General features: G+C 35.9%; 1 protein-coding gene across 2 annotated transcripts; it reads left to right on the forward strand.

Annotated features, from left to right (window-relative positions):
* The first annotated feature begins 3,902 nt into the window (after positions 1-3,902).
* On the forward strand, positions 3,903-56,295 carry DNAJC10 (DnaJ heat shock protein family (Hsp40) member C10). Of its 2 annotated transcripts, XM_007965555.3 has the most exons (22): positions 3,903-4,106; positions 5,802-5,964; positions 7,704-7,754; positions 14,903-14,985; positions 15,189-15,320; positions 16,491-16,584; positions 17,662-17,739; positions 19,189-19,232; positions 22,874-23,011; positions 26,510-26,599; positions 27,449-27,562; positions 29,792-29,906; positions 33,826-33,953; positions 34,241-34,357; positions 36,843-36,944; positions 38,147-38,302; positions 39,517-39,650; positions 40,633-40,686; positions 40,956-41,103; positions 44,625-44,744; positions 52,952-53,056; positions 54,766-56,295. In XM_007965555.3, the coding sequence occupies exons 1-22, from the start codon at positions 3,903-3,905 to the stop codon at positions 54,775-54,777; spliced, it is 2,382 nt and encodes a 793-aa protein (XP_007963746.1). In that variant the 3' UTR covers positions 54,778-56,295. The 2 variants fall into 2 exon arrangements, with proteins under 2 accessions (XP_007963746.1, XP_072875958.1); XM_073019857.1 differs by lacking the exon at positions 17,662-17,739.
* Positions 56,296-72,089: the final 15,794 nt, after the last annotated feature.

Below are 72,089 nucleotides of genomic sequence, written 5' to 3' on the forward strand. Positions count from 1 at the left end.
AGAGCAGCTGGAAACATAACAGTAAACAACATAACAGTAAATAAAATGAACAAAAATCCACCTTCATGAAGCTTAAAATCTTTTCCCGTGTGTACTTTCATTCTTGATGTTAAAATTCCCCAAGGTTTTAATCCTTGATCCACAACTTTACTTATTCCGCACACTTTCTTTGGGTGATCTGATTATTTTTCTCCTTTTTCTCCAATCTAGACTTTATCCATGAGTTTCATGCAGGATATATTCACTAAAATATGATCTAGGAACCTTGAAGGAGGCATGTCCAAGTCGGAACCTTTTATCTTTTCCCTAAGCAGATCTTCATTCAGTGGGTAGTATTCAATAATGTGAAATCAGAAGTTAACCTTAAATTTTTCCTTTATTTCCCATATCCAACCAATCACCATCTCTTCCTTTTTTTTTTTTTTTTTTTTTTTTTTTTATTCAAGATAAAGTCTTGCTTTGTCACTCAGGCTGAAGTACAGTGATGTGACCTTGGCTCACTGCAACCTCCACCTCCCAGGTTCAAGCGATTCTGTTGACTCCCAAGTATGTGGGATTACAGGGGTGCGCCACCATGTCCGGCTTATTTTTGTATTTCTAGTAGAGATGGGGTTTCACCATGTTGGCCAGGCTGGTCTCGACCTCTTGACCTCAAGTGATCCACCCGCCTCGGCCTCCCAAAGTTCTGTGACTACAAGCGTGAGCCACTACACCTGGCCCACCACCTCTTACATCATTTACCCTATTTGTCTAACATTCTCTTGTTCTTTCTCTCCAATAGCTGCCAGGATGATCTAAAACACAGTCTCAGTCTCTTTTTTAAAAGCTTCGTCATCACCTGAGAGGCAGAAATCTGTATCTTCATCTTGGCATAAAAACCTGTCTGTGATCTGGTCCCTGCTTCATCTTCTAGTTTTCTGTTTTTCAATTTACTTTAAGATTTTGTTACAGTGTGTAACAAAATGGTTACACACTGTGTCATAATGCTTATCATAGTCCCCGAAGCCAGGTTGCTTAGATGTGAATCTCAGCTCTCAAATATTTGCCTCTGTTTCCTCAAATGGGAAATGGGTACAATAGCCACTATCTTGTAAGATTATTTGGATGAGTTACTACATGTGTGCTTAGACAAGTTCCTAAGACATATTAACTACTATTACATCAGGCTGCTTCTAACACTTTTGCCTTTGTTCATTCTACTTCCTCTTTTTTCCTACCACGTATTAGCTTAGCCACAGATCCTGTATGGTCTTCCAAGTTTCTAGAAGCTGACACTTGATTTACTCCCCCTGAAACTGTTACCAATCACAACTTATTTCATGTTAGGGTTAATGTTATAAGCAGGTATCCTCTAGGCTCGGTTTTCTCTTTTAAAAAGAGAAAATGTAGTAAATATAACCACTTCAGTTGTTATATTGCTGTGGGACAAAACGCAGTTTCTGTACCATTGCAGTAGGATGTCAAGGTAAGAGAGAACACGGATAACTCCCCAGTTTCTAGCTTGTATGACTCAGAATCCAGAAAATATTGTAGAAGTCTCAAATGCTTGTTGCTTGTTGATACACACGCTTACACAAAATTGTAAATATTTTAATTTCCTTCAAGTTTCCTACCGCTTCTTCAGTCCGCTAGCCTGATACTGCAATCAGTGTCGCTTCAAGCAAGTTCTTCTTTCTCCGCCAAATTTCGCCTTTCGGCCTCACTCACCCATCACCCAAACAAATCCTCCAAAGCTCCGTTTTCCCTTTAAAAGAGTCTCAGGGAAGTCAACCCCAAAACCCGCCCTCCGGGTTTCCCCGTCACCCTGGCAACGGAAGCAGGAAGAGGCGGGATTCGCCATCCACCGTCCCCGCCCGAGGCAGGCGCCAGCCGCATTGGTGAGAGGGCGCGGGCGGCTTGACCAGAGCACTTCCCTCAGCTCCGGGTTGGAGCCGGAGCCGGAGCCGGATCCCGCGCACACGGCCACGTCAACCTAAACTTACACCGCCCTCTCCACCCCACCGCCGCCGCCGCGCGGCTAGGCCCGCAGCGGGTCTCCCAGGCAGCGTCCTCCACGCCTTTCCCACAATGCTCCGCGCCAGGCCCCGCCCCGACTTGCCTTGGACACCGGCGCGTGAGGAGCTGACCGGTGCCGGCCGCGCGCCAGTAGTGGCCGGTGTGGCTGGACCTTCCCCGTCCCGTGCGCCGCGGCTGGGCCGTCGGAGAGTGCGTGTGCTTCTCTCCCGCACGCGGTGCTTGGGCTCGGCCAGGCGGGGTCCGCCGCCAGGGTTTGAGGATGGGGGAGTAGCTGCAGGAAGCGACCCCTCGATGGCAAGGTGGGCATGGGCCCAGGGCCAGGGCTTTGCTGGAGCCGGTGGTGGCCGGGGCCCTCCGGTCAGGGAGGGGCGGAATGGCTGAGCGCCTGAACCCCCCTTCCTCTGCGCTCCTATGACCTGGGTATTGTGTTCTCGCTCCCCACCTTCCTCCTCACTGTTATCCACACCACCCTTCCTCTGCCCAGTGGTTCCCTCTCGCTTACTTACACTTTCTGCCTGAGTCCGACCTGAGACTTCAGACACCACCGACTCCTGACAGCCCTGTTCCCCCGTGTCTCCATCTTTTCCCGTCTCCCCTGTCCCACTCCGCAGTGATGGCAGCGCGAAAGCTTTAGCCTTGCATTTACCTGGCGCTTCCACCTGCCCAGTAGCTCGGGCCACGGGCAGTTCGGTCACCCCGACGCTAAGAACAACCCCTGGGCAAGAAACATCTTATCCCAAAGGGTTGATTGAGACTATGACCTCTCTTTTTCTGATGGTTGTTTTCTTGTTTGGATACTTGTTAATCTCTACATCATTATATTTTTCAAAGGTGTATTTTTGTGGAATGAAAAGGAAGTATTAGAAATGAACTGAAGATCATTCACAGGTAAAGAGAAGAATTTAAAAATAGACATTTAGGGTTAGATGAAAAACAGAGAAATGAAGTGCAAGGAGAGTTAGATTTTTCAAAGCATTAGGAGATCTTTGGAACTAAACTATAGTGGTTGAAATGTGATATGAAGAAGTAATGATGGTTTTTGCCCTGCAGAGAGTATGTCTAACCTATTCCCTTCTCTTTTTGTTTTTTGTTTTTACTTACACCAAACATGAACTTTGCAACAAAATTACACTGGTAACTTACAATTATTTTTCTACTCTTTAGAAAATGGCCTCTGCTTAAATTCAATATAAGCACCTTGTGAGAAAACTCCGGGAAAAAGATCGACTGCTGTGTAGATTGTCTATTATAACAATATACTTCACTGCCATTTCTGGTAGGGTTATATGAAAAGTAAAGAACCCTGTATTTCCTTCTAGTCCCTCACAAGGACATTTCCTACAAGTGAATTCTGCTGAAAATGAAAATTAGACAGCTTTAGGGGGTAAAGAAGTAGCTAAAAGGAAGAACTATTAAAGGCAAAGCTAGAACTGAGTAGAAAGAGGAAGGACATGTAGCTTATTGCCACCTTTGTGTTCTGGTGCTCGTCAGAGGTCTTTTCTCAATGTATAAATTGCTGAGTGTGTGTGTTCTAGCTAGTTACTACCACTCATGACCTTTTATCTGCTATCTTCAGTGATTTCACAAATCTGACTACATGAATGTAGAAAGAACGTGGGGCATTCACACTGATTTGCCATTTAATGGAGATTGTATTGTTGACCATATTCTTTGATAAATACATTGTGCTGTTATTGTTTAGTTCAAAATGTATTTTAACTGCCTGCTTTTCTTTCTTAGATTAATATTTTTGGGGACAGATTTGTGATGCTTGATTCACCCTTGAAGTAATGTGGACAGAAGTGCTCAAATTTGCATATTACATCAACTGGAACCAGCAGTGAATCCTAATGTTCACTTAAATCAGAACTTGCATAAGAAAGAGAATGGGAGTCTGGTTAAATAAAGATGACAATATCAGAGACTTGAAAAGGATCATTCTCTGTTTTCTGATAGTGTATATGGCCATTTTAGTGGGCACCGATCAGGATTTTTACAGTTTACTTGGAGTATCCAAAACTGCAAGTAGTAGAGAAATAAGACAAGCTTTCAAGAAATTGGCATTGAAGTTACATCCTGATAAAAACCCGGTAGGTAAACGTTTGTTTTTAAAAATATTTGATTTTATTTTTGGTACATTTTGATATTTATTTAAATCGCTTTAAATGATCAAATGCTTAAGAATAATCACATGTCAAAATTATAATTCAACTTGTATGCTAGAAACAAAAGCACCAAAATGTTATGGATTATTTTGGATTATTTAGGAATGTCAGTACCAAAAATTCAGTTCCCTCTTAATTTGTGGACGAATTTCCAACAATTCTGTTGAAGACATTAACCCCAAAACAAACGATAATATCCATGAAGTAGTTGAAGTAGTTTTCTTATTAAAGTAGGTTAAGATCAAGTATTTTAGAACAGTTGCAAAAAATATTTTTTTAAAACTCAAGAGGGTATGACTTGCTAAAAATAGAAGTAATAGCTAATAATAGCATGTTTTAACTTTGACTATTTTCTTCCATGCACAAGTCCACAAACCAGTTAGAAAGTTTTATAAATTAATACTTGAGAGCAGCTGAATATAATGCCAGTCATAAATATTTATGTACCAATAACGTAAATCTTTCAAAACTAAATTCATTTGAATTTTTATGGTGTTTTTGTAATTAGTTGGTTATGTCTTAATGAGATTTAGCATCCATCATGAACAATAGTTATAATTTTCTCTTTTCTAGGTAGAAGTTTTAAAATAGGATTATTTTATTTCATTGCATAAAGCTGAGCAAGAGAAACAATATTTCTTTAAAACTCTAGTTGATTATCTTTTCCTGAGATCCACATTTAAGATTTTTTTTTAATTTCTTTAAAATGTCAAATAATGATTTTTAAGTTTCCATATAAAAGATAGTAGACCTTCTATCATCCAAGTATTATTTAAATGAAAGCATCCTTCAGAGACAAATTTTATGAAACACAGTAACAAGGAAGAAACATTTCCAATCCAATTTTGGATTGTTTTCTTTTGTTTTCTTTTTTTTTTTTTTTTTTTTTTTTTTTGAGACAGGTTCTCACTCTCTTGGCCAGACTGGAGTACAGTGATGCCATCTCGGCTTACTGCAACTTCTACCTCCCAGGTTTAGGCGATTCCCCTGCTTCACCCTCCCAGGTAACTGGGATTACAGTCGTGCGTCACTACTGCCCAGCTAGTTTTTGTGTTTTTAGTAGAAACGGGGATCTCACCATGTTGGCCAGGCTGGTCTCGATCTCCTGACCTCAAATGATCCACCCTCCTCGGCCTCCCAAAGTATTGGAATCAGTGTTGGGGTGTTTTCTGATTTTGGCTTTTATGTAATTATTTGATGGATTGGGGCACGTCCTTTTTTAATAAGTTGATTTTGCCTTAAATAGAAAAATAACCTATAAATGTATTGATTTATAATTGTTATAGGAGTAATAAATATGAAATTAAGAGTTTCAACAGGCTTATTAGTTTCACTCAGCTGCATTTTTTAGGAAAAATAACTTACATGGTCTGATAACATCTGTCAGCCTTTTGAAGAGTCAATTATTATTTCATTACTTTTTTTTTATTGAACATTATAGTTTCTCAAAAAATACTTCATTTCAACCCATGGTAACTCTTGTCATGTTGTATTACCCCTCCTCATGTTGGTATGTGGTCTCCCAGAAGTCACTAGATTAATTAAACTTACATATATTTTTTGAAGAAACTTGGATTGTGTATCTGAAATAATTATATTATATCTAATATTTTTTAACAGAATAACCCAAATGCACATGGTGATTTTTTAAAAATAAATAGAGCATATGAAGTACTCAAAGATGAAGATCTACGGAAAAAGTATGACAAATATGGAGAAAAGGGACTTGAGGATAATCAAGGTGGCCAGTATGAAAGCTGGAACTATTATCGTTATGATTTTGGTAAGGTGATACGATATTACTTATGAAATGTTTTTTATCTAAGTAAAAGAAAAGTGAATTCTGTTTCACCACTTAGGTTATATATTTAATATGTGTCACTTTGATTAGCTCCTTTTAATTTGCTGTGGGAGTGAAATTTAAAAGGAAAGTCAGTGGGTATACAGAGATGATCTGTACAGATACAAAGTTGTATTGGTCAAATCTTGTTAAATACTTCTAAAATAAGGATTGTTATTTAATAAAAATGCATTCATGGACTGCATAATGACATTTCACTTGGCAATGGACTGTATGTAGGAAATTGGTCCCATGAAATTATAATACCATATTTTTACTGTACCTTTTCTAAGTTTAAATACAAAGATACTTACCATTGTGTTACAGTTGCCTACAGTATTCAGCAGTAACATGCTGTACAGGTTTGTAGCCTAGGTGTGTAGTAAGATATGCTATCTAGGTTTGTGTAAGTACACTGTGTGATGTTTTTGCAACAACAAAATTCCCTAACAACATATTTCTCAGAATATGTCCCCGTTAGTAAGTGATGTATGACTATATATTTGCATTAGGGGTAGTTAAATATTTCTTTCAGTATTTTTTAGTATTAAATAATATTTCTTTCAATATATTTTAGAGCATCATATTTTCCAAGAAAGGCTAAACTTTAAGTTTAATAATGATATCTTCAATAGAAATGCCATCCTTCTCATATGGAACCCTTATTGATGTTTTAAAGTGCTTTGGCCTTCGGTTGACATTAAGGTCAATACCTTGAAACATTATCAATAAAGGTTGCATATGAGAAGGACGAAAGGTGTTCTTTTTCTTAAACATGAAGGAAAAAATAAGGTGGAAGGAGGAAACAAAGTAAAGGAACCAAGGAAGAAAGAATGTAAACACACAGTATTTTAAATTTATATCTGGAGGATTTGCTTTTAGTAAATACAAATTTTCTTTTCAAAATAGTATTTTCAAGTATATTCTCTACACCTTGATAGTCTATATCAAGAGTTAGCAGACTGCGTTTCATAGGCCAAATCTGGCTTGCCATTTGCTTTTATAAATAAAGTTTTATTGGAATGCAATTACATTCATTTGTTTACATAATATATGACTTCTTTCACACTTTGAGAGCAGAGTTGAGAAGTTGTGACAGAAGCCATACATCCCACAAAGCCTAAAAAAGTTATATTTACTAAATATTTGTGTCTGCCTCTGCAAATATTCCGAACTTTTTAGCAGAAGATATTCTAACATGATACCATGTATTAAAAACCATATAATCTGAAAATTGAATGAGGTCTGTAGTCTAGTTAACAGTATACTACTCTCAATTTCCTGGTTTTTGATATTATACTGTAGCTAATTAACATGTCACCATTAAAGGAAGGTGAGTAAAAAGTACACAAGAGTCTATATTTTTGCACCTCCCTGAATCTAATTATTTTTAAAACCATAATATAAATTTTCTATGGAGATGAAATTATGTGAATATTAGGAACTACCACACACACACCTATGAGAGTCTGTATCAAAATTCTAGTATCTTTAGATCACCCTAAATATATTGATAGTATTATTTACTTTTTTTCAACTTAGGTTGTTGCATATTCTCTAAGTTTGAGATTTAATATAGTAATTTGATTTTTTTTGATGATTAAAACGAGTAATCTATTTTTATGTGGCAATTTATATAGTGAAGTTTTGATTTTATAATTTTTATATACTTTTAAAATTAGGTATTTATGATGATGATCCTGAAATCATAACATTGGAAAGAAGAGAATTTGGTAAGTTTGTGGGCTTAAGGTTTTATGAAACTTAATACAAGTTCGATCTCATCTGAAACTCTTGGGGATATATATGTTTGAAATTTAGAAATCTTTTGGATTTTCGAACAGTAATAATGTAATATACTGTATATTAAATATTTCTAGCAGAATGTGGGGAAGTGTACCATAATAAAAACATTAATATTTCTGTAGCAAAATGTGTAAGTGTATACTAAATAAAAGAAATTTAAAAATCAGTTCAGATCAGGTTTGGATGCCAAATGAGCTTGCTACAAACTTACAGCAAAATTTCTTAGAGCTTTTTGATTTTGGAGTTTTTGATAAAGGTATAGTTATTTTGGAAGTAGATTTAATTTGGTTGGCAACTTGTGTGAAATGCCCATAAAAATACAGTTCTGCATTTTCCATTGCATTTAAGAAAATTGTATGCCAGAATAGATTCTTATACTTTCATCCCTTTGTACAGTAATAATAGGTTTATTTTTTATACTTCAAAGCAATAAATTATACTTCAAATTTCAATTTTATATTACTCTATCACAATTGCATTTAATTTGGAAAACTAAAATACGGACGGGCGCAGTGGCTTACACCTGTAATCCCAGCACTTTGGGAGGCCAAGGCGGGCGGATCACTTGCGATCAGGAGTTAGAAACCAGCCTGCCCAACATGGGGAAAACCCATCTCTACTAAAAATACAAAAATTAGCTGGGCGTGGTGGCACCCACCTATAATCTCAGCTACTCAGGAGGCTGAGGCACAATAATCACGTGAATCTGGGAGTCGGAGGTTGCAGTGAGCCATGATGGCACCACAAAAAAAAAGAAAACTAAAGTAGCCTACCAGTCACAAAAAATACATATAAATCTATATAGTGTTTTTCATATATTATTATCGTTAAAAATTTATTACAGCTACTTGATTATATACAGTTTGTTCCTTCTAAGCAAGGGTGGCTTTTTTTGTTATTTTTGTTTGTTTGTTTGTTTGTTTGTTTGTTTTTTGAGACGGAGTCTTGCTTTGTCACCCAGACCAGAGCGCAGTGGCACAAACTTGGCTCACTGCAACCTCTGCCCCCCGGGTTCAAGCGATTCTCCTGCCTCAGCCTCCCGAATAGCTGGGATTACAGGTGCCCGCTACCATGCCCACCTAATTTTTGTATTTTTAGTAGAGACATGGTTTCACCATGTTGGCCAGGCTGGTCTCGAACTCCTGACTTCAGGCGATCCACCCACCTTGGCCTCCCAAAGTGCCAGGATTACAGGCATGAGACACCACGCCTGGCCAAGGGTGGCATTTTAATCTTAATTTCTACATCATGCTGGTAAGCTCCACATACAAAATAGCTGTTCAATGTGTTACTTTGTCAAAAGCCTTCTACACAAACACTTGAACATGTTCTAAGTGAATAGAAAAATATATCTTTCCTATATTCTGCAAATAAAATAAGACAATTTGATTCATTTGGATTATTAATAGAATTAATGCTCATGTCACAAGCTGGTAGAATCATATCTGTTGTGTGAGTTATATAAACCTATACCTGTTCCTGTGTGGTTTTTATTGTCTCTCATCTCCCAATACATCACATCAGTGAGTGGTTTGTGAACCAGTGAGTTAGAAAATGTACCTGGAATTACAGGTAGAGGAACTGAACAAAACTTGCAAACTTACTAATCCATGAGTCTACCTGGAAGGAGACTTCACTGATAGTTATATTGTATATGGGTTCATGCTTTTTCAGATGTGTCACTATGCAGAAAAGCTTAAGAACTGCTAATAGTTCATATAGAACCCTAAATGGTAGTTCAAAATAAATTGCAGCCACAAAACTTCAGAGATAATTCATAAATAATTAACCTTGCTTGATGAGAGGAATGAGCAGGAGCATTGTTGTGATAGAGAAGGACCCTCTAGTGAAGCTTTCCCAGGCATTTTTCTGCTAAGCAGATGGTATCATTTCTGACTCTCTAGAAAGTCAATAAGCAAATGCCTTCTAAGCTCTTCTATTATATTTAGCATAGGTTAAGTAGGTTAAGTCAATTCTGACAGCTACTTTAAACTCTGAAAGAATAAAATAAGAGACCTACATAATATAGTAAGGATTATGGGGATTAAATTTAATCTAAGGCCTAAGTAAGACCTTACCTTGGAAAATCATTTTGTTTGAAAAGATTGAGTTTTTTTTTAACAATTCAAAACATTAATAAATATTTGCTAAAATTATAGATTTGAACAACATGTAGTATCTAGCCAATAGTACATTTTATATTTTATCTGTAAAATGACCTGATGCAAGTTACAAATTTTACTTACTTAAAAAATTTAACATTGTAAAAATGAGCTTTCACATTCAAGATAAAAAGGCGAGGATAATTTGCTTTGGGTTAAAGGATTTCCATATAATTCCATGTTAAAATTAGTTATTAGTTATTTTAAAATAAAAATTTCAGAAATTACTGTAACACATTAAATCATACATGGTATTCTAAATATGTGCAATTAATTCAGACTAATTAGAAACAGGTGCAGGACTCAGTGTTCACCTACATTTCAAGTATAACATAGACCTGTGGGAAAACAGCTCATCTGTACGTTACAGGCAAAGTAATTACACTTTACTTTCCTAACAGAAGCTATTAACTCTAGTTTTATGTATATTAACAGACAATACCTCTAGTTGTATAGTTTAGAAGTGGAACGTTGCATTTTGAAATGTAGTAATTCTATTCTGGGTCACTGTTATGCACAACATCCCATTGAGCTGTGATGATACAGTATGAAAAATATTTTAACTTCATTCTTATTACTCAGCAATCAGTGGGACCTCGGCAAATATGAGAAGTGCTCCATAAAGACAAAATACAAGTGTACCTCATTTTATTAGACTTTGCTTTATTGCACTTCACAGATAATGCCTTTTTCTTTCTTTCTTTTTTTTTTTTTTTTTTTTTACAAATTGAAGGTTTTTAGCAAAACCCTATATCAAGCAAGTCTGTCAGCTCAACATGTTTCCAATAGCATGTGCTCCCTTCATGTCTCTGTGTCACATTTTGGTATCCAAACTTTTTCACTATTATTCTGTCTGTTACAATGATCTGCAGTCAGTGATCTTTGATGTTACTATTGTGATCGTTTTGGAGTGTGCCCATAGGATGGCAGACTTAATGTTTGTGTCTATTCTGACTGCTCCCTCTTCCTTCTCCCTTTTCTCTCCCTATTCTTGGGCCTCCCTACTCTCTGAGATAAAACATTACTGAAATTAAGCCAATTAATAACTACAGTGACCTCTAAGTGTTCAAGTGGAAGAGATGCATGTCTCTCATTTTAAATTGGAAGCTAGAAATGATTAAGCTTAATGAGGGAGGCATATCAAAACTCAAGATAGGCTAAAAGGCCTCTTTTGCTAGTTAAATTTATAAATGCAACGTAGAAAGTAAACGTGCTACTCCAGTGAACACACTAATGATAAGAACACAAAACAGCCATATTGCTAACATGGAGAATGTCTTAGTGGTCTGGGTAGATGAGATCATCCACAACATCCCCTTAGCAAAAGCCTAACCAAAGAAAGGCCTAATTCTTTCCAATTTTATAGAGGCTGAGAGAGATGAGGAAGCTGCAGAAAAAAGTTTGAAGCTAGAAGAGGTTGGTTCATGAGGTTTAAAGAAAGTAGCCATCTCCATAACATCAAAATATAAGATGAAGCAGCAAGTGCTGACATAGAAGCTGCAGCAAGTTTTCCAGAAGATCTACCTAAGATCATTGATAAAGATGGCTATACTAAACAACAAATTCTCAAGTGTAAATGAGACAGCCTTCCATTGGAAGAAGATGCTATCTGGGACTTTCATAGCTAGAGAGAAGTCAATGCCAAGCTTCAAAGGATGGGCTGACTCTTGTTAGGGGCCAGTGCAGTTGGTAACCTTAAGTTGAAACCAGTGCTCATTTTACGAAAAACCATTAAGAATTAGGCTAAATCAGCTCTGCTCTGTAAATGTAACAACAAAGCCTGGATAACAGCACATTATTTTATGAATATTTTAAGCTTTCTGTTGAGATATACTACACAGAAAAAAAGATTTCTTTGAAAATATTAGTGCTCATTGACAGTGCGCCTGTCAAGAGCTCTGATGGAGATGTACAAAGAGCATAATGTTTTTTTCCATGCCTGTTAACACAGTATCCATTCTGCAGCCCATAGATCAAGGAGTAATTTCGACTTTCAAGTCATACTCTCTTAAGAAATACATTTCACAAGACTCTACCTGCCATAGATAGTGATTCCTCTGATGGATCCATGCAAAGTAAATTGGAAACCTTCTAGAAAGGAGTTGCCATTCTAGTGTCATTAAGAACATCTGTGATTCATGGAAGGAGGTCAAAATATCAGTGTTACAGGCATTGGGAGGAAAGTCATTCCAACCTTCATGGATGACTTTGAGGGGTTCAAGGCTTCAGTGGAGGAAGTAACTGCAGATGTGATAGAAATAGCAAGAGAACTGGAGCCTGATTATGTGACTGAATTACTGCAATCTCATTATAAAACGTGGGGCGGTAAGGAGTTGCCTCTTACGGATGAGCAGAGAAAGTGGTTTCCTGAGATGGAACTTACTCCTGGTGAAGGTCCTGTAAACAATGTTGATATGACAACAAAGGATTTAGAATATTACATAAACTTGGTTGATAAAGCAGCAACAGGGTGTTTGAGGCCAATTTTGACTCCAATTTTGAAAGAAGTTCTGTGGGTCAAATGCTATCAAACGGCATTGCATGCTTCAGAGAAAATCTTTCAGGAAAGGAAACGTCAGTCAATGTGGCAAACTTCTTTGTCGTCTCATTTTAAGAAATTGCCACAGCCACCCCAACCTTAACCACCACCATGATCAGTCAGCACCCATCAACATCATGACATGCATGACTTGCTGAAAGGCTCAAATGACTGTTAATGTTATCATTTTTTACCAATAAAGTTATTTTTTGTTCCTTGGTTTGAGTTGTTTTTTTTTTTTAAGAGATAGGTTCTCACTCTGTCATCCCAGCTGGAGAGTTCAGCAGCAGGATAATAGCTCACCAGAGCCTTGAACCCAAGCCTGGGCTGAAGCGATCCTGCCACCTCAGTCTCCCGACTAGCTGAGACTGCAGGCACGTGCCACCATGCCCAGCTGTTTTTGTAGAGACAGGGTCGTGCTGTGTTGCCCAGGCTGGTCTCAAAACTCCTGGGCTCAAATGATCCTTCTGCCTCAGCCTCCCAAAATGCTAGGATGACAAGCATGAGCCACTGTGCCCAGCCTATTTTTTAATTAAGGTATGTACATTTTTTTGTTGTTGTTAGACATAATGCTCTTACAAAATAGATTATAGTATAGTGTAAATATTTTTTTATGCACTGGAAAACCAGAAAATGTGTGTGACTCCTTTATAGCGATACTAGCTATGTTGTGATTTGGAAACAAACCCGCAATATCTGAGGTGTGCCTGTTAGCAGGGTAGGAGACATTTTCACTACTAGCAAGGTTTTATGTCAAATACCATTCAAATTTGTTTTACAACATATTTTTATTTAAGACTTATGAACAGTAATACCTTGTGTAATTACTGCTTTCTATTTTTATATAAAAATACCTCATTACTTGTTTATAGCTGATAAGATAATCCCTTCTTTCATTAAAGTTTGCATTCTGTTACTATTTTTAGTTAAATTTGTACTGGCTTGTGGTCTAAACCAATATGGCAATTTTTTCCACCACCTCTATAGAACGGTCATTTGCCAGACTTTGAAAACACTTCCAAAGAACAGCCGATAGTTCTGAATTATACACCTTGCCTGTAATGTACAGATTAACTGTTTTCCCACAGGTCTGTCTCATACTTGAAATGTAGGTGAACCCTGAGTCCTGCACCTATTTCTAATTAGCCTGAATTAGTTGCACATATTTAGAATACCATGTGTGACTTAATGTCTTACTGTAATTTCTGAAATTTTTATTTTAAAATAACAAATTTTAACTTGAAATTATATGGAAATCCTTTAACCCAAAGCAAATTATCCTTGCCTTTTTGTCTTGAATGTGAAAGTACATTTTTACAATGTTAAATTTTTTAAATGAGTAAAATTTGTAACTTGCATCAGGTCAGTTTACAGATAATAATGTAAAATGTACTATTAGCTAGATATACGTTGTTCAAATCTGTAATTTTAGCAAATACGTATTAATGTTTTGAATTGTTTTAAAAAAAAAAAAACCTCAACCTTTCAAACAAAATGATTTTCCAAGGTAATGTCTTTTTTTTTTTTTTTTTTTTTTGAGATGGAGTCTTGCTCTGTTGCCCAGGCTGAAGTGCAGTGGCACGATCTCAGCTGACTGCAAGCTCTGCCTCCTGGGCCCAGGCCATTCTCCTGCCTCAGCCTCCCGAGTAGCTGGGACCACAGGCACCCGCCACCACGCCCAGCTAATTTTTTTGTATTTTTAGTAGAGACGGGGTTTCACTATGTTAGCCAGGATGGTCTCTATCTCCTGACCTTGTGATCCGCCCGCCTCAGCCTCCCAAAGTGCTAGGATTACAGGCGTGAGCCACCGCGCCCGGCCTCAGTAATGTCTTATTTAGGGCTTAGATTAAATTTAATCCCCACAATCCTTACTATATTATGTAAGTCTCTTATTCTTTCAGAGTTTAAAGTAGCTGTCAGAATTGACTAAACCTACTTAACCTATGCTGCATATAATAGAAGAGCTTAAATCTCAGTCACTCTATTTGTCTTCTTTATTTCTCTAGTGCACACATACTCTTCTGTGAGGTTTGGCTACTGTTTCTTGTGCTGTCACTTTTTAGAACTTTATGGCCATATTTATCTTGCAGTTTGAGGCTGCTGCTTTTTCAAGTATGGGCATAGGAGAGTTTTCTTAAAAAGTTACCATTGGTTTGAGATTTGAAAATGTTTCTCGTGGAAAAAATTTTTTTTAATTTTTTAAGAATGTCACTTATGTAGAAGATATAGAAAAAAATTGCACAGAAAATGAGAAAGACAATATGAAAATTTTATGACTTTTTAAAAAAATTCTGATGTCCACAAAAAGTTAACTAAAATATGCATGAACCTTTAATAAATAATTCTAAGTTGTTTCCATTTTATTTATTTTTAGATGCTGCTGTTAATTCTGGAGAACTGTGGTTTGTAAACTTTTACTCCCCAGGCTGTTCACACTGCCATGATTTAGCTCCCACAGTACGTATTTTTCACATCCCCACTACTAGTTTTATTTCTAATCTACAATTTATGTGTTAGAATTTTTTTTCTATGAATAGTAGTTATCAAAAATAATTATCAAATACTTTCAAACGTCTGGTTTAAAAATGTATAGCTTGGAGTGTGTTCAAGGGAAGAAAAGTGGTCTCATCAGAAAAATATGTTTTCTTTTTCTCTCATAGTGGAGAGACTTTGCTAAAGAAGTGGATGGGTTACTTCGAATTGGAGCTGTTAACTGTGGTGATGATAGAATGCTTTGCCGAATGAAAGGAGTCAACAGCTATCCCAGTCTCTTCATTTTTCGGTCTGGAATGGTAAGGGATAAAGTTAGCCTTTTTTAAATTTGTGAAACATTATGACAAGTTAAATACTAGAGAAAATACAGTATGTGGAATTTGCAGAACATTTTAAGTCTTGTTTTAGGTGCCATCTCACTGGTCTTCTGTGATGATAAACATTTTGGATTATGAATTTTTTTTTTTTTTTTTTTTTTTTTTGAGACAGAGTCTCGCTCTGTCACCCAGACTGGAGTGCACTGGTCGATCTCGGCTCACTGCAAGCTCCACTTCCCATGTTCACGCCATTCTTCTGCCTCAGCCTCCCAAGTAGCTGGGACTACAGGCGCCCGCCACCTCGCCCGGCTAATTTTTTGTATTTTTAGTAGAGACGGGGTTTCACTGTGTTAGCCAGGATGGTCTCTATCTCCTGACTTCATGATCCGCCCGCCTTGGCCTTCCAAAGTGCTGGGATTACAGGCGTGAGCCACCGCGCCTGGCCTGAATATTTTTAAACACCATTTCTTTGTGTTTTTGTTTTTGTTTTGAGACGGAGTCTCACTCTGTTGCCCAGGCTGGGGTGCAAGGGCATGATCTCGGCTCACTGTAGCCTCTGCCTCCTGGGTTCAGGCAATTCTGCCTCAGCCTCCCGAGTAGCTGGGACTACAGGCACCTGCTCCTACGCCTGGCTAATTTTTGTATTTTTAGTAGAGACGTTGGCCAGGCTGGTCTTGAACTCCTGACCTCAGGTGATCTGCCCACCTCAGCCTCCCATAGTGCTGGGATTAAAGGCGTGAGCCAACGTGCCCAGCCAAACACCATTGACTTTGCTATATTTTAAAATTAAATGTTTGCCAATTTCAGTTTCTGTCTTAAGGAACATAATTTATACAATATGTATATTGTATTTGCTAGTTTACAAAGTATTTTACAAGTATTGTCTCATTGAATGTAAAGCTCTGATATCTTTTTCCTTAGTTTCCAGTGATGAAACTGAAACCACTATAAATGGTATTATTAAAATATCTTCCATAGAATCTGTACTGTCAAGATCATCAGGATATCATTTGGAAATACATTCTGCTATTGAGAAATAGAACTTTGCTGCATTATTCAAGAAAATATAAAAATCAAACTCTTTGGTATTATTTTTACTGAGTTTTTAAAAGAAAAAGTAAAAGATGTTTCTCTTCTTCCAAAAACCAATAGGCCCCAGTGAAATATCATGGAGACAGATCAAAGGAGAGTTTAGTGAGTTTTGCAATGCAGCATGTTAGAAGTACAGTGACAGAACTTTGGACAGGTAATTTTATTTTCTTAATTTGCTTGATTTTCAGGGTATTTTGAAATTAGTATTTTGTTTTTAATGGCAATATTAACATTTTGGTCGTAGTATTGAAATTTTAAAGTGTCTTTTTCATGTTTCTTAGAAGGGAATTGTGTCATTTACTCTGAACTCCGCTGAATTTAACAAACTAGTTAGATTTGTACAGAAACTGAAACTATTGAGATATGGGAAATAGATATGAGATAGGGCTAGGGTAAAAAGACATCTCTCAAAGTGCAACTAAATATTTTGTGATACAAGTGTTTCATTGCTTTTTTAAGTATGCTTTTCAGTCAGTAAATTCAAACCTATTCTGTTTAAAGTTTAAAAATGCTTCTAATCTTAGGCTTTTAACTCATTAACTGCCTTTAGGCAGATTAAGCTATCCAGGAAATAATAGTATTCGTGGCTCAAGATGTTCATTTTATTCGTTGAGTAAAGTTTCATGTCAGAAACTATTAAATAGTAGGGCTGCAGTAGTAAAATACATAATCCTTGCCATCAGTGACTTCATTAGTGAGGAAAACATTCGTAAACAATTAAAATGCAATATAGTAACTATTGTTATAGAGCTTAAGGAAGCATAACATATGTAAAACAACCCAGTTGGGGAAAAGAGAGTTAGAAAATACTTCTTGAAAGAAGTCATTTCTAATCTGTCATGAAAATGAATAGGAAACCTTAGGAGATCACTGTGTATTTGGGGAACTGGCAAATGAATCTGACAAAAAGATGAATAATTGGGTCAAGTGGTATGGAGAAATACAATATAGCTGGCCGAATAGGTAGACAAAGCTCAAGTCACAGGGGCCTAACTTGCCAATTTGAGTTTTTTTCTTAATGAAATAATGAATTTAGGTTTTATATGATGAAAAATTGGAGAGCCATTGAAGGAATTTGTCATACTCAAGAGTATCTTTGGAAAGATAACTGGTAAAACTCAGAGTGGATTAGAAGAGGGTGAGATTAGAAAGGAAAAATTACTTAGAAGACGGTTTCCATTAGTAAAGGAGTAATAGGTGATCAGAATTTGCTTTTTTTTTTTTTTTTAAGGAAATTTTGTTAACTCCATACAAACTGCTTTTGCTGCTGGTATTGGCTGGCTGATCACTTTTTGTTCAAAAGGAGGAGGTAATATTTTTTAATTTTGTTGGAATGAAGAGAACATGACATTTAAATTTTCAGTGACAGTTTTAAGTATGCTACTATAATTAATTATTAAGTACTTGAAACTACAGTGTATGCCCAAGATTGCAATTGTTTTTCTTAATGAATATTTGCCTTTTTCATTATTTTACACATGAGGTTATTATTTATTTTTTAATGTATTTTTTAATGTAATCATTCAATTTTTTAATGTAATTCATTTTTGAATGTTCTTATGTTCAGTGGACCAGTTTTTCAGCTTAAATACACTCATGATAAATTGTACCTTCAGGTAGCCACAGATGGTATTTGACAATTTGCAAAAATAACTAGTTGTTTACAGCTCTAACCCATCCCAAAATAATAATTTTTTGGAAATACAGACTTTGCTTCATGCTTATATATATATCTGTTAAACATACATAGATTTGCCTCATACAATTATATATTTGAAGATGACAGCTTCTTCTAGGAACCTTTCCTTGAATAAATTATGTTGAAAATTCAGTACTCTGCATAGCAAGCCACAAACTGTAACTGTGTTCAAACAGTGTGGTTGGTTAAAAATTGGTCCAAGATAACAAAATATTGTAACTCAATGTATTTGCATGTATTTAATCCCAACATGAGTCTTTTCCCCACATTTCATCTCTCAGCCTTCGTGCTACTATATTGAAAAGATATTGCCTTTTAACTAAAATCAACCCATTACCCCATCCTGTAAGTCCTATGCTAGGAAGACACTGCCTTGCAGCAGAACATCAGCCTTAAACTTAACTAATCACCAAGGGATTTTGTCTCATTTTGGCCTGTTGCCCAAATTTCTGTTCATCCACACAAGAACAAAACTTCTTACACTCCCTGAGATTCTTTTACTTCTCACTTCAGGTAAATTGCTTTTCCCTGTCTTTGTAGACTCTGTGATGCTATAGCTCTCTTTCTTCTAAATCTTCTCTCATTGTATTCTAGTGTTCATATTTACAGAACTTCCATAAAAATAGTGAAGGCACTATTTAAAGATTTTATTGTATTTTGAGGATCCTTTACATACTTTTCTCAAATATCTGTTACATTTTATTTTCCCCCAATTATGAGATCTCTTGGGTAAAAGGGATTGTTGATAGGAGGAGAGATTCAGAGTATTATCCTAAAGAGAGAAAATTACTCATTTCCTCTGTAGCTAGAAATCCTAGAAATTAAAGGGAGAGAATGAAAGAATGTGAGAGAGAGAGTGAGAGAGCGAGGGGGGAAGAGAGAGAGAGAGAGAGAGAGAGTGTGTGTGTGTGTGTGTGTGTAAGTAGAAAGATTTCCATAGAGTCCAGCTCAATTAATTGCCTTCGAATGAACATGGTAATTTGGGGGAAAGGCAAATGCAAGTATTTTCATTAGGCTTCATAAAGGTAAAACTGCCTCATAAGGTTTTTTTGTCCCCAGATTGTTTGACTTCACAGACACGACTCAGGCTTAGTGGCATGTTGGTAAGCATCAATCATTTTGTAAAATTATATCACCATGTAAAGAAACACGTTTAGAAATTGATTTGAAACGTTTTCTTCCCTTGTTTCTTGAACATTTAACTAACCTATTTGTAATCTTATTTTCTGATGACTGTATTCATAGCTATGTGGTTTTTTCTGAATAATTAGCTACGTTCAATAAATTTTGACATATTCTAAGTGTCATTTACTTTTTAATTATTCTGCAATTTATAAATTCCTCTTCAACTAAAGTTACATGTTAGTGTTTTTGTCATTTCCAAACTTTATGTTTTGTTTTCTTTTTTAGTCATTTTAAAATTTATTTCACTCTCATGTTAATGGCTTGGAAGTAGTCTGAGTGATGTTAATTTTTTAACACCATTGAAATACCCTTTGTGGCTTTGTGGCTTGACACTTTGTCAGTTGTGAAAATTGTGGAAATTCTTTGTGAGCTTGAATATAATAATATCTTCTAAGTTAGGTGTAATATTGTATTTATTAGATCAGATTTATTATGTTAATTTTGGACTGCATGATCTGTAATTTCTAAAAGGGATGTATTAAAATCTCTACTCTCTTACATTTCTGTCAGTTCTTCCTTTACGTATTTTGACATATCGTTCGCAGCAGTATGAACATTATATCCTTTGGCAGCTATTTATTTCTCTTTGTGCATTATGGATTTTTTTACACAAATTCTGTTTTATTTGATAATAAAATCACTAACTTAGTATGCTTTTGTTTCATTCCCTTTCCTTATTTCACCCTATGCCTAGGCCTTTAGTTTTTCAACACTACACATTAGAATCACCTGACGAGATTTTAAAAATAATAAAAAAAAAAAAAAACCAGGTCCCTCAGATCAATTAAATCAAAATATTTGAGGGTGAGGACTGAGCATTAGTATCTTTGTTTTTTTTTAATATTTGGTGATTGGAGTGATCGGCCTATATTTTTCCTTTTCAGTAAAGTCTGTGCGCTTTTAGCATCAAAGTTAGGCTGGCCTTTAAATGTGTTGGAAAATATTCTCTTTTTTTCTCTTCTTTGGAAACAGTTTCTGTACAACTGGTGTTCTTTCTTTCTCAAAAAGAATTTTTTTTGGTAGAATTTATCAGGAAACCATCTGGGCCTGGAGTTGTCTTTGAATCTGTTTTTATAGACTTTTCTCCGATCTCTCTTGATTGATTGATTGATTGATTGATTGATTGATTTTCTACTTCCTCTATTTGGTAAATTCTGTTTTTTTAAGACTTCATTCTTTCTATGAAATGTCTAAATGTATTGCTATAAAAATTGTACATACTATTCTATTTTTTTTATATCTGTAGTATCTATAGTGATGTTCTTTCTTACTTTCTGATCATATTTTTTGTGTGTGTGTCATCTGTTTTTATTCTTATTCTGTCCAAGGAGAGGTTTTTTAAGCTTTATAAGTCTTTTCAAAGTCTCAAGTTTTAGCTTTATTGATTTTTTTTTTACTGCACGTTTCTTTATTTCATTGACTTAAGTACTATATTTCCTTCCCTCAACTTTTTTATGATTTAATTTGCTGTTCTTGAATGATTAGTTCATTGATCTTCAGGCTTTCCTTTCTAATATATGAATTTAGATTGTAAATTAGTACAACTTTAGGTACATCTTCTATTTTGATATATATAGTACTTTGATTAGCAGTTCAGAATATATTTTAATCTTCCATTTTTATTTCTCTTTGAATCACAGATTCTGTATTTTTTGTTCCTAATCATAAATGGTATTTTTAAAAGTACTGTTGTTATTTTTTGGCTAGCTTAATTCTACCGTGGATAATGAACATGGATTCAGTTTTTTTAAGTGGTTAGGCCTTTTTTCATAGCCCATTATGTGGTAAATTTTTATAAAATGTTTCATGTGCATTTGAAAATGAATCCTGTAATTCACAGATGCACATTTCTATAAAATCAGTTGGGTCCAATTTGTTAGCTATGTTGATCAAATCCTCTAGATCTTAATAATTTTATTGTCTGCCTATTCTATCAATAACAGAGAAGTGTCTTAATATCCTCCACTATTTTGTGGATATTTCTATTTCCTTTGTTTTCTGTCAATTTTTATTCATTTTGATGCTTTGTTATTAGGTAGATATTAATTTAGAATTGTGTTTTCTTGGTGATTTGAATCTCTAACCTGATGAAATAACCCTCTTTATCTCCTTTCATGCCTTTTGCCTCCAAGTCTACCTTGACTGATACTAATATAGCTACACTAGCTTTCTTTTGTTTAATGTTGGCATTTTTCCATTTTTTACTGTCAGCCTTACTGTATCCTTATATTTATTAGCCTGCAATCAGCATGTAATTAGGTTTTGTATTTATCTAGTTGCCATTCTTTATGTTAGCCCATTTATATTTAATATTATTCCTGACATAGTTGGCTTTATACTTACCATCTTGTTAGTTTTATATCTGTCCTACCTGTTTTCTAGTCCTTTTTCCTTTTTGTTTCTTTTGGATTAATCAAGTGATTTTTAAAATTTCATTTCCCATCTCTACTAGATCTTTAGTTACCCATTCTTTTATTATTCATTTAATGGGTACCCTAGAAATTTTGTAGATGTATCCTGACTTACTCATTTGTTACCTAACGCAAGAGTACTAAACAAATTATTTTACTACCACTGAAACTCTGCTGTTACATATTTTAATCAAATATTTTTTCTAAGCTCTATCTTAAATGCAGTTAAGTGAATACATCTTAAGTGTACAACTTAATTTTTACATATATATGCTCCCATGTAACACCACCTACATCAAGATCTATTCTTTCTTAGCTTTTAATTGTTTGTGATTTTTCTGAAGTTTCATTATGATGTACATAGGTCTGAGTTTCTTATTTATTCTGATTGAGATTAACTGGACTTCTTTATCACTATAGCTGTGTTAATATCTTTCATCAGTTGTGGAAACCTGTCAGCTGTTATCTCACTTGTTTCTGTCTTATTCTCCCTTATCTTTCTAAGATCCCAGTTGAATGTATGTTAGAACTCTATTTGTTTACTAACTTGCCCAGTCCAAAAAATTTTTTCAGTAACTTAAGGTTCTGAGAAATGTACTTTTCATATAGGATTTTGGAGCTCACTAAAGGATTAGCTTAGCCGCTGTAGATGAAAACTGGGAAGATACTAATTTAAATGCACATTATAGACACATACAGAGAATGTCTCATAAACTGTATAATTATTAAAAGGATAGCCATAATGAAAAGTCTTAAACAGTAGTTTGGTTTATATTCTTTAACCTGAAAGACTATTGGACAGCTCACTTTCTATAAAAATTGTAAATGTAGTTTTTTGTGGATTCGTAGAAAGAATTATAAAAAGTAGATTTCTACTATTAGGGAAAAAACATTTCTCAAGTTACTAAGTACCATTTTTTGCACTTAATATTTCTAAATTTATTAAGTAATTTATAATATTGGAAATATTGTCTACTTTTCAGTATTTCTAATAATATTAGAAATCTACTTTACTGTAGAACTAAGGCATGAAGTTTTAATTTTGTGGTAGAAAAATTGTGTTTTTAGCTAAGTAAAGCTCTAAATCCCTTTAACTTTTTGCCTCCTATTTACAACATGGTTTGTTTTCTGTTTCTTTTCCATTTTAGGATGGTCTTGTTAATGTAGGATGGATGGACTGTGCCACCCAGGATAACCTTTGTAAAAGCTTGGATATTACAACAAGTACTACTGCTTATTTTCCTCCTGGAGCCACTTTAAATAACAGAGAGAAAAACAGTATTTTGGTATGAATCACTTTAAACTAATTCCTTTACATGTAATATACAAATGCACTCAAAAATAATACATTATTTTTGTAAGCAGTGAGCAAAGAAATGAGCAATTTATATTATCTTGTGGAACCCTTATTTAGAACAGATATTTAATTTCTGAGATTTTTAGTACATGCTTCAGATTATAAAATTTAAGGATTATTTTTAAGCTGAAGATTACATTTCATTTAAAATCATTACATCTTTACATTTAAAATTACCTTACATTTAAAACCATTATATTTTTAAACCCCAAAAGTATGGAGTACATTCCTAGGTTATATGAAAGAGCATTTATACCATGAGTTTTCATTGTTTTTGATTTAATTGTTTATTTTCTCTTTTTTGAGACGGAGTCTCACTCTTGTCACCCACTCTGTAGTGCAGTGACACAATCTCAGCTCAGTGCAACCTCTGCCTCACAGGTTCAAGTGATTCTTCTGCCTCACCCACCTGAGTAGCTGGGATTACAGGCACCCACCACCACACCTGGCTAATTTTTGTACTTTTAGTAGAGATGGGGTTTCACCATGTTGGGCAGGCTGGTCTTGAACTCCTGACCTCAGGTGATCTGCCCACCTCGGCCTCCCAGAGAGCTGGGATTACAGGCATGAGTCACCACTCCCAGCCTAATTGTTTATTTTCTAATGTTAAAAATATAGATCAGTGGTAGTTTTGGCTGGGGCCTAAGTATTTTTCTAAAGCACCCCATGGGATTCTGGTGTAAACTCAGTTTTCACATCTACTAATGTGGCATACCTCCCTAAGTTTGAATGAGGAAACTGAGGCTCAATCTAGTTGTCAAGGAACTGAGATAAATAGTGGGATATTGGATGGGTCACTATGTAATCCCAAAAGAAAATAAGGACTCTGATAAGACAAATCTCCTTTAGTTTTCCCTCTGTATTTTAATTCTGCTTTTTTTATATGTTGATAAAGATAACATATACTCTTTTCAGAAATTCATATGGCACAAAGCTGTATAAAGAAGATGCAAAATTCCCTAAAACTAAATCACTAATAGACAGCCACCATCAGATCTTGGTAAATACCCATCCAGATCTCTACTGACATATATATGCAATTATGACTTTGTGCCAGCAATTCTCTAGTTTATATCTGTGGCTGAAATCTCTGTTTTCCACTCCAGATATATTATACACATGCACTTGTATATATGTGTGTGGATGTGTGCGTGTGCGCTTCTGTATTTATATGTATGTATGTACATACGTATATATCACTGCTCATTCAGTATCTCCCTTGGGGTATTAGTCTGTGTCTCATATTTAAATGCCTATAACCATATTCCCAATATCCCCCCATAAATCTGCTTCATCCAGATTTTTCCCATATTATTTGATGAAAACTCTGTCCTTTATTAAATTCAAGCCAAATGCCCTGGAGTTATTCTTGATTTCTCTTTTTCTCATACCTTATAACGAATTCATCAAGAAAATCTATGGCTCTGTCTTTAAAATGTGTTTATATGCGTAACATGGATGGATGGATACAGATATGTAATTTTTCATAAATGGGATAGTATAGTAGATTCTATTTTGTAATCTAGTTTTTTTCACTCAGTGTATCAGGAAAATACTTTCTTATTTAAAAATATACATTTTATATGCATACTTTATTATTTTATGAATGAATATGTATGCATTATCCTTGAAGTAATTAATGATACCTGGGTGGTAAGTCATTGACTACATGTGACATAGTTTAATCAGTTCCTTCTTGGTGTGTGTTTCTACTTTCTTAAGATTATAAGCAATGTTGTAATGAGCAATCTTGTGTATTTATCCTTGTGCACTTTTTTAGTTATCTTTTTAGAATGGGAGTGCTGTGGCCATTTTAAACTCAATTGGTATTGCCAGATTGCCCTCCAGAAAAGTTGTGCTAGTTTATTCTGTGCCATCAGTCCACAAGGATTGCCTACACCCTGTCCAACAATAGAGCCTCTTGCCTTCAGTATTATAGTCTCTGGACTTCATGATAGAAAATTGCAAGGTCAAAGACAGGAAACAGGAATGAATGACTCTGGAAATGTAATAACAGGGAATGGTGAATTAAACACTACTTGTCCCTTCCAAAAGCATTCAGGTTTTGAAATATGAAACAGTATGCCAGCTAAATATATATGGTTGGTGGAATTCAGAGGCTAGATAAGACACCAGTCCTTTATAGGTATAACTATCAAATTCTCCTCTAACAGAAACAGGTTTATAATGAAGTTCTAGTAGATTAATCACTGCAAGTTTATATAGGCTGTGTAATAGGCATTTTAGTAAAATCTTCGTAGTGAATAGGACTAAAGTGAATAAGCTGTAGAACTGAGGCGTGAAAGATTTGTTTTGGCATTTTAAGCTCTTTAGTAGCAGGAGCTATTTCATATAGACCTCTAAGAATGTTTATGCTATAGATTTTTTTTTTAAAGTTTTAAGGAAAGAATCTTAGAAAAAAACCTGAATTTTTATTCTTATGTTGTACCTATTGTTTTAGCCATATGTTTGTTCTCATGCCTAGCATGATTAAGCTGTGGATTCCATGATTGTTCGTACAAGTTTTTAATGAGTTTAAGTAATACTTAAACTGTTAAACATAGATGGTTCATAATTAAAGACATATATTAAACTCTGTTTTGTCACCTTTCATATACATTTTCTTGATGTAACCATTGCTGCATTCTTTATAATAACAGCTGCTTCATTGAGAGAATCAGACCAGCAGGGAGAGAGAGTTCTATGACCAAAAAAAGTATGCTGAGGATAAAATATTGACAGAAATAAAGGAGATTTGTTAGAAGGGTCGTTTATACTCATTTGTGTTTTAAATAAGAGACTCAGGCCTAAAACAAGTTTAAGATAAGATCTGTATCATTATATTTTACTCTAAAAATTCCTAAGTGGTTTGGTTTTTAGATGAAAACCTCTATAATGAGCAATAAGATCCATTCCAATTTTCCAGTTTTAAGTTCCTCTTAATTAATCTTGATTATTGGTTGGGGAAAGAAGTATCTTCGATAATCTATTATTCTTCTTCTAGTGTAATAAAAATTCTTAAGTGAATGTGTAAGCATTGGCATTCTGTAAAACATGGTTAGCATTAAAATTAAGCTAAACATAATGTTTTTCTTGATGATTGAGAGGCCACTCAGGATTATTCTGAGGATTTTTATAGAATACACAGCATAATTAATTAAAAATTCCAGTTAATGCAACACCTTATAATGGAATTTATTGTATATCACTATTCAAGAAACAGCCTCATTATATAATATTTTTGATAATTGCCAAAATACACTTTTTTGTTTTTGAAAAAAGACAGTTGGAATTGTTTGAAAAACTGTTTACCTTCTATAATCATTTTCCTAAAAATACTACATTGGAAATTGAAAAAACAAAAGAAAGATATCAAATATAATGAATATTTATTCAAAAAGATTACAATGTGATTTTCTTTTTCTAGTTTCTTAACTCATTGGATGCTAAAGAAATATATTTGGAAGTAATACATAATCTTCCAGATTTTGAACTACTTTCGGCAAACACACTAGAGGTAATGTTTTTATTAATAATGATAAATAGCAATGAACATTGGTAACATTTCAAGTCTTAACATTTTAAAATCAGCATTTGTTTTATTCATCTCCAGAGAGAATTGAAAGTAGCACTTTCAAAGGATTATATATTAGTCATTTGTAGGTTAAATTATAATTGGAGTTCTGGTGTTGCTAATTCAGGATGGATCTGTAGTTATGGAAAACCTACCCAGTCCTGAAGGTGGGCTTCAAAAGGAACATCAGAAAAGGCAGAATTTTAATCACAGCAACTTTGGATCTGATTCGTAACTTTTTGTTCTTGCTTACAGAACAGATTATATTGATTACTAAGAAGAAGTATTCAGTTTATGGATAGAATGCTGAGAAATATTGCTTGTGGTAGAATCATTTTTTTTCTATTAGGTTGATGCAAAAGTAATTGAAGTTTTTGCCATTTAAAAGTACTGGCAAAAACCACAGTTACTTTTGCACAAAATGAAATACTTCCTAACCACGGATCTTTTGAAGTCTGTATCACTACCAGATCTTATGTGTTAAGCCTGAAAAACTGACAACTTTGCCACCCAACTTTTTAGTTATATGCTGTTAAAATCATGTATTTGTTTTTGGCAGTCATCTACTTTAAGATTTTATAATTTAGTGGCTAACCCTTCTGGAATATTTGTTTATTTTACATAGCATTATTGTAAGTAAACTACAAAATAAGAGAATGAGTGGGTCCGAATTTTAGACAGTATTTTGGAATAATGGGTAGGGGAGGTAAAACTAACTTCAAGTCATAGAAATGAAGATTACAACCTTTAGAATTTCCCATCTCTGACACGTCCTTTCTTTATCACTTTTAGGATCGTTTGGCTCATCATCGGTGGCTCTTATTTTTTCATTTTGGAAAAAATGAAAATTCAAATGATCATGAGTTGAAAAAACTAAAAACTCTTCTTAAAAATGATCATATTCAAGTAAGAAAAATGTATTCTGCCTAGCCTTCTGCTGGTGTACTTTAAATTTAACACATATAGTAATTAAATTTTAAATTACATAAAAAGTCTTATTTGAAATTATAAGAAGCCTATAAGTGCTTTTGGTCTTGATTTGTGCTTTCTTTTTCCTATTTTTTATTAAAAGTTTATATGTAATCTGAAAGTGGCTAATTTTCATTTATTTCAGCATTTGATAAACCTGTATCATACAATTTTTCTGGAATGCATACTATAGGAAGTTATCTTTCCCTTTTAAAAATTCTTATTTCTTTATATAAGTAATTTTCGGTCATTGTTTAAAAATCAGGACAATAAATAAGTACAAAAATGAAGTAATTATCTAAAAACATCACCCATACTCTTAACATTGTTCATAACCCTGCTAAGTATTTACTGTATTACCATTTAAACATTTTGTGAGTGCCCATATGCGTATGTAGGCATATGTATATGTGTGCACATGCATACATATTGTAATGGCCATTGTAATAGACCTACACATGCAAATGTGTATGTCTGCGTTTTAATCAAAATGAATTCACTGTATACTTTTTTGGTTAACTTTTGTCATTCAGCAATATCATAAACTTTTTCACAGGCTTGCAAAAATGCATATATATTTATATGTATATAAAATCTCTGTATCCATGTACACATGTATATCCTCATTATTCCCTAAAGGCTACATAGTGGCTTACTATATGGCTATGCCATAATTGTTTAGCAAATCGTCTCTTACTGATTTTATGTCGTTTCCTTTATTTTTTATATCAAATTATGCAGATCTTATCTTTAGTGTGGGAAATTTTCTTTTCTTTTTTTTATTTTGAGACAGAGTCATTCTGTCACCCAGGCTGGAGTGCAGTGGCATGCTCTTGACTCACTGCAACCTCGGCCTCACGGGTTCAAGTGATTCCGGGTTCCAGTGATTCCCTCCTGAGTAGCTGGGACTACAGGTGCATGCCACCAAGTCCGGCTAATTTTTGTACTTTTAGTAGAGACTGGGTTTCTCCATGTTAGCCAAGCTGGTCTTGAATTCCTGATCTCAGGTGATCCGCCCACCTCAGCCTCCCAAAGTGCTGGGATTACAGACGTGAACCACCACACCTGGCAATATGGGAAATTTTCAGCTCAAGGTTATGTTTTCTTAAATGGTTTTTATTCTCATTACTAGAGTCCTCCAGAAAGTTTTATCAGTTTATAATCTCACTGACAGCACATGGGTGGCCATTTCTCCATACCCACCTCTCATTCTTCATAATCTTCACAGTTCCAATAGGCCACAAGTGATATGTTAACAATATTCACTTTCATTTAGTTGCTTTCTACTGGTTGGGGGAAAAATACTTTTTCATGATTATTAACAGATCATAATTGTTCTCCAGTTAATTTTCTCTTTGTGTCTGTGGCCTGTTTTCTTTTTTCTGATGGGATGTTTGTCCAGTTTTGTTTGTGTGTTTGTTTTTGTTGATGTGATGTAGTGTTGCTCTGTCAGCCAGGCTGGAGTGCACTGGTGTGATCTCGGCTCCCTGCAACCTCCGCCTCCCGGATTCAAGCAGTTTTCCTGCCTCAGCCTCCCAAGTAGCTGGGAATACAGGCGCAAGCCACCACGCCTGGCTACTTTTTGTATTTTTAGTAGAGACATGGTTTCACCATGTTGGTCAGGCTGATCTCAAACTCCTGACCTCAGGCGATTCACCCACCTCAGCCTCCCAAAGTGCTGGGATTACAAGCATGAGCCAGCGCACCTGGCCCATCTTGTTTCTTAATGGATCTTCTGTCTTAAATGCCACAAATTTGTTCCCGGTTTATCATTTGGCTGTTGTGCTTACGTTCTTCTTTTTCACACAGTTTGAAAACATTAACCTTTTTCTTCATTATTTCTGCTTCTGAAAATGATCTCTCCTCTATCTCAAGATTATGTAAACATTCTCTACATCTTCAGAAAGTAGGTTTCTGGAATAACTTCATATTTTCTTGGGAATTTCCTCAGGTTTTTGTTAACTCTCTAGGAAGCATTTTTTAACTAAATTGAGTCTTATTATTAAACATAAATGAATTATTTCTGTCTCTTATTTTCATAGCCTATTAGCTTCTGTTTAAAAACTGTGTCATTAGGGCAATGCCATTTTTAGATTATCATGAATATTTACAAATCAAATGGGTAAGACTATTTTTATCAAATTTGACCTTCTTTTTCTCCTTTAGGTTGGCAGGTTTGACTGTTCCTCTGCACCAGACATCTGTAGTAATCTGTATGTTTTTCAGCCATCTCTAGCAGTATTTAAAGGACAAGGAACCAAAGAATATGAAATTCATCATGGTAAGAATGGAAAAAATGATAAAAAATGTAGCTTCGTTTTCAAATAGAGGTTCTCTAATTGTGCTTTTTAAATTTATTTTGTATGGACATGCTTATTGTAAATAACTTTTCTCAGTAAATATGAGGACAGATATTTTGAATTATATGTAGTCATTTTATTCTCTTTACCCTTCTTTTTAACATAAATGCCTTTTCTCTATTCAATATTTTGATCAGGGTTTCTGGTGATAAGTCAAGCTAGTGAGAAATTCAAGTCCTGCTTGTTGGCAAAAGTAAGCAACACCTGCAGTTTATATTCTGGCTTGCCATGTGTATCATCTCAGCCATTATAGGCAATTTCCAGACATTCTTTTTGGTTTTTCTCCCACTAGACTTCCGATTAACTGCCTTGTTATCTTTCTTGCGTTTATAATTTTATTTCAGCTTATTTGGGACTTTAGCTCTGCATTTATGTGAGTGCAGTCTCAACTCCAAGAGTTTGGACTACAGCAGAGTCCTTGTCCTGAAAGAAGTCCAATGTAGCAAAGGAAACACACAGACTACCAGCTATCATACAGTTAAGTGAATAACACATACTGATGAAATGCCCGTTAGCACCTAGCACTGCTTTCAGTGTTGAGGATATAAATTTGTAAGACATGAACTCCTTCAAGAAGTTTAAAGTAGTGTAGTAGGGAACGGAGGAGGCAGATCCGTAAGAAAACATAAAAAATACCTTAATGGTCATTATATATTAACTACAACAAGATAAAATAGACTTCTGCATAGTAGAGGTCAAGAAGTGGTATTTGAATTGAGCATAAAGTGCTCAGTTTCCCCAAGCAACTATAGGGGAAAAAGAAGTGAGACCTCTAGGCTAGAGAAACTTTGTGAGCAAAGGTTTGGGGTAAGATAACCCTCACAGTAACTTCTGTTTATTCACTGCTTTCTACAAGTCAGACATTCTGCCAAAAGCCTCGCATACGTGATTCACTTTTATCTTTACAACAGCCCAGTGAAGGAGAAAATGGAGACTCAGAAAGGTTAAGTAACTTGCCCTATGACAGACAACTGGAAACTAGCCATGGTAGATTTTGAATCAAAATTTGACTGTCTCCAAACCTAGGTTTAAACTATACCATGCACTAAAAGTGCTAGAAATGACTAAGTTTTAATAATAGAATTATATTACTTTTTATCTCTGAAATAGTTATCAGACATCCCTCTTCTCTGTGCTTACTGCTTTGTTTCAGGCCCATTATTGTAATATTATCCTCTAGGAGGGTTGCTTATCTCCTAGCCTTTCTTCCTTACAATCGATTCTTTGTTTTGTTTGCAGTTATTGTCCATTCCATTCTTGTGTCACTTTTCTGCCTTTACTTTCCTGATTTCTTATAGCATAAGCTTCAGATTCCTTAGCATAGAAGCAGTAATCTTGTCTGTTTTGCTCACTGCTCTATCTCTAGCACCTAGAGTGGTGCCTGGCACATAGTAAGAACTCAGGAAATGTTTGTTCAGTGAATGGGATATGTTTACAGTCTGGCTCTGCCAGTTTTTCCAATCTTAATTCCCACTGCTGCCCCTCCAGATAGTCTTAGCTCCAGCTACCTTTGGATCCTTGTGAATGCCATGTTCTTTCACTCCTCTAGGTGCCTTCACACATGACTTTTCCTCCTGCATTGTAACCACTCCTTCCTGTTCCACAGGATATTTAGCAAACACCAAATTGCCCTTCAAAACTTAAAGCAGCTTCTTCCCTGGGAAATACATTGTGAATCTCCAAGCACTTCCTTTTATGTGCTCTTACAAACTTTGTAATAGAACTTACATTGTTTAGATTAAAATAGTTATTAAGCATCTACATGTACCAGGTACAGTACTGAAGAATAGGAAAAAATGTGAACTATAATTAGTAATCTGTAATACAAAGAACATTGTGGGCTATTAGGGAAAACAGACAAATAAATGGACTATTTTTTTATGGACAGGTTTTTAAAAATGTTTGCAGTGGGAAGTATTTATTGTCTATTGCTTAGTAGTAAATTACCCCAAAACTCAGTGGTTTAAAACAAACATGTATTAATTCACAGTTTTTGGTGGTCAGGAATCTGAGAACAGTTTAGCTGGGTAGTTCCAGACATGGATTTTCTTATGAGGTTGCATTCAAAATACACAAGGGCTCTGGTCCTCTGAAGGCTAGACTAGCTACAGGGTCTGGTTCCAAGCTTACTCCTGCGATGGTCAGGAGGCCTCTTATGGCAGGAGGCCTAAGTTCCTCACTGGCTGTTGGCAGAGGCCTCAGTTCCTTATCATGTGGTCCTTTGTAGGGCTGCTCTCAATATGGTAGCTAGCTTCTCTGATAGTAACAGAGATGAAGAGAAGTAGATTTGTGAAAGACCAAGAATACAAAATCAGTATTACTTGGTGACTGTTGAGACGTGTGGGCGGTCGAGAGAGAGAGTCAAGGATAATACCTATGTTTCTGTCTTGACGAAATTGCAATTGAGTGATTGTACTATTCAGTGTAAGTGGACTGTGGTAGCAATGTAGAAAATGGATTAGTTAAGGAAGGCTGAGTGAAGAAACACTAGCCAGGTTATTACAGTAGGCCAGACTGAGTTCAGGCAGTAGCAATGGGTTGGAAACGGTAAGAATGGAATGGATAGAATTACTATGATACAGGGCAGAGAAAAAAGTCAAGGCTTACTCTGGGGAATTATATTTAGCCAGCTAGTGGATAATTATATTATTGCCAAGATAAGGATGGTGAGAAAAGGAGCAGGTTTGGAGGAAAATAACACAGCCTTAATTTGAATATATGGCCATGTGTCAACGACAGAGACATCTTCTGAGAAATGTGTGGTTAGGTGATTTCATGGTTGTGCAAACATCAGAGAGCGTACTTTAAAAACACTAGATGACATAATCCACTACACATCTAGGCTATACAGTATAGCCTGTTGCTCCTAGGCTACAGATCTGTACACTGTGTTACAGTGTACTGAATACCATAAGCAACTGTAACAGTGGTAAGAGTTTGTGTGTCTAAATGTATCTAAATATAGAAAAGGGGTAATGTGTTGCACTGCAGAGTTACAACAGCAACACCATCACTGAGCCATAGGAATTTTTCAGCTCCATTATAATCTTATGGGACCCCATCATATAGGTGGTCCACCATTGCCTGAAATATCATTATTCAGGACTGTATTGTGTTTGATGTGTTTACGTGATATCCAAGTACAAATTTTTCACTGGGCAGTTGGTAACGTGGGTTTTGAATTCCTAAGAGAAGTCTAGGTTGTAGAAAACGATTTAGGAGTTAGGCCATAAAAATCACCGAAGTAAGCATAAGTAATTTAAAGAACCCTATAAAAAAGTCATTATTCTACCTCTGAAGATGAGGGAACATTTCAAAGAGGTTTTGACTTTTTTTTTTTTTTTTTTTTTTTGAGATGGAGTCTCACTCTGTCACCACACTGGAGTGCAGTGGTGAGATCTCCGCTCACTGCAACCTCCACCTCCCAGGTTCAAGTAATTCTCCTGCCTCAGCCTTCCGAGTAGCTGGGACTACAGGCACACGCCACCATGCCTGGCTAATTTTTTGTATTTTTAGTAGAGACAGGGTTTCACCGTGTTAGCCAGGATGGTCTCAATCTCCTGACCTTGTGATCTGTCTGCTTTGGCCTCCCAAGTGCTGGGATTACAGGCGTGAGCCAGCGCGCCTGGCCAATTTTGACATTTTTAGTCCAGGAAACAGAAGAGTGTGCGAGAAAAGGGTACTCTTATCAGAGCTAAGCCCTGTATAGTATACAGAACACTAAAACCTCACCAAAATCAGTTTGTTCATAATTTATCTTCTTTAATATTTTGAGTGTAAAAACTTTGTGCATACAAAAAGCAGAATTTGGATTTTAATTTCTCTCATTCACTTTGAAAGGAAAGAAGATTCTATATGATATACTTGCCTTTGCCAAAGAAAGTGTGAATTCTCATGTTACCACACTTGGACCTCAAAATTTTCCTGCCAACGACAAAGAACCATGGCTTGTTGATTTCTTTGCCCCTGTAAGTTATTTTTGTCTGTCAAATTCTAACATTGTCAGATTTTCTCCTGTTGTGGCAAAAAGACATTTTCTAGATAACTTTGAATCATTAGTACTAGAACTGTGTCATCCATTGTGGCCACTAACACACATTGCTTCTAAATGAGTGCTAATGTAATTACCCCTCCAGGGAAGGTTTGCCACTAAATACGGTTTGTGTTACTTAGCATATTACTTGTTGCAGAAATGATGAGGGGGTACGGTTTGTGTCATTTGGCTTGGTGCTTATGAATATTTTTTCTTCCCTAGTGGTGTCCACCATGTCGAGCTTTACTACCAGAGTTACGAAGAGCATCAAATCTTCTTTATGGTCAGCTTAAGTTTGGTACACTAGATTGTACAGTTCATGAGGGACTCTGTACCATGGTAAGGCAAAGTATCAAAAATTATTCTAATTAATTTTATAAAATGGAGACCTTTGGGCTGTTTATTATTAAAACAATAAAATAACTTAGAAATAATACATCTTCTATTTAGAGTAGTAACAAATTATTTAAACAAATAATTTTTTTAGAAAATGGTATCAAATATGATTGGATTAAACCATGAATAGCTAATCAGTGGATTGAATATAAATAAGGTCTTATTTATCAAAGTCAGGCAGCTGTTTTCATTAACTTGATAAAATGCTTATATGATTTTCCAGTTATTTAAGATTGTTATATTTATTTAATATTTTTGACATTTTGTAATTTTTTTCCTTTGGCTTTCCTCATACTTCTAAGTATATTTGCTGGCAGGAAGTTAAAACAATGAACAAGCCTTCTGAAATCTTTGTTTAAATGAAAATATTTTCTCAGGTAAATATTCACTCCTCAGTTGCAGGAAAAACTAGAAATTATATACCGTAGAATGAAAGTACGTAATATCACCTATAAAATACTCTTGGCAAAAAAAAAAAAAAAAAAATCAATCCTATAGTAGATCTATCTCCAGATCTATTAGTCTATAGGAAATCGAATGACAGGAGAGCATATTAAGTGACACCATGGATATGAAATCTATAATTTCCAGTATGTGGAGAACTTTACAGGACAAACACCCAGTTTATTGGTCAAATACATTGTATATAGTGGAGGAGAGATTAAAGAGACTTAACAGACTGTCAGTCAAATACAACATTTAGACTTTGGATGCAATTTAAACAAACCAAGTGCAAAGAAAGAGAGATAATTGAGGAAATGTGAACACTGACAAGATACCTGATGATTTCAGGTAATTATTGTTAATTTTTGACAACAAAACTGATACTATGATTATATGGAGGGGAGTCCTTACATTTTAAATATACTGAAATATTTGTGGATGAAATTACAGATCATCTGAAATTTGCTTTAAAATAATCTTAGGAGTAGACTAGAAAGGGAGTATAAGTGAAATAAAAAGCCTTGAGTCAGTGATTATTGTAGCTATATGAATACGCGAGAGTTTGTTGCTCTCTACTTTTGTGAATGTTTTAAATAACTCATAAAAAAAAGTTTAAAAAAAATAGATGGAGAAAAGATAAAGGGAAAAAAGAAATGGGAAGAGGAAGGAAAACAAAAGAAAGCCATACATTTTTAGAACATCATAGAAGTTTAAGCCAGCAGCAGTGGCACATGCCTGTAGAAATTTCATTAAAATACATTTTTATAAAAGGAAATGAATAAGGCCTTTGGTTTTGAATGTTTTATCTGTAACTTTGAAAGAAATGCCAAAGATACAAAATTTATGTGATAAACAATAATTATCTTAATTTTAATTCCTTCAGTTTTTCTACTTTCCATCTTAGCTCATTAAACAAATGTGAGTTCAGTGTAAGCGTTTAAAACTGATATCCAATTTACCTGGAATAGAGGCCAAAATTCACACTCACCAATTAGTTGCCACTCACCAATTGGTTGACCTTGACCAAGTTACTTAGCCTCTCAGTAGCTTAGTTTCCTGTTCTATACAGTGGGTTTTATAATTTTAGCAACTAAGTAGAATTGTGAAGAATAAATGAGAAACTACATGTTAAATGCTAAAATAATGCTCAACACATAGTAAACACATTAAATTTTAGCTGTAATTGCTTTGTTAATCAATGAATTATTTGAATTTGCACACATTTTTCAAGACTAATATAAATGTTTCCATTGTTTTTTCAAAAATTATTTTGAATCCTGGTCAAAGATTCCAATTTGCTAATGAGTACTTAAAACTTTAAGAGTGCAAAGTTCAGCTACAGCAAATCTACAGACAGGGATCTCTTTATAACTTAAAAAGTAAAAATAAGAGCTTGAGAGAGATGCTTCCTGGGCTAGTGCCCATTTTATTTCTGAGAAGGAAATTAAGCATTTCCTACTATAAAGGCTATCTTGAAGAAAGAATACAAAGTGATTACATTCATAGGGCATGATTCATAATTCTTTAACCTAAAATATAATCATGTACCCCCTAATTATTTGTGTCTTTATTCTTGCTATTTTATTTCCTGATCATCATCATCTATTTGTAGAAAAAGTATTTATTATGGTTTAAAAAAAGACTCAAGCTAGAGATACAGCCTGTTCTTTATAGCCTCTTCTTACCTTGGTTCAGGAGAGTAAAAAGGGACCATTCGTGTAATTACCATGTCGATTTCTCAATGTTTCAATGTCTATGGTTTTCATGGCTAATGGAGCAGCTATAAATAAGGATCAGGTATTCATCAGTATTTAGCAGTATTCATTGCCATGAGTGCTTTGCTAAATTTGGTGAGACTAAAATTTTTGTCACCAGCAATTTAGACATGGGTTTTTAAAATCCTGTTAAAGGCAAACTTGTTATAAATTTGTAACAAATAGGTGAAATCTATAAAATCTTTAATTTGTATTCTCCTTCCTATCAGTATAACATTCAGGCTTATCCAACAACAGTGGTATTCAACCAGTCCAACATTCATGAGTATGAAGGACATCACTCTGCTGAACAAATCTTGGAGTTCATAGAGGTATTTCAAACTATAGACTATGTGGCTAGAAATTTGTCTTTTTATATGTTACACCCTGTATGAATATTTCATATTGTTTAATAGGATTTATTCTTTCCATGCCCAAACTATTTTCTGACAAAATGATTTTTAAAGAATTTTTCTAATGTTTTACTGTTACTAAACTCAACATAAATCTGTGTTTTATTTGTTACCTGGTTTGTACAGTGCCTTATAAACAATGGACACAATTCTTTATTGAACATATGCAGTATACTTTCACCTTGTCACCCCTTTGTGCTGTTTTCTCTGAAAACAAGTGTCCGGCATCTACACCATTTTTTTTTTTCCTTCTCAGTAACACTCTTGATTGATTGAAATACTTACAGGGGCCTCCTAGAAAAAAATGAAAAATTCTTGTTTATTATTATCCATTTGATGACCCTCCAACCTTGTCCTACTCATCTGTTCCTCCTTCTCTAACGTAATGTTTTGTGGTGTTTTCCCAGTGAAGCTACCCTCTTCATTAGTATTACCTGATTGTTGTAGGCTGAAGCTTTGTTAAAATATCATTTGGAGCAAAGAATCTGTAGAAAGGTGTAGTATCGCCAGTCAGAATGTCAGAAAAAATGAGATAGTAGGCTTTCCATTAGTAATTAAAGAATCATTTCCAAGCCAGTCATTCTTGGTTCTAGAACAAAACTTTATGGCCTCTGTAGACATCCAGGCAGCCCTTGAAACTCTTGTATTATCCACGCAGAAACTTAAAATCGCCTCTTTTCCCTGCCTGTCATGATTTTAGTGATATGTAGAGATAAAGGAAAAATAGACCTTGATTTTTTACAAAACTGATGAGCAAAATCCAAACTTAAAAAATCTAAGTTAGTTTTACTTTCATTATTTAAGTTAATTCACATTAGATTTCTTTTAGCTATGCTTAAGTATCTTTTAGTTTCTCAAAAATGGGAACTTTCTAAAGGACATACACAGATTGAGCACCCCTAATCCAAAAATCTTAAATCTGAAATGCTCCAAAGTCTGAATTTCATGTTTAGCCTTGGGTTTCATCCCCAAGATATATGCAAATATTCCAAAATTCAAAATTCACAATACTTCCAAGTATTTTGGATAAGAGATACTCATCCTGTACCAACAATTTTCCAGGAATATATGAACAGCTGTGTTTTATATACATGTTATAATGGAAGCTATATTCTCTTCAGGATCTTATGAATCCTTCAGTGGTCTCCCTTACACCCACCACCTTCAATGAACTAGTTACACAAAGAAAACACAACGAAGTATGGATGGTTGATTTCTATTCTCCGTGGTGTCATCCTTGTCAAGTCTTAATGCCAGAATGGAAAAGAATGGCCCGGGTATAGTAAAAATCATTTATTTTTAATCTTAACATTTATTAAGAATGTTTAACAGAATTATTTTGAAACTGATGTGAGTGAACCCACAATTAAATTATTACTTAATAACAGTTCTGATCATACCACTTTGATTCCAGCTCTGTTTTTGTCTGGTACGTGAATGGCATAGCCTACCCTTTTTGTGTGTATAGCATCTGGTACACGTTTTTTTTTTTTCTTTTGGTTGGCGAGGTACAGTCTCACTCTGGAGTGCAATGGCGCAATCTTGACTCACTGCAACCTCAGCCACCCTCGTAACTGGGATTACAGGCATGTGCTACCACGTCTAGCTAATTTTTGTATTTTTAGTAGAAACAGGGTTTTGCCATGTTGGCCATGCTGGTCCTGAACTCCTGGCCTCAAGTAGTCTGCCTACCTCTGCCTTTCCAAGTGCTGGGATTACAAACATGAGCCACCGTGCCCAGTATATCCGGTGCTTTTAACTAAATTGTTGCCAAAAACAACCCAAAACTTTACCTCATTTTTTGTTTCAATTTTTTCTAATTTTTTTTCTGCTTTATTTTTAGAGCTTAAAGATAACATTTCCTCACATATTGTAGGACTTAAAAGTAAGAAAACAAAAAGCTTTCAGCATGTGTATTAGAAAATTTCCTGAAAATAGGCACCATGTTTTAAGTTGTACAAGACTGGAAACAAATTACTTTCCAGAATGGAAAATGCAATTACTACTTCACATTTATTTACAAGATAAAAAATAAATCTGAGTTAAAGTGATTTCTAGTGTCTTAACATTTAGGATTACATATTTTTGTGCTCTTTTCAATACAATTTTTAAGTTCAGGTGTGAGTCAGTATAACATATTAGATACCTACAATGCTTGTTTTCATTGGAAAGAGTAATTCTTTGAAATATTGCAAAGACTTTCATTAGTTTCTGGCACTTTGAATTTTAGAAGTACATAGTTTTTTCTCATGTAACAGGTAAATGAAGTAAATTGTTTAATCTGCAATAATTTTAGTAAGTGCTTAATTACAAAATTAGGTTACAAATTCATTAGTATAAGTGGTCTATTTTATGTTAAACCCTTACCCGTTTTTACTGGGTGAAAGTCACTGATACATAATAACTATTTCACTATAATAATATAGTGCTTGTTTCTTTATTGTAAACATATGTAAAAAGTGATGGAGGTAATCCGTTTCTTCTTTTATAGACATTAACTGGACTGATTAATGTGGGCAGTATAGATTGCCAACAGTACCATTCTTTTTGTGCCCAGGAAAATGTTCAAAGATACCCTGAGATAAGATTTTTTCCCCCAAAATCAAATAAAGCTTATCAGTATCAGTAAGTATTCTCTCATATTTGAAGGCATGTATTATAATTATTTAATTATACACTTAACAGTTAAGTTACCTGAACAAAATAAAAGTTAACCCAACAAATATTTATTGGGAGCCTAGTACGTAAAGATAGTGTGTTAATGAACACTTCAGAAGATGAAAAGAGAGTACTGAACAGTCTCACTGTGCAGAAAGCTTATAGTCTAGACAAAAAGATAAGGAAAGGAAGAGCTAATATTTATTAAGTCCTTATTTGGTTTCAGGTACTATATTAGATACTTTACTCACCTTATTTCCAATAATCCTCACATATACTTTGTGAGCTAGGAATTACTGCCCTTCCTGCTATTACAGAGAAGTAAACTGTGATTCTCAGCCCTTAGAATCCAAGGTCTAGAAGTTATCTAAGGCTTAGATAACTTCCCCAAGTCACACAGTTGTTAAGTTGAAGCTGGGGTTTGAACCCAAGTCTGTCTCAGCACCCATGCTGTTTCCACAACACCATGTGGTATTTCAGGTAGAAAACGCAAATGTAAGGTACATATGATGGATGTTATTAAACAAGTAAAATTGAACCATGGATTTCAACTATGAGGAAATTATGAAAGTCTGCATTTTGTAGGTAGTTTTTGACATGTGTCTTTAAAAATCGGTAGGAATTTAACAGACAGTAATAACTTGAATAAAGATTCAGAAACTAAAACTGTGGACATTCTGAGTTTTGCAGTTCCCATAGGTCTACAGGAGATGTCCAGTAGATAGCTAGACATTCTGGGCTGTCTGGGACACAAAGATACCAAGACTAGAGAAAAATACATTTGTGAGGCCTTGTAAACAGAATTTGTAGCTAGGAATATCTGAGAAGAGAGATGCCAGATGAAGTCAATCGTGTAACTTGTTTTTTAAATTGCTACAATAAGATTGTTTTCTGAATACATCCAATAATAGAGAATCCTATTTACAACTAACATTTTTTCTTCTCTCAGCAGTTACAATGGTTGGAATAGGGATGCTTATTCCCTGAGAATCTGGGGTCTAGGGTGAGTAATTAAAATGTATATCATTGTATAAAATAGATTCAAAGCTATTTAACCCCCTTTTATGTCAATAGTTAAATTTACTATGGGTTAAGGTTCTAGCCTTTTAAATTACTTAGTAAAGGATTATATTAACCAAGATGGTACTGTACTTTATTACATTGCCATTCCTTGACATCATTTTTAACTTAGAAAGTATTACAATATTACTACATTTTAGATGTTTGCTTTGGTTTTATATAATGAAAAATGATTTTGATCCTTTGCCACAGATTTTTACCTCAAGTATCCACAGATCTAACACCTCAGACTTTCAGTGAAAAAGTTCTACAAGGGAAAAATCATTGGGTGATTGATTTCTATGCTCCTTGGTGTGGACCTTGCCAGAATTTTGCTCCAGAGTTTGAGCTCTTGGCTAGGGTAAGTCTTACCTGTCTTAAGTAAGTTGTAACAATGTTCGTGTTTAGTAATTAGATAAAACATTGTAAATACATAATTTTAAGGTTTTTTCTTAAATGTTTCCTCTGAATTTAAAAATAACTATTATATTTCTATGATTATAATCACTGTAGTAGATTTCCTCTTTCTTTGTTAAAGCTTTTAGCTAACATCTTCTCTATCTTGGTAGATATCATCATCTACTAACCATAAAAGCCAGAAACTTCTCTTTCTTCTCCCTCTTGTCTATTTCCTCTTCCCCACCCAAGTACTCTGTTGCCTTCCAGGCAGTCACTAGATTTTGTCAGTTTTATCTCCTAAACGTCTTTCAAATGTCATTTCTTACTCATTTCTGCTGCTAACCTGTTTATTCAACCCTTTATCATCTGTTGTCTAGACTTAACTATATTTGCCTTTTAAGTACAGTCTTCCCTTGGTATACTCAGGGGATTGGTTCCAGGAACCCCCATTCCATACCAAAATCTGTTCATGCTCAGGCCTCACAGTGGGTCGTATGCAGGGTTTCACATCCTATGAATATTATATTTTCCATCTGCAATTGCTTAGAAAAAAAAAATTCCCAGTTCAAGCAGTTCAACACAGTTCAAGCCTTTGTTGTTCAAGACTGTCAGTCTACCTTTGTCAGTGCTGCCCTGGTGATCTTCTAAAATATTTCCCTCTCTGGCTCACTAAGTTTCTCAATATGCATACATTGACTTCAGGTATCTGATATGAGCTCTATCTCTATTGTCCACCTCACACTTTAGATTCCAGTATAACAGAGTACTCCAGGTTCTCTGAACATGTATCCTTATTTACATGCCACCCCCTCTCTCTAAAATGCTCTGTCCTTACCTTGGTCATCTGTATTTTTTCTCCTCTTCCTACAAAACTTAGCTCTGATGGCACTGCTCTATTCTCTGCCCTTCTCAGTTAATCATTGTCACCTGGATATGTTATCAGTGTACTGATACAATGCATATTAATTATTTATTTATTATTACTTGAAATATTTTAAATTTGACCAGAAATAAAAGGAGCTGAATACTAATGGAAATATTTAGTTGTAGCAATTTTGGGTTTTGTTTGGTTGTTTGGTTTTGGTTTGGTTTTTTTTTTTTTCGGTATAGCATTGTCCATCTTCCTTTGAAAATGGCTGTCTCTTCCTGAGGGCAAAGTCCATGTTTTGTTTATTTTTATATCCCCAGGGCCTAACTCAGTAAATGCTTATATAAAATTAAACTGAATACATACCCTCAATGTAGTCTGAGTTTTTAGTGTTTCTTTCTGTCATAACAGTCTTATTAGTGACCTAATCCAGGTTGATAGCTTTCTTGCCTCCATAACTCAAGGAACTCTTGCCACCAGTGTTGGTATAAAACATTCAACTAGAATGAGAAAGTCAGTGCCAGTTCCACCAGTTCACACTAAAGCTTAGCATCCCAGACCATGGGAATTTTTTAGTAGAGGGATTTTAAAGGTCTTACTAGCTGTGAAAGATTATTTTTGTTATTAGCTGGTGCATCAGATAAGAGGTTTGTTCTTTCCATTTATTCTAATCTTTTTATGCTTCCTTCTGTAATAATTGTGTTTTACTCCATTTCTCACGTACTAAAAACTTTACTTAATTGTAAACTTTGTAGTGCAACTCTGTATTATATCTAGTAGAAAATTATTAAACATGAAAAAGACCACTCATTCAACAAATTTTAAGTACCAAGTGAAAAGTAATTATGCTAAGTAGTAGGGCCATATAACTCCAGATGAAAGAAAAGGAAGATGAAAAGGAAGAAATTCCATGTCTTTAAGGAGATTTTAATCTAGTGAAAAGAGAAAATGGAAATAAATATAAGTAATACAAGATAGTTGCTACAGTAAAATTAGAATGAAGCTGGAACATGGACAGAAGAGTGTCAGTGATGCCAGAGAAAGATGTTTAGAGCACCAAAAACAGTATGGTGCCATCTCATAAGTAATTGGAAATACAAGTAAGCACATACACAAACATTTTGTAAATGACATAGAAACTTACGAAAATAACATTCCTACATTTTTCTTTCAGTATGCGAGTATGCATGTGTGTGTGTGTCTGCCTACATGCTTGTGCCCTAACACAAGTTAGTCTGCATATTAGTATACCCCTGCCTTGGGGACGAAACTAGAGGCAGCAAAGATGTTTTAATTGTCCTGAAGTGAGAGGTGATAACTTTAACCAGGATTAGGGCAGTGATGATAGAAAGAAGGGGACAAATACAAAAGAGAGATGAGAATAAATAGTATCGAATGTGATAGATGAAGGATAGAGAGGAGTCTGGATAAGCCTAATTTCTGGCTTAAAGTGAATGAATAGGACAGGAGGAAGAGTGGGTTCAGGGGACATGCTGTGTTTGGGTGCTTATGGAGCATTCACCCAAAGCAGGCCAATTTGTAGTTAGCTATGAAATCGAAGAGAGTGATTGGGGTACATTAGCATATAGATACGGAAAACCACCCTGGGCAACTGTTCACAGTGAAAAGATTGTTGATCAAAGATGGAACCCTGATAACTTGAGGGGCAGGTAAAGCAGATCCTCATGCTGGAAAAAGGAAGAACAGTCAGAGGGGTAAGAAAGCCAAGAGACAGTAGTGATAAATGCTAAAAAAGAAATAAAAGAAAGGAGTGGTCAGCCTTGCACAGTCCTTCTGAGATTGTTAAGCAGATTACTTCCATCAGTATTGAGCCAGGAGTTGAGGTGGAAGTCACCATTGTAGATGCTTAAGTCAACTATTTTAATAAATTGATTACCAGTTGTTTTAAAAAAAAAAAAAAGAGTGGTCAGCAGTAAACATCAGTTGCCCAATAAGAAGATCAAAAAGTGCCCAGTTTGGTCAAGCGATCACTGGTGAACTTACAGCAGTTTCAGTGGAGGGAGCAGTAAGCACAGAAGCCAGACTAAAATGTTGCCAAATAAGCAGACAGTGGGGAAGCAGTGAAAGAGTAGACTGCTGCTTAGGAAAAAAAGAGAGAGCATGAGAAGCACGATGGCAGAGGAGCCATAATCCAGGAAGGAATCCTTTCATGATTATATACATCTTCACTGGAGAATATGCATTCTGACAGGGAGGGACTGGAGAATACAGATGAAGTAGTCAGCCTTCACAAGACAAACAGTCCCCAAAGAGTCCTACCACAGCACACCCCCAGTGAAAGGAGAAAAAGATAGAAACAGAAACACATTTATGGTATGATGTGCCAGTTGTGGGTGGCAGGAAGTTGAGACATTTCAGGATAAAGCCACTCAGTTTTCTTGATAAGGCAAAGGAGGGTTCATTTGCTGTTGGAGAGGTGGTGCTAGGTAAATAGGGGCTTAAAGGGTTAATGTGGAAATAATCTTGTTTGAGTAGGAAGAATTAAAGTTTTCTAAATAAATTCTTAGATGCAAAATGTTTTATATCCTATTGCTTTGTTGTTGCCAAAATAGTTTATGCCAAACAAAATGACAAACCATATTTTTCTTTTTCAGATGATTAAAGGAAAAGTGAAAGCCGGAAAAGTAGACTGTCAGGCTTATGCTCAGACATGCCAGAAAGCTGGTATCAGAGCCTATCCAACTGTTAAATTTTATTTCTATGAAAGAGCAAAGGTATGTCCAGACTTTCCTCTCTTCCTTCCCTTAGTAGGCCAAGCTCAAAAGATGTGTTTTAGTCTGAGTAATGTTTTTTTCTATTTTCTGCTTCCTGTCATTTTTTTATATTATTACATATTACTGATACAAGTTTTTAAAATTTACGTGTATACCAAGCGATCTTAAAAGGTTTTTTTGTCTCATGGTTGATACAGATTCAATTGCCTTAATATTTTTATACTAATTAGTAGAAAAACTACTAGAAAGAGATAAAAAAAGTATTATTCATTATTATCTTTGGGTGCTGGAATTCAAGGTAATTTTCTACTTCCTGTGAAAGGTTATGGTGACTGTTGAGGTCACTAAGAATACTCTATAATATACCCTGCTGCTTGGAATAATATTTCCTTACTATATTTCTATTCAGTATACTTTTTACTGAATAAGTTTCAAAGTAATGAGCTTACTTCCTTTGTGGGGAGAAAGAGTGATAAAGTATTTGCCATCTACTCATGTTTTCTGTTAAAACATTAAAAATACATAATTTCAAATATTTTCATACTTTTTGTGCAGAGCTTATAGCTTGCACTGAACACCAAGAATGAGTTCTCAGACAATTCCAGCCGAGCGGGAGCCCGCCCCGGCATCCATCCACCAAGTATTTATTGAAAGGGCTTGTTAAACCACAAACATCCACTAGATGGCTTTTTTGAGGTCCGGTCGTGAGACACCCGTGACCTTGTAAAAGCGCTCAAACTGCGTTCTCAGGAGGCTGTTGTCAGCATTCCTTATCACACCACACACTCCACTCCCTGTCCTGTTTTCAGGGTCAAGGAGTTTCATTCTTAATGCACAACTAACATACACACAGTGCCCCAGTGTTTTTCCATGCCCCGACCTCAAATGCCATGTACATAAGTTTGAATATATTGCCTTGCGCCCCCCCACATTTTGAGGGAGAATTAGGTTAAGATCTGATACTATTTATTGATAGTGATATTTTAAGATGAGTAGGGCTAAATTAAGAAATTGGATGATGAATTTCAGAAATCTAGAATTGCCACACATCTAGATTTTTCAGTGAATGTTTTTGATTTGTCAGTAATCTGTCTCTGTCTTTAGAACAATCTAGAGCAAGCAGAACTTGATGGAGGTGAGAGGCAGCTTATACCAGAGCCTGAGTCTTCATTTCTTTGAATCAACAGCTCTGTTTCTCAGTTTTCAGAACAGCTGAGAGATGGGTGACATAAATAGGAGTTTTCTTCAGATAATATCAGAGAAGCATCAATTTAATGATCAGTCACAAGAGTTAACCATACTATAGACAGAGCTGTTTGAAAAGATGTTGCCATGTGTCCAGAGAAGTCTAGGGGACAAAGTTAGGAACCAAACATCCCTGTCCAAATTGAAAGACAAGGGTGGCATTCAGCCATTGAGGCCAGACAGGAAGACCAAAGCAGAATAATGGTTGGAGTAGAGTGTCAAATGAAACTGTTGTTTAAGAATCCAGGTGGGCAGTTAACACACAAAACAAAACCCTAGCGTGTAGTTGGAGATTAGGGTTCACACCAAGATTAAGACAACAGGTGGCCCCAGAAGCAAATAAGCAGACCAGGTTATATTGACCTGTTCCTTCCCTGCTTTTCAGTCACCTTCCTGCTGTGCACAGATGAAAACTAGGAGATATATGTTGCCTTCCATTATCGTTGTTGGTCATGGTTGGCAGTGCTTATGACTGTATTAGAGTGGAATGAATTCAGTCCTCTGGGAACATCTTTGGTTTGTTTTTGTTTTAAGTTCTAGGGTACATCTGCACAATGTGCAGGTTTGATACATAGGTATACCTGCGCCATGTTGGTTTGCTGCACCCATCAACTCATCATTTACATTAGGTATTTCTCCTAATGCTATCCCTCCCCCAGCCCCCACCCCGCAGCCCCCAACCCCCCGACAGGCCCCAGTATATGATGTTCCCCGCCCTGTGTCCAAGTGATCTCATTGTTCAGTTCCCACCTGTGAGTGAGAACATGCAGTGTTTGGTTTTCTGTCCTTGTGATAGTTTGCTGAGAATGATGGTTTCCAGCTACATTCACGTCCCTGTAAAGGACATGAACTCATCGTTTTTTATGGCTGCGTAGTATTCCATGGTGTATATGTGCCACATTATCTTAATCCAGTCTATCATTGATGGATATTTGGGTTGGTTCCAAGTCTTTGCTCTTGTGAATACTGCTGCAATAAACATACGTGTGCATGTATCTATAGTAGCATGATTTATAATACTTTGGGTATATACCCAGTAATGGGATTGCTGGGTCAAATGGTAATTCTAGTTCCAGATCCTTGAGGAATCACCACACTGTCTTCCACAATGGTTGAACTAATTTACACTCCAACAGTGTAAAAGCGTTCCTATTTCTCCACATCCTGTCCAACATCTGTTGTTTCCTGACTTTTTAATGATTGCCATTCTAACTGGTGTGAGATGGTATCTCATTATGGTTTTGATTTGCATTTCTCTGATGACCAGTGATGATGAGCATTTTTTCATGTGTCTGTTGGCTGTATAGATGTCTTCTTTTGAGAAGTGTCTGTTCATATCCTTTGCCCACTCTTTTTGATGGGGTTTTTTTATTGTAAATGTGTTTGAGTTCTTTGTAGATTCTGGATATTAGCGCTTTGTCAAATGGGTAGATTGCAAAAATTTTCTCCCATTCTGTAAGTTGCCTGTTCACTCTGATCATAGTTTCTTTGGCCGTGCAGAAGCTCTTTTGTTTAATTAGATCCCATTTGTCTATTTTGGCTTTTGTTGTCTTTGCTTTTGGTGTTTTAGTCATGAAGTCCTTTCCCATGCCTATGTCCTGAATGGTATTGCCTAGGTTTTCTTCTAGGGTTTTTATGGTTTTAGGTCTTATGTTTAAGTGTTTAATCGATCTTGAATTAATTTTTGTATAAGGTGTAAGGAAGGGATCCAGTTTCAGCTTTCTGCATATGGCTAGCAAGTTTTCCCAGCACCATTTATTAAATAGGGTGTCCTTTTCCCATTGCTTGTTTTTGTCAGGTTTGTCAAAGATCAGATGGTTGTAGATGTGTGGTGTTATTTCTGAGGCCTCTGTTCTGTTCTATTGGTCTATATCTCTGTTTTGGTACCAGTACCAGGCTGTTTTGATTACTGTAGCCTTGTAGTATAGTTTGAAGAAAGGTAGCATGATGCCTCCAGCTTTGTTCTTTTTGCTTGGGATTGTCTCGGCAATGCGGACTCTTTTTTGGTTCCATATGAACTTTACAGTAGTTTTTTCCAATTCTGTGAAGAAAGTCATTTTCTTGATGGGGATGGCATTGAATCTATAAATTACTTTGGGCAGTATGGCCATTTTTATGCTATTGATTCTTCCTATCCAGGAGCATGGAATATTCTTCCATTTGTTTGTGTCCTCTTTTATTTCGTTGAGCAGTGGTTTGTAGTTCTCCTTGAAGAGGTCCTTCACATCCCTTGTAAGTTGGTTTCCTAGGTGTTTTATTCTCTTTGTAGCAAGTGTGAATGGGAGTTCACTCATGATTTGGCTCTGTGTTTTTCTGTTAATGGTGTATAGGAATGCTTGTGATTTTTGCACATTGATTTTGTATCCTGAGACTTTGCTGAAGTTGCTTATCAGCTTAAGGAGATTTTGGGCTGAGATGATGGTGTCTTCCAAATATATAATCATGTCATCTGCAAATAGGGACAATTTGATTTCCTCATTTCCTAATTGAATACCCTTTATTTCTTTCTCTTGCGTGATTGCCCTGGCCAGAACTTCCAATACTGTGTTGAATAGGAATGATGAGAGAGGGCATCCTTTTCTTGTGCCAGTTTTCAAAGGGAATGCTTCCAGTTTTTGCCCATTCAGTATGATATTGGCTGTGGGTTTATCATAAATATCTATTATTTTGAGATACGTTCCATCAATACCTAGTTTATTGAGAGTTTTTAGCATGAAGGACTGTTGAATTTTTTGAAGGCCTTTTCTGCATCTATTGAGATAATCATGTGGTTTTTGTCTTTGGTTTTGTTTATATGATGGATTACATTTATTGATTTACGTATGTTGAACCAGCCTTGCATCCCAGGTATGAAGCTGACTTGATCGTAGTGGATAAGCTTTTTGATGTGCTGCTGGATTTGGTTTGCCAGTGTTTTATAGAGAATTTTTGCATCGACGTTCATCGGGGATATTGGTATAAAATTCCCTTTATTGTTTTGTCTCTGCCAGCCTTTGGTATCAGGATGATGTTGGCCTCAAAATGAGTTAGGGAGGATTCCCTCTTTTTCTGTTGATTGGAAAAGTTTCAGAAGGAATAGTACCAGCTCCTCCTTGTACCTCTGGTAGAATTCGGCTGTGAATCCTTCTGGTCCTGGACTTTTTTTGATTGGTAGGCTATTAATTATTGCCTCAATTTCAGAGCCTGTTATTGGTCTCTTCAGAAATTCAGCTTCTTCCTGGTTTAGTTTTGGGAGGGTGTATGTGTCCAGAAATTTTTCCGTTTCTTCTAGATTCTCAAGTTTATTTGCATAGAGCTGTTTATAGTATTCTCTGATGGTAGCTTGTATTTCTGTGGGTTCAGTGGTAATATCCCCTCTGTCATTTTTTATTGTGTCTATTTGATTCTTCTCTCTTTTCTTGTTTATTAGGCTTGTTTGCGGCCTGTCAATTTTGTTGATCTTTTCAAAAAACCAGCTCCTGGATTCATTGATTTTTTTTGTTTGTTTGTTATGTTTTTGAAGGGTTTTTTGTGTCTCTATCTCTCATTTCTGCTCTGATCTTAGTTATTTCTTGCCTTCTGCTAGCTTTTGAATTTGTTTGCTCTTGCTTCTCTAGTTCTTTTAATTGTGATGTTAGGGTGTCGATTTTAGATCTTTCCTCATTTCTCCTATGGGCATTTAGTGCTATAAATGTCCCTCTAAACACTGCTTTAGCTGCATCCCAGAGATTCTGGTACGTTGTGTCTTTGTTCTCATTGGTTTCAAAGAACATCTTTATTCCTGCCTTAATTTCATTATTTACCCAGTAGTCATTCAGGAGCAAGTTGTTCAGTTTCCATGTAGCTGTGGTTTTGAGTGAGTTTCTTAATCCTGAGTTCTAATTTGATTGCACTGTGGTCTGAGAGACAATTTGTTGTGATTTCTGTTCTTTTAACATTTGCTGAGGAGTGCTTTACTTCCAGTTATATGGTCAATTTTAGAATAAGTGCAATGTGGTGCTGAGAAGAATGTATATTCTGTTGATTTGGGGAGGTGAGTTATCTAGATGTCTATTAGGTCTGCTTGTTGCAGAGCTGAGTTCAAGTCCTGGATATCCTTGTTAACCTTCTGTCTCATTGATCTAATATTGACAGTGGGGTGTTACAAAGTCTCCCCTTATTATTGTGTGGGAGTCTAAGTCTCTTTGTAAGTCTCTAAGGACTTGCTTTATCAATTTGGGTGCATATATATTTAGGATCATTATCTCTTCTTGTGGACTTGATCTCTTTACCATTATGTAATGACCTTGTCTCTTTTGATCTTTGTTGGTTTAAACTATGTTTTATCAGAGACTAGGATTGCAACCCCTGCTTTGTTTTGCTTTCTATTTGCTTGGTAGATCTTCCTCCATCCCTTTATTTTGAGCCTATGTGCATCTTTGCACGTGAGATGGGTCTCATGAATACAGCACACTGATGGGTCCTGACTCTTTATCCAATTTTCCAGCCTGTGTCTTTTAATTGGGGCATTTAGCCCATTTACATTTAAGGTTAATATTGTTATGTGTGAATTTGATCCTGTCACTATGATATTAGCTGGTTATTTTGCCTGTTAAGTGGTGCAGTTTCTTCATAACATCGATGGTCTTTACCATTTGGCATGTTTTTGCAGTGACTGGTACCAGTTGTTTCTTTCTAAGTTTAGTGCTTCCTTCAGGAGCTCTTGTGAGGCAGACCTGGTGGTGACAAAATCAGCATTTGCTTGTCTGTAAAGGATTTTATTTCTCCTTCACTTATGGAGCTTAGTTTGGCTGGATATGAAATTCTGGGTTGAAAATTCTTTTAAGATTGTTGAATATTGGTCCCCACTCTCTTTTGGCTTGTAGGGTTTCTGCCGAGAGATCTGCTATTAGTCTGATGGGCTTCCCTTTGAGGGTAACTCGACCTTTCTTTCTGCCTGCCCTTAACATTTTTTCCTTCATTTCAACGTTGGTGGATCTGATAATTACGTGTCTTGGGGTTGCTCGTCTTGAGGAGTATCTTTGTGGTGTTCTCTGTTTTTCCCAAATTTGAATGTTGGCCTGCCTTGCTAGGTTGAGGATAATATCCTGAAGAGTGTTTTCCACCTTGGTGCCATTCTCCCCATCACTTTCAGGTACACTAATCAAATGTAGATTTGGTCTTTTCACATAGTCCCATATTTCTTGGAGGCTTGGTTCATTTCTTTTTACTCTCTTTTCTCTAACCTTGTCTTTTTGCTTTATTTCATTAATTTGATCTTCAATCACTGATACCCTTTCTTCCACTTGCTCGAATCGGCTGTTGAAGCTTGTGCATGCATTATGAAGTTCTCGTGCCATGATTTTCAGCTCCATCAAGTCGTTTAAGCTCTTCTCTACGCTGTTTATTCTAGTTAGCCATTCATCTAATCTTTTTTCAAGGTTTTTAGCTTCCTTGCAATGGGTTCAAACATCCTCCTTTAGCTCAGAGAAGTTTGTTATTACCGACCTTCTGTCAACTCATCAAAGTCATTCTCCATCCAGCTTTGTTCCGTTGCCAGCAAGAAGCTGCGATCCTTTGAAGGAGAAGAGGCGCTCTGATTTTTAGAATGTTTAGCTTTTCTGCCCTGGTTTCTCCCCATCTTTGTGGTTTTATCTACCTTTGGTCTTTGATGTTGGTGACCTACAGATGGGGTTTTAGTGTAGATGACCTTTTTGTTGATGTTGATGATATTCCTTTCTGTTTGTTAGTTTTCCTTCTAACAGTCAGGTCCCTCAACTGCAGGTCTGTTGGAGTTTGCTGGAGGTCCACTCCAGACCCTGTTTGCCTGAGTATCACCAGCAGAGGCTGCAGAACAGCAAATATTGCTGCCTGCTCCTTCCTCCAGAAGCTTTGTCCCAGAGGGGCAGCTGCCTATATGAGGTGTCTGTTGGCCCCTACTGGGAGGTATCTCCCAGTTGGGTTACACAGGGGTCAGGGACCCACTTGAAGAGGTAGTCTGTCCATTCTCAGAGCTCAAACGCCATGCTGGGAGAACCACTGCTCTCTTCAGAGCTGTCAGACAGGGACATTTAAGTCTGCAGAAGTTGTCTGCTGCCTTTTGTTCAGCTATGCCCTGACCACAGAGGTAGAGTCTAGATGCAATAGGCCTTGTTGAGCTGCGGTGGGCTCTGCCCAGTTGGAGCTTCCCCGGCTGCTTTGTTTACCTACTCAAGCCTCAGCAGTGGTGGATGCCCCTCCCCCAGGTAGGCTACTGCCTCACAGTTCAATGTCAGACTGCTGCGCTAGCAGTGAGCACAAGGCTTCATGATCGTGGGACCCACCAAGCTAGGCGCAGGACCCGCCAAGCCAGGTGCAGGAAAGAATCTCCTTGTCTGCCTATTGCTAAGACCTTGGGAAAAGTGCAGTATTTGGGTGGTAGGGTCCCGTTTTTCCAGGTCGTCTGTCATGGCTTCTCTTGGCTAGGAAAGGGAAATCCCCCAACCCCTTGCACTTCCCTTGTGAGACAACACCCCCCACCCCAAGCCCACTTCAGCTCCCGCTCTGTGGGCTTCACCCACTGTCCAACCAGTCCCAGTGAGATGAACCAGGTACCTCAGTTGGAAATGCAGAAATCACCTGTCTTCTGCATCAATCACACTGGGAGCTGCAGACCAGAGCTGTTCCTACTTGGCCATCTTGGAATGTCCTCTCAGACTTTCTCCAGGAACATGTGTTCTTGCACGGTTTTGATGTTTTGGGGCTTTTGGAGTCAGTGATGCGTTTTTTTTTTTAAACAAAGAACTGTTTCATGTTTCCATGACACTATTATTAATATTTATTTTAGGTACATTATGGGTTAACTGTTTTTGCAGCATTATTTCCTTGAAGAGAAGAAATTTGAATTTCAAACACTTCAAGTTTTGGAACAAAAGAACTTGAAAGCGTATTTAATCAAGTTTCTTAGGTGGAATTGTTATGTTTTGATTAAATACTTAAAAGATAACAAGTGTTTTTAATTTTAGAGAAATTTTCAAGAAGAGCAGATAAATACCAGAGATGCAAAAGCAATCGCTGCCTTAATAAATGAAAAATTGGAAACTCTTCAAAATCAAGGCAAGAGGAATAAGGTATGGACTAAGCCTAGAGTTGACTTTGGCAAAAGTTAGCAAAATTTATTTTTCCTATACATTACATGTATCCAGAGACAAGCAAAATGAGGCATCAAAAAATAGTAAGATAGCTGAAAATTCTACTTTGGGAAATAGGACAATCAAAATGTAGCCTAGACACTGAAATGCTTTTAGAAATTTGGACAAGTAAAACCACTTAACAAAAAATAGTGACTGTGGTCCATGCAAAAACATGTATACAAAAATTTTAGTGGTATCTTCATAATAGCAAAAAAGAACGAAACCAAATGTCTGTCAACTAACAGATAAACGAAATGTGGTGTATCCATACAATAGAATATTTTCAGCCATAAAAGGAATGAAGTACTGACCTATGCTACAACGTGGATGAACTTTGGAAAATGTTTAGTGAATGAAGCCAGTCACAAAGGCCAAATATTATATAATACTATTGATGTAAAATATCTAGAATAATCCATAGAGACAGAACGTAGATTAATGGTTGCCTGGGGCTGAAGTGGAGTGGAATAGAAAAGAGCACAAATTGGGTAACTGCTAATGGGTAGTAAGGAGTTTATTTTGGGAATATGGAAAATATTTTAAAATTAGATTGCAATGACAGTTGGACAACTCTGAATATGCCAAAAAACACTAAACTCCTTTAAATGTGGGAATTTTACAGTATGTGAAATATATCTCAACAAAGCATAAAAAAAATAGTGACTCTAGCCATAAATTATTTAAATTTTGTTCAAACGTAAATAAAGCATTGAATTGTTAGGAATAAATATACTGGAGCCTCATAACACGTTTTGGATAGCAAATTTTCTTTTGTTCTTGGTGTAATCAGAATGTATTGAAACCCATAGTTCTCCTGGCCCCTCTTTGAATCTTTAATCTGTCAAGAAGCAGCACAGCCTTTTTCCTGTTACTCTTCAGAAGGCAGTTCAGTTTTACCTTTTTCAAATCCATGTTACTGTAGGTCATACTTAAAAACAGAACAAAGAGTCTATGAATGTTGTAGTGCTTTTAACGTGGAATTTAATACAATCACATGAGGTATCTTGGATTCTTTCCCTGTGAGGCAAAAGGAGGACAAAATAGCTCAGCCTCTGGAAAGGGATAGAGAAGTCTGGCTTTATAGCACCATATTAGACTATAGGTTCTACTGTAATCCAGTTCAAACTGCAGACCCCAATAGACAAAGCCTTACAATAACCTACTTCAAGAATATTCTTTACGAATCTGAAATTTGTACAAATCTGAAATAGGAAAGAGTTATGATTCTGTATTTTCTTGGTTCCACAGAACAAACATATTTTTCTAGTGTTTTACTATATTAGTTTTCTCAAGATATTTTATTTTGAAAGATATAACTTTTATCGTGTTAAATATTTGAAATTTAAAAATTGTCATAATCTAGAATATCATACCTGAAATTAAAGAGCTTACTGAATATGCTTGAAATTATGTAAACCTATATAGTTAGTAATATCTGCTGTGGGCAGGTGAGAACTAGGAGGTACTCTTTTCTTTTTTTATTGTTATGTTTTGGCAAAGTATATTTCATGTCATGATCCATTAAATAAGAATATTGAGTATTTCTGAAAATAAAACGTTGGTTAGTTTGTGGTGTTTTACCTTATTTTTAACATTGCAAACTCATACTTTCTCCTTTCTCTATTGCCTTCACATTATTATTATAGGATGAACTTTGATAATGTTGAAGATGAAGAAAAAAATTAAAAGAAATTCTGACAGATGACATCAGAAGACACCTATTTAGAATGTTACATTTATGATGGGAATGAATGAACATTATCTTAGACTTGCAGTTGTACTGCCAGAATTATCTACAGCACTGGTATAAAAGAAGGGTCTGCAAACTTCTTCTGTAAAGGGCCGGATTATAAATATTTTAGACTTTGCAGGCTGTATGGTTCACACATGAGAACAAGAATGGAGTCATCATGTATTCTTCTCTGTTATTTGCTTTTAACAACTCTTTAAAAAATATAAAAACCATTCTTAGCTCAGAGCCATACAAAAGTAGCCCAGATTCAGTCCATGGACCATAGATTGCTGTCCCTCTCTACGGACTTATGTTTCAGGTGGCTGGCTTGAACATGAGTCTGCTGTGCTATTATCTACATAAATGTCTAAGTTGTATAAAGCGCACTTTCCCTTCACGTTTTTTGGCTGGCCTGAAAAGAAGTAACTTGGTTTTTGGTCACTTGTTCTCCTAAAAATACTATCCCTGACTATATATTTATATTTTGTTTTAAAAACACTCATGATGTAGCACAGTAAACATACCCTGTTATGCTCTATTATTATGAAGAGATTCTTCATTGTTTTCTTTCCTTCTCAAAGGTTGAAAGAATGTTTTTAATTTTTCATAGCTAAGAAACAGTGCAGCAGTATATGTGCACACAGTAAGTACACAAATTTGAGCAACAGTAAGTGCACAAATTCTGTAGATTGCTGTATCATCCAGGAAAACCTGAGGGAAAAAAATTATAGCAATTAACTGGGCATTGTAGAGTATCCTAAATATGTTATCAAGTATTTAGAGTTCTATATTTTAAAGATATATGTGTTCATGTATTTTCTGAAATTGCTTTCATAGAAATTTTCCCACTGATAGTTGATTTTTGAGGCATCTAATATTTACATATTTGCCTTCTGAACTTTGTTTTGACCTGTATCCTTTATTTACATTGGGTTTTTCTTTCATAGTTTTGGTTTTTCACTCCTGTCCAGTCTATTTATCATTCAAATAGGAAAAATTACTTTACAGGGTTGTTTTACTGTAGCTCATAATGATACTGTAGTTATTCCAGTTACTAGTTTACTGTCAGAGGGCTGCCTTTTTCAGATAAATATTGACATAATAACTGAAGTTATTTTTTTAAGAAAATCAAGTATATAAATCTAGGAAAGGGATCTTTTAGTTTCTATGTTGTGTAGACTCAGAGAATCACAAATTTGTCAGTAACATGTAGTTGTTTAGTTATATTCGGAGTGTACAGAATGGTAAAAATTCCAATCAATCAAAAGAGGTCAATGAATTAAAAGGCTTGCAATTTTTTCAAAAACCTGTTAGAATATGCTTTATTGTGTTTGGAAGAGTTTTCTTTTTTTTCTTTTCAATATCACTTTATCCTGCTCACCAGTATTTCCTCATAAAGGTTATTATAGCCATAATTAATATTAAAATAGACTTTGTTCTTCATATTCTCCCATCTTTTTCTCTACTATATACTCAACTCTGTCTGGATTCTGCTGTATGCCTGTGGGCATATATGGAACAGTCACCACTTCTCACACTTAACACCAGCTTTTTGAATTATGGTCAGTAATGGCAAGAGCCTTTCATTCTCAAATGTTTAAAGCCTAGAAGTTCTACAAATTAGGCTTGTTACTACAAGAATCCCAAAATGGAATGCCTAAAGAAGTCTGTCTTGGAATATTTACTAAAATGTACTGGTTATGTGCATATCACCACACTGGACACTGAGGAGTGTACAAAAGGAATCTAAGACATGGTCCCCATCTCCCAACTGTCTGTAATTCACAATTTTGTCACTGAGCTCATAGGGTACTTACATTACTACCTATAAATGTTTCCTACACTTGTTAGTTGAGAAATACTTTAGGCAGTAAATAAAATAGTAAATATTATGTGTCCTATAATTTGACCTAAGCTATGTGCCTTTGGAATCAGCTCTAAGCCAGGGCCCCCTAGTAGTCATGTTAAGTAACATGTATTATAAAGTGATATACATCAAAGTTATGTTATACAGTCATAACAGTATTATTGAGTCTTTCAAAAACAGCTGGCAGATTGAGCTTTTAATGGCTGTATTGATGCAGTACATAGAGCACCTCTAAGGAGTACCAGGTATAATGTGCCATTTCTCTGAGCAACACCATTTTTGTGTGCAGCTGACCCTGCGTAACAAGTTTTTATCAATTTTAGCTGACCAAAGCACATTCTATCAGGCAGCCAGCCTTGGAAATTCAGTCCATTTAAAGTATGTGGCTTACAGCCAGGTATGGTGATGTACACCTGTTGTCCCATCTACTTGAGAGGCCGAGGCAGGAGGAATTGCTTGGGCTCAGGATTTCGAATCCAGCTTGGGCAACATAGCAAGACGCCATCTCAGATAAATTGTGGTTTGGGCATTAATGATGTTTGTCCATTATAATTTCTCAAATTTTATTTAGGTCGTTCATAGCTTTTTTTTTTTAAAGGTATATGATTAAGATAAAGGAAAAGTAAAATGAAATGGTTATTTAATAACATTTTACATTCTCAAAATTTTCTTTGAATTTACTCTTTGTTTTCTGATAGTGCTCAAAGTGGGAATTTTTTTAGAAGTACGGTTATCAAAAAACACATTTCCTATGGGACACACATTTCAAAGATGTTTAGTACAATAAAATTTTTAGCATTTTTAAGTTATTTGAATAGAATTTTTGTGTAATATTTAGTCTAGTATTAGTCCTTAAATCTGCCAACAAAACCAGATAGATGTCTTAAATTAGGGACATTTCTTCCATTGTAACTGTTAAGAAATAATACAAAGATTAAATTAACAAAATACACTTTTAATTTTTATACCTATAGAATAAAAATTGATAATGAAGATGAAAAGTAAATAACCTTTCTGATAATATTCTACTTTACACATATACTGAAAACTTACATATACCCAAATTCTTCTAGTGAAGAAGTTTGTAATATGGTTTGGGTATTTGTCCGCTCCAAATCTCATGTTGAAATACGATCCCCAGTGTTGGATGTGGGGTCTGATTGGAGGTGTTTGGGTGATGGGGGCTAATCCCTCATAAATGGTTTTGTGCCTTCCCCAGTGGTAATGAGTGAGTTCCTGCTGTATTTGTTCCTGCAAGAGCTGGTTATAAAAGGAACCTGGCACCACCACCTCCTCTCTTTCTCGCTCCCTCTCTGTGTGACATGCTTACTCCCCCTGTGCCTTCTGCCATGAGTAAAAGCTCCCTGAGACCTCACCAGAAGCTGAGCAGATGCTGGTGCCATGTTTTTATAGCCTGCAGAACTGCAAGTCAAATAAACCTTTTCTTTATAAGGTAACCAGTCCCAGGTATTCCTTCATTGAAACGCAAAACAGACTAATACAGTTTCTTTTAAGTAAGAATTACAAAATTTAGGCCAATGACCAAGCTGAGTATAAATTACTAATCATACACAAAAATGTGTTTCACTGGCTTGAGTCATTTTTCTATTTAACACTGAATTTACACTTAGATTCTTGTACTGTCACTGAGTCCCTTTGTGAACAGCTAGGTATATTTTGTGAATAGTAACTAACCAAAAATATAGCCAAAGTCTCATGCCAAACTGGTCTACATCAATATGGACTCCATAAATGCATCTTTCAACCACTTGATTGCATTAAGTAGTAATTTGAGTGCATCACCTAGTGGCCTGTGGTCCTGAAAGTTAGTAATCATCCCTAAAAAGGTGTTCATTAACTACTGATAGGCAATCTTCATTAAACAATTGCTATTTCCTTTTTTTCCTGTTTTTTTTAATACTTTTAAGTTCTGGGATACATGTGCAGAATGTGCAGGTTTGTTACATAGGTATACATGTGCCATGGTGGTTTGCTGCACCCATCAATCTGTCGTCTACATTAGGTATTTCTCCTAATGCTATCCTTTCCCCTTACCCCCTGCCCTGCCGACAGGCCCCAGTGTGTGATATTCCCCTCCCTGTGTCCGTATGTTCTCATTGTTCAACTCCCACTTAGGAGTGACAACATGCAGTGTTTGGTTTTCTGTTTCTGTGTTAGTTTGCTGAGAATGATGCTCTCCAGCTTCATCCATGTCCCTGCAAAGGACATTAAAAGTCATCCTTTTTATGGCTGCATAATATTCCATGGTGTGTGTGCCAGTTTCTTTGTCCAGTCTAACATTGATGGGCATTTGGGTTAGTTCCAAGTCTTTCCTATTGTGAATAGTGCTCCAGTAAACATATGTGTGCATGTGTCTTTATAGTAAAATGATTTATAATGCTTTGGATATATACCCAGTAATGGAATTGCTGGGTCAAATGGTATTTCTAGTTCTAGATCCTTGAGGAATCGCCACACTGTCTTCCACAATGGTTGAACTAGTTTACAGTGCCACCAACAATGTAAAAGTGTTCCTGTTTCTCCACATCCTCTCCAGCATCTGTTGTTTCCTGACTTTTTAATGATCGCCATTCTAACTGATGTGAGATGGTATCTCATTGTGTTTTTGATTTGCATTTCTCTAATGACCAGTGATGATGACCTTTCTTTCGTATCTTTGTTGGCCGCCTAAATATCTTCTTTTGAGAAGTGTCTGTTCATATCCTTTGCCCACTTTTAATGGGATTTTTTCTTGTATATTTAAGTTCCTTGTGGATTCTGGATATTAGCCTTTTGTCAGATGGATACATAGCAAAAATTTTCTCCCATTCTGTAAGTTGCCTGTTCACTCTGATCATAGTTTCTTTTGCTGTGCAGAAGCTCTTTAGTTTAAATAGATCCCATTTGTCTATTTTGGCTTTTGTTGCCATTGCTTTTGTTGTTTTAGTCATGAAGTCTTTGCCCATGCCTATGTCCTGAATGGTATTGCCTAGGTTTTCTTCTAGGGTTTTTATGGTTTCAGATCTTACATTTAAGTCTTTAATCCATCTTGAGTTAATTTTTGTATAAGGGATAAGGAAGGGGTCCAGTTTCAGTTTTCTACATATGGCTAGCCTATTTTCCCAACATCATTTATTAAACAGGGAATCATTTCCCCATTGCTTGTTTTTGTCAGGTTTGTCAAAGATCACATGGTTGTAGATGTGTGGTGTTATTTCTGAGGCCTGTGTTCTGTTCCATTGGTCTATGTATCCGTTTTGGTACCACTACCATGCTGTTTTGGTTACTGTAGCCTTGTAGTATAGTTCGTTCTTTTTGCTTAGGATTGTCTTGGCTATATGGGCTCTTCTTTTGGTTCCATATGAAATTTAAAGTAGTTTTTTCTAATTCTGTGAAGAAAGTCAATGGTAGCTTGATGGGAATAGCATTGAATCTATAAATTACTTTGGGCATTATGGCCATTTCACGATATTTGATTCTTCCTCTCCATGAGCATGGAATGTTTTTCCATTTGTTTGAAAAACAAAATGGAATGAGGATATGGATATCCTCATTGAGGATGAGGATACTCTCTCATTTCCGTGAGCAGTGGTGTGTAGTTCTCCTTGAAGAGGTCCTTCACATCCCTTGTAAGTTGTAATCCTAGGTATTTTATTCTCTTTGTAGCAATTGTGAATGGGAGTTCACTCATGATTTGGCTCTCTATTATTGGTGTATAGGAATGCTTGTGATTTTTGCACATTAATTTTGTATCCTGAGACTTTGCTGAAGTTGCTTATCAGCTTAAGGAGTTTTTGGGCTGAGATGATGGGGTTTTCTAAATATACAATCATGTCATCTGCAAAGAGAGATACTTTGACTTCCTCTCTTCCTGTTTGAATACCCTTTATTTCTTTCTCTTGCCTGATTGCCCTGGCCAGAACTTCCAATACATAAGGAGTGGTAAGAGAGGGCATCCTTGTCTTGTGCTGGTTTTCAAAAGGCATGCTTCCAGCTTTTGCCCATTCAGTATGATATTGGCTGTGGGTTTGTCATAAATATCTATTATTTTGAGATACGTTCTATCAATATCTAGTTTTTTGAGTGTTTTTAGCATGAAAGGGTGTTGAATTTTATCGAAGGCCTTTTCTGCATCTATTGAGATAATCATGTTTTTGTCATAACTGCTATTTCAAATGTCTTTAAAGTAAATGTCTTTAAAAGTAAATGTCTTTAAAAGAATAAGTGTTGATTTTTGGAAAATATGAAATTGGAAACTTAGAAAACTTGAATTCTAAGTGGCTGTTTATATTACCAAATGGTAAAACATTGGCTAACTAAAACATCGTTCTGAAGCCAATAAACTAGCAAAAAGCCTCACCTATGCATTGAAATACCTTTCTCAGGTCATTAGATAAAGTATATGGCACTAAGGCAAAAAATACATATACACACACACATAAAATATTTCAGTAGCCACTGCCAACTGAAAGTAATAAAATGAAACAATTTGTTGGCTTTAATGTATTTAGGAAAAATCATTTATTTACAAGACATCTTCCCTTTCTTCAGTTATCATGAAAATTATGAAGGTAAGGTAAAGTCTTTACCATTTTTCTTCTATTTTTGAGAAACCTTAGATTTATATTGTCTGTAACCCAGCTTTCTTGTTTTATATTTTAACTATACTTTCTCTTTTGTGACAGGAGTGAAAAGGTTTTTAATGATTTTAAACATGTTTATATATATTTTTCAGACTCGGAACAGCAGTATCTCATGTTTTACTATAAAAACTTGGGGATATTACTTGAAGATCAGCTATGTTGTTATTTTTAGTATCTTAGCAATTCATCTGTCAGTAATCACCAAAGAACTCAAGAATGAGTAACATGATATATCAAAAGGCCTATAATCTCAATCATCATGTTAAGACTTTGGAAAGTTAACTTGTATTAATTAACTAATTATAAATCCTATCAAGTTAATTTGTAATAAATTCAAGATGCAAAATGAAAACCTATTTCACTACAGGGATTAAGTAAACTTTAAAATTCATTTTGTTGGCTGGGTGCGGTGGCTCACACCTGTAGTCCCAGCACTTTGGGAGGCCAAAGTGGAAGGATCACTTAAGGCCAGGAGTTCAAGACTGGCCTAGCCAACATAGTGAAACCCTGACTCTACTAAAAGTATAAAAACTAGCTGGGCATGGAGGTGCATACCTGTAATCATCTACCCAGGAGGCTGAGACAGGACAATTGCATGAACCTGGGAGGCGAAGGTTGCAGTGAGCAGAGATCACACCACTGCCCTCCAGCCTGGGTGATGGAGCAAGACTCTGTCTTAAAAAAAAAAAAAAAAAATTGTTGATATTTTATATAAACTTAAAATTAAGAAACCTCCTACACACACACACACACACAGCCATATTGTCATCTCTGAAGATAGCAGCCATGTGTGTCTTATTCCCTGCAGTGCTGGCAGAACCTAGCACATTGTTGATCCATAGAAGCAGTGTATGTTGAAATTGATGAACAGTCAGAGTAGTATGCTGTTGACTGTGTTTAAAATTAATTTGCCAGAGTTCTACTGTGTTAAGAATTTCTGACTAGAAATTATAAATTCATTGTTTTATGCCTTAAAAATTATAAATAATGATAAGTTTAATTTGCAGCCCTTATAGCTTAGAGGCATTGTAGTTGATATTATAGTAACCTTTTTAGATGTTAGTAATTTTTATTGTAAAATTTAAGGTAGCTTTACCTATTAAAGTAGCACCTATTCTTTTGAAAGGGATTTTCTCAAACGATTTTTAGGGCTTCATAATTTCTTGTTGCGCTGTGTAAGTCCCTCTGATAGACTTCTCTGAAGGATTTTAAACAGAAATAGCATCAGGTACCAGTAGATGGCAGTGAAAAATAAGCAGACACAGTTCATTATTCCAATAAAATCCCATTTCTTCCTCAGTACTGGACAAGAATCACACAGCCTAATTGGCCTTTGTTTTTTCACTAAAAATATCCTGAATTATCAGTCACTTATGTTTGACTATGAGAAATTGCAAAAAAGTTAAAACTATTTTGCATCCAAAAGTTTGTGATCTAGTGTAATAAATAAGACAAGTGTATGAACGGTATGACAATAAATTTAGAAATTTATTGCACACACACTACTATAGACATGTAAGATACATGCATGTATTGGAGCTCAGCAGATTCCCATTCATGAAGAATGATACCTGTATAACAGTATAAATGGATCACTTTTAATAAATAAAACATAAAATTGGACTAATAGCTTTTTTTTTTTTTCCAATTCAAAAGTCTCAGGGTTTTCTGGGGTTTTTAGTACTCCTTTAATTTGTGAAATAAGAGAGACAGTCTTCAGGTAAAAAGAGGTCTCGGTCAAAGCAATGGGTTTACTGAATTCTTGCCCTGTAGTCCAGTACTTACTATGAATTTCAAAAAATTGCTTACTTCATGTCTCGGTACCCTAATTAACTCATTTGTTAAGTGGAAAAAATATTTCATTAAGTAGTCATATAGATAAGATGAGGTAATGTGTTTAGAAAAACAAATCAATGTGCAGGCAAGAATCAAGAATGTGGGAAATTTTGTAGGACAAATGATATGATTTCTTTAATGAAAAAGGGAAAGGTATCATACAGCTTAAAAGGAAAAAGAAAAAGGCTTTTCAGTCATATGAGCCAAATGCAGTGTGTGGGCTACATTGGCATCTTGATTTGAACAATTTATATTTAGAGAGAGAGAGAGAGAGCTAGAGAGAGAGTAGGATATATTTCATATATATAAAAAAACAGTTGGGGAAATCAGAATATTTGAACTTGATATTAACTAAGAATTGTTTGCAGGGGTTGTTCTGTTGTTACGTATTCTAATGACATTTTTTTAATAATGAAAATGTTTGGGATTTGCTGTAAAATAATCCAGTAACCAGGATGAGAGAGAATCCAAAGAGGGGGAGATAATAATCCAGGGACTTTGGGTAGCTGTTAAATGGAACAAGATTGTCTATAACGTAAGTATTGAACTGATAGAAGATAGATATGGGTTGATTATATATTTGTTTTGCTGGAAAATGTTCCATAATAAAGTTTTAATAACTAAGTTCTAATTTCAGAAATGCAAAATATTGTTTTTACAACTAAGATAACATTGAAATTTATGCATAACCCCCAATGACAAGTGTCTAATCAACTGTTTGCCAGGAAATCAGTTTACCAGTTAGAGGTAGAATAGTTACAGGATAAAAATGGAATTGGTTGGTTCTAAGTGGGACCACTTTCAAAGAGAATGGTTAGAATTCATTTTCTTTTCATTACTTCCTTTCAGCTTGGAACCTGAGCATCATTTCACCATTTTGAGCCTCAACATCTCAATATACTGGAAAATTGTAATCCTCTTCCCTTCACTGAGGTCATAATACTGAATTCTGAAATGTAAATAATTGACTAGAGATTTTCTAGTCAAACTAGACTGATGAGGTCTCACTACTTTCTTCAAGGAAGATCAACTGAACCTGCCTGAAGGCACAGGGTACACCATCTTCCTAAGGTGTGACCTCCTGTTCCCAAAGGAGTAGACCTAGGTGACCAACCAGCGGCACCTAGCTTTTGTCAACTACACAGCTTTGAATAGCCTTCCACCTTTGTGTCCTTCAAACCCCATTCTTGCCAAAGCCAAGTTCTCTCCCTCTCAACAGATTTCTCAGCACACATCAGATTTCACACCAATCTATGAAAAACTATTTTTAGAGATTATTACTATGGTCCGAATGTTTATATCCCCTCCTGCTCTCTCTAAAATTATGTTGAAATCCTAACCCCCAAGGTGATGGTGTTAGGGACGTGAGGCCTTTGGGAAGGGATAAAGTCATGAGGGCAGAGAGACCTCCTTTTTGAGATTAGTACCCTTATAAAAGAGACCCATCGCTTGCTCATCCATTCTGCCATGGGAGAACACTGAGAGTGAGCCATCTATAACCCAACAAACAAGGCCCTCACCAGGCACTCAGCCTGCCAGCACCTTGATCGTGGACTTACCAGCCTCCAGAACTGTGAGAAATAAATGTGTTGTTTTAAGCCACTCAGTTCATTTTGTTACAGCAGCCTGGACAGACAGTATATTGAAAAAAATCAGATTTGCAGCTCCACTGGTCATGTGAATGCCAGAGGAGCTAATCCACAGTCAGACGTTAAAGCTTCTTTTGGAAGCTATACTGGCTTGACAATCTCCCCATACTGATTCAGACTCCAGCAAGGTGCACATCACCCGCTAGTCATTGTGGCTTCTGCTACTTTAAGGCTCTGGAATTATGGAAGAAAATAGGGTGGGCCTACTATCTCTTCCTACTGTTTACCTGGTGTTTTGATTCTGAAAAGTTTATAAGCTCTGCTATTCAAGAAGTTTATACAAACCCATAATCTACTACCAAACCATTCATTCGTCATGACAGAACTGCCTACCAAAGCCACATACTTTAGATTTTAGATCTTTGCAAGACTACCACTGAAAGTTCACATGCTTGATTAGCAGTCTTAACCTCTAACCAATCGAACAAATCAAAGAAATCTAATTTAGTCAAAATAGGTATGGGAATGAAAGTGAGACATAGAGGCCAGGTGCGGTGGCTCACACCTGTAAACCCAGCACTTTGGAAGGCCCAAGCAGAAGGATTCCTGGAGACCAAGATTTCAAGACCAGCCTGGACAACCTGGCAAAACCTCTCTACAACAAAATTCAAAAATTAGCCAGGCATGGTAGGGTATGCCTGTATTCCCAACTCCTTGGGAGGCTGAGGTGGGAGGATTGCTTGAGCCCAGGAGATCGAGGCTGCAGTGAGCCGTGATCACACCACTGCACTCCAGCCTGGGAGATAGAGGGAGACCCTGTCTCAAAAAAACAAACAAAAGGCAAAGACTGATTTTAGGAGTTTGGTGTCTCCAAATTGAAATAACACTCACATGGAAAAATTAAGGCATATTCTTTTACTGTACTCCCAGCAATGTGTTTAACAAATACTTGAAGAGCCACTCTTTAAGATAAATGAGTCCTTTCCAATTTGAGCCTTGCAGAGTGGCTCCTACAGAGAAGGGTAGCAAGAAAGGCTGTTCTGCCAACAATGAGGTGGTGACCCGAGAATATTCCGTCAGCGTCTACAAGCTCATTCTTGGAGTGGGATTCAAGAAGCATACCCCTCAGCACTCAAAAGAGATCCAGAACTGTGCCACAAAGGAAATGCACGTTGATACCAGCCTCCACAAAGCTGTCGGGGCCAAGCAAATAAAGGATGTCCCATATCTTATCCATGAACAATCGTCCAGAAAATGTAGTGAGGATGAAGATTCACCAAACGAGCTCTATACTTTGGCTACCTATGTACCTGTTACCACTTGCAGAAATCAACAAAGTGGATGAGAACTGTTAATCATCAAATAAGTTATAAAACCACCAAAAAATAGGAGAAAATAAGAGCAAAAACAAAATATATAAATAAAAAATATTTGAAAAATATCTTGGAAATAAGGATGGAGATTTTAAATACTTATCTAAAAAGGAAAAATGTTAGCAATGGGTTGTAGCAATAAGTCCGACTGTAAGTGATGGTCATATTTGTGTTCTTTAGTCCCAGAGAACAAAAGGAAGTGAGCTTATTCCACAGCACAAGCAGAGGAAATGCTTGTGGAATAAGCATTATCTTATTATCTCAGAGGAAATCCAGGGAAGTTCCTTCCTGGGAAGACGGAAGGGTAGACTATTAAGAAGTTCTCTAAAATGGACTTCAAGCTGTATGGCTTTATGATCAGTTAATATGTCTACGGATTTTTGTGCGGAAGAGAGATTTCAAGTTAAAGGTCATTTTGTGTCGTTTTTAAAACTCTTGATTCCTTTTAGAGTTTTTAAAATTGTGATAAAGTACATGTAACAAAATTTATTATCTTAATCATTTTTAAGTAGTAGCTCAATAATGTTAAGTAATTTCACATTGTTCAACCAATCTCTAGGACTTTATCTTGCAAAACTGAAATTTTATATCCATAAAGCAAAACCTTTTTATTTACCAATGCTGCTAGACCCTGACAACCACCACCCTACTTTTTATCGATTTGACTATCACAGATATTTAATGTAAGTGAAATCATACACCATTTGTCTTTTTGTGATTGCTTACTTTACTTAGCATAAGTCCTTGAGACTCATCCATGTTGTAGTATGTGTCATAATTTTCTTGTTTTGAGACGGAGTCTCACTCTGTCCCGCAGGCTGGAGTGCCGTGGTGTGATCTCAGCTCACTGCAACCTCCACCTCCCAGGTTCAAGCAATTCTCCTGCCTCAGCCTCCCAAGTAGCTGGGACTGCAGGCAAGTGCCACCACACCAGCTTATTTTTGTATGTTTAATAGAGACAAGATTTTACTGTGTTGGCCAGGCTGGTGTCGAACTCTTGACCTCAGGTGATCCACCTGCCTTGGTCTCCCAAAGTGCTAGGATTACAGGCATGAGCCACCACACCCAGCCAATTTTCTTCCTTTTTAAGGCTGAATAATATTCAATTATATATACATTCTACATTTTGTTATTTGTCCATTGATAGGTTGCCTTCACCCTTTGGCCATTGTAAATAATGCTGCTATAAACGTGGGTGTACAAATATCAGAGACCCTGCTTTCAATTCTTTCAGCTATATACTTAGAAGTAGAAGTCTATATCATAGTAATTCTGTTTTTATTTTTTTTAATTTATTTATTATTATTATACAGTAATTCTGTTTTTAATATGGGGGGAGCTCCATACTGTTTTTCATAGCAGCTGCACCATTTTACATTCCCACCAATAGTGCACAAGAGTTCTGGTCTTTCCACATCCTCACCAACACTCACTTCTTTAAAATAGTAGGTATCCCAATGAGTGTGCGTTCATATCCCATTGGAGTGTTGATTTGTACTTTCAGAGTCTTTATTACTTTTTCCATAACAAAGCACTTTGTGGGAAGTTAGTTATTTTACATTCTCATACTGTGCTTTGTATTACTTTCCCATTTGGATGCCCTTTTCATCCTTCACCTTATCCTATAAACCCCAAATCCAACTTAAATCCCAAATCCAACTTCCACTGTAAAGTCTTTGCTGACTTCTTTACTTCACATTGATTTCTGAATTTCTAAAATTTCCTCACTGTCTACCACAAAACTTAGTATTTGTTTATAAGAAAAACCTTTATTCAGTCCTATATTATTCTCTAACTGTTCCATATGTTATCTTCCAAACTAGATTGTTAGGTCTTCAAGAGCAGAAGAAATTTGTTTTATACTTATAAACTTCAAGATTTGCTGAAGTGCTGTGGGTGCCAAATGCTTCTAGCTTATGCATTTAGTTTACATGACTTTCTGCATGTGAAACTTGAGAAAACTGCAAATCGAATACCTTGGTCTTACAGAACTGAACAATACTTAAATGTGTTTAAATCTGCTATATAAAATGTCAGACATAAAAACCAGTATCTAATGAAGCACCTTTTCCCTTTTCTAAAATTCAATAGCAATGGCTGGGCACAGTGGCTCACACCTGAAATCCCAGAGCTTTGGGAGGCGGAGTCAGGTGGATCACTTGAGGTCAAGAGTTCGAGACCAGCCTGGCCAACATGGTAAAGCACCATCTCTACTAAAAATACAAAAAAAAAATGGCCAGGCATGGTGGTGCATGCCTGTAATCCCAGCTACTTGGGAGTCTGAGACAGGAAAATCACTTGAACCCGAGAGGCAGGGGTTACAGTGAGCCGAGATCACGTCACTGCACTCCAGCCTAGGCAACAACAGTGAAACTCTATCTCAAAAAAAAAAAAAAAAAAAATACAATAGTAATAATTATGCCTTCCAACACTATAATCAAATAACCTTGCTTATCAGTTCCATTGCCTGCTGACTTTTTTTCCAACTTTTCTTTTTATTCTCTTATTTCTTCCAAGTAACCATATTCTCTTTTCCCCTCCTGTTCAAGAGTCTGTGCTCTTTCTCTCTTTGTTCACTATTTTGGTATTTAAATGTTGTGACTTATTTTCAAGTAAATATTTTTTAAAGTTCTTCATTTGGGATAAAATATTCACTACATAAATTCAGTGGATAAATACCCCCACACAGATTGACCCTGCATGAAATCTGTTCCCTCAGAAGTAGGGCAATTCATTCATTATGAGATCAAGCCATAAAATTTAAATCCAAGCAGTAATTCTCTAATTAAAGTAACTCTAGAGCTTAGTTTTCAGTCCTCCTGAATCATAACTAGTTGGCAACAAAAACTAGTATGCCTTCATGTGAATAAGCCTTAACATAAAAACTCACCCAGCCTCAAAAGTTAAAAATTAAGAGAGAGATGTATTCAGGTGGCCATTTATACACAATATTTTTGAATACTGTTCTGCCAAATTAGTATCAAATGAGTTACTGTAAAATGAAATTTTAAAAGTATATAAACATCTTAAACTTTAAAAGCTCAGCCCAGCTAAAATGTGTGTTTCTGAAACTATGCTGGGGAAAGTAGCTCTGTCCATAATGGTTATATAGTTGTTAGCAAAATATTGGTCAAAACTTTTTCAGTTTAATGAGTTTCAAGATATGCTTCAAACTGGCCTCCTCTGAACTCTTTCTTGACAACTGAAACGTGGCTCCAACAATGACTACTTTATTCTTCTCGTTTATTTTCTGTTTAATAAATCCAGTATTTGGGCATACAAACTATATACAAAATTTTAAAACACTCTAATGTGGATAAGACACCTCAAAAACAGGAGTTTAGTCATTTCAGTCACGTATTTCTAATATGTAATAAGATTTTCAGTTAGTAGTTATCGTTTAATTGCAATATGGAAATAGATGCTAAAAAATCTAAGTTGCATCTTACATTTCAACAATGGATGTTTAAAGTGTTTATAAATTATGTTTTGCATTTTATAACATTGAAGATACAAATTTTAAATTTAACTCTAAACAATGCAATCATCTAGAGAATCAGAGAATTGGATCCTAAAACACCTTGTAAGTTCAGCCCTGTTGACTGGTCTGTTTCCCTGTCCTAGAGTGCGTGAACTTTCAAAGCCAGGACACGATCTTCACTTTTCATGCCATCGTCTTGACACTCAATACATGTTCATAGAGTAAATTAAAGAAAAACAAGATGCTCAATTTATAAGTAATCCTTCCAAAAGTTTGCATACCATCAATGAACAATTTTTTTTAATCTCTATGCTATAATCTTGCACAAGTTTCATTAGAATTAAATGCACTAGCTGAGGTCTATGTTTATTAAATGAGGGTTACAGTAGTTGGTTATCTTTGTGAGGGATTTTGAGGGTTGTGGAACAGGATAACATTTTGAGGTACAAAAATAATGAAGAGGATATATTCCAATGTCTTTCCTTCCCCAAAACTTTTCATTATATCTGTTACAAACCCTGGTAGAATTGATTTCCTTTTCAGCTTCCTGTTTTGTCCCTCAGTGTTCACAAAAGTCCCATCTGATAAATGTATTGTTTAACCTCTCTCATTATTTGAAAGAAAACTCTTTGCTCCCTGCAGATTATAGACCTATTGACTTAAGCAGTCCATCTAAATGCATGCCAGTTTCTTTCTTAATAAATTAGAGGCCTATAACCTCAAACCAGTTTATCTGCAAGAGAAGTGTGTGATGTTAGACTCAACTCTTCCACTAATGGAACATCATAATCCTCCTTGTCATCTTTCCTTTGGCCTTCCTGAATAGAAATCATTTATGAGCTAGTTACATGAGCTCAACATGAGCCCCGTGTCACTCAGCAAACATTTATTTCAGTACTTATAATGTGCTAGGCTTTGTTCTGTGCATTTAAGATAGTGCATTAAATGTATTGACCTCATGAAGATTCTATTCTCACAGTGGGGAGATAGATAATAAACAATATAAGTAAATGTTAAGTATATTAGAAGTATGTTAGAAGATGTGCTGTGAAATAAAGAAAAAGGTAGAACAGGGTATGAGGGATTAGGAGTGTGGGGACAGCAGCAGGAGGGTTGGGGTATTAAATAGGGTGGGCAGGCCTGGTCTCCTGGAGAAGATGCCATTGAAGGAGGTGGAAAAAATGTAGCCACTAAGTGGGCTGAGGGTAGAGCATATGAACAGAGAAAACGGCCAGAGGACAGGCTCCAAGGCATGCTTGGCAGATTCGAGGAACAGCGGGGAGGCTCACATGACTGGAATGGAGTAAGCTAGCAGGAGAGAAGATGAAGTTAGGGGGAGAGAGAAAGTGGGGAGCCTCATTATAGAGGGCTTCGAAGATCATTGTAAGGACTTTAACTTTTTAACTTTTGTAAGAACTTCAACTTTTATTCAATGAAATTGTGAAATTCCAAAACCAAAAAGAAGATCCTGGTAAAAGAAAAACTTTCAGCAAAATAAATTTAACAGTTTATTTGGGTAAAGAACAATTCATCAATCAGGCAGCACTCAGAACCAGAAGACATTCAGAGAGCTCTGCTTTGCAAGGTATGCAGTGAACATTCATAGACACAAAACAAAATTAAGTACAGAAATAGCTTGATTGGTTACAGATAGGCATTTGCCTTATTTGGACATGGTCTTCTCCAAATAAGGCAAGTTGGCAGCATGCAATTGGCTGTGACCTATCCGTTACAAAAATATATCTATATAATCCTAAATTAGGTTTCAGTTTATTTATGTACTAAGTTAGGTTACTGTTTATTACATGGGAACTCAAAGTCTGGAGACAGCCTCAGGCCAAAGTCCTCTTGCTTATTTAATTTAGTAATCCTAAAACTTTCCGGAGAGGAAACACACCACACACACACATACACACACACACACACACACACACACATTACCTACAAAAAAATAACAATTAGATTGTAATTGGAGCTCGAAATATTCTAGAAGACTTTGGAGGAAAGCCTTCCAAATTCTGAGAGGAAAATATTTTTAATCTAGGATTCTATTCATATCTACCCAGACTAACAAGTAGCAGGCAGATGATAAATATAATTTTAGGTGGTTAGGTGATGAAACACCTCTTCCAAATGAAAGCATAAACAAAAATGCATGGGGATCCAAGAAACAATGACTCCAACCCAAGAGAGCAGTGAACAAATCCACAGGATAGCAGCTAAGCAGGAGGCCTAAACATGACCAGGGGCAGATGGGGGTGAGAGAGCAGAGAGCCTGGGAAAGAAGTCTCTGAGGAGGAAGGAGGAGGCAGTAGGTCAGATCCATATTTGTGGACTTCAGAAAAATTTGACTACATAGGAAACAATAGATGAAGGATAGAAATAATCCATTCAGATTCTCTCCTTTGTGTGATGACCACATTAAACTTATAGAGTAAGAAATGCCATT

This window comes from Chlorocebus sabaeus, chromosome 10, assembly GCF_047675955.1.
Source record: "Chlorocebus sabaeus isolate Y175 chromosome 10, mChlSab1.0.hap1, whole genome shotgun sequence".
NCBI classification, from domain to species: domain Eukaryota; kingdom Metazoa; phylum Chordata; class Mammalia; order Primates; family Cercopithecidae; genus Chlorocebus; species Chlorocebus sabaeus.

Bases quoted from the DNA above. Each gene is read 5' to 3' on its own strand.
- DNAJC10 (XM_007965555.3), top strand. From the start codon at position 3,903: ATGGGAGTCTGGTTAAATAAAGATGACAATATCAGAGACTTGAAAAGG. The intron at 14,986-15,188 runs GTACGTATTTTT...TTTCTCTCATAG, and splicing joins GCCATGATTTAGCTCCCACA to TGGAGAGACTTTGCTAAAGA. The intron at 44,745-52,951 runs GTATGTCCAGAC...TTTTAATTTTAG, and splicing joins ATTTCTATGAAAGAGCAAAG to AGAAATTTTCAAGAAGAGCA.